Consider the following 67,998-nt stretch of genomic DNA (forward strand, 5'->3'; position numbering starts at 1 on the left):
TATCTGGGCCTTTATGCTTTTTGGTTGAACTATAGAGAGATTTTAAAGATACAGCTATAACTATTCATAAAGTGAGGACCTGCCCTGACAATTGTCTCAAGTATCCACTTGGCTTTGTGTATGACTGTTGCATTTTTTCACATATTTCTGTAAGGTTGCATAAAAGCCTAGTCAACCATGAGTGCTTTCAGGGTTAGAAGCTAGGAGTTTGGGTGAAAACAAGAAGTTTATCACATACCCACCCTCTTGCCAACTTTCAAATTTTGTGCTTCTTTCAAAGAATTCTTTGAAAATATTTCACTTTTAAAAACGGAGACACCTCTGTGCTGTCTTAGTAGGCCAGATGCTTAGTCTGGGTTACAGGAAGTGGAAAGTCTCTGCCAGCTTCCTTTGTAATTCCTGACTTTGGAAATGGGAATTCAGCCATTGAGAACTTTTTGATATGCAGCTGCCTTTCTCAGAGAACGCAAACCGACTAACAAAATCTTCAGGTTGCCTTTTCCTTGCCTGAGAGCAAGAGGTAAAAGAATAAGGAGGTCTTTCTGCAGTGTCTTCTTGGCTTTACGACATTCCCACAGTGGGCACCTTTGAGTTAATGTGCAGTCTCTGTATTCACCATAAAACTCAGGCACTTAAAGTATAGTACCTCCTTAGTTACTTGAATATTTGGCAGAGTAGTTTTTTTTTCACCCTTAAACTGCTCAGATAATTGTCCGTTACTTGTTTGTGTAAACAACCTATAAAAAATGTGTTTGTTACTTTTTAAAGTTATTACAGTCAAAAATTTCCCAGAGCAGAATCAAGAAATTCCAAATTGAAGAAACCCCATTAGCTTTTAAGAAAAATCATGGAAATGAAAGGAGCGTAAGGAAAGAGAGAGGAGCAGATTCTGTAATTTTTATTACAAAAAAAAAGTTCGAACTCTTTACATGCTATGACATTCAATGCCATGTAGAAGTTCATTGCAAGCAAACATTTTAAAAAATATACATACTGTATATATTTACATTCAAGTCTGAGTAGTTGGTGTCAAGGTGTAGTTCAGGTTCGAATCTTCACCCACCCTGTGGATTTGTTCAGCTACTAACTAAACAGCGATTGTATCTTCACTCAGGCACATGAAGAGGTAGAAACTGCTTCTTAAAGAAAAAAACAACAAAACTGGAGTGCAAATGTGAAGATCATCTTTGAAGCAGCTTAGCTACATCAAGGAGGCCCTAACTAGCTTTGGTCATCTCAAGCTGAATACATGTAGCCCATTCTTTAAATTAAAATCTGGAAAACTTTGGGTAGATGTTCTTCTGAGTAAATCAGGGGTTGTCAGAGATCAGCAACTGCCACTTGGCACCCAAGAATTGCATATGACTAAGTTAGGCGACACAGCAGCAGGGCTGGGCTGGCAGCTGGGCACCTTTTCCCTGATAAGACACAAATAAAACACAAACGAGTGGCTTAAGAGACCTCAAATTGATATCTGTACACCTACAGCCTAGAACTCAGAAGCCGACTAGGATACTTCGTTTCCCAAGTGAAACCTCTATCCCAAACTGAACTAGTAAGTCTAGACAGGGGTGAGGTGACCTATGACTTCTGCAGGCCAAGGTTTCTCAGTCCCAAGACTAAACCTCATGAGGGCTCTTGGGCCTGAGAAGGGCTCCCTGGGCTCTTGTCAGACTTGGTGGTGCTCGTTCCTGAGAGGGGGAGTTGGAGGGAAGCCACAGGGGTGGCCGAGGGGAGAAGCCCTTCTCGTTCTCTTTTCTTCTGTTTCATCCTGCGGTTCTGGAACCAGATTTTGACTTGCGTATCATTCAGCTGCAAGGAGTTGGCTATCTCGATGCGTCGGGCTCGAGTTAAGTACTTATTGAAATGAAACTCCTTCTCCAGTTCTGTCAGTTGCTTGGTGCTGAAATTCGTGCGGATCGCGCTGGAGGGGCTAGCGGCTCCATACTCGGCGAGTTTGCCTGCAACATAAAGACAGGGCATCGGTGGGGTGAGAGGACGCGGACATAGAACGCGGGCGAGCAGCGGGCTGGGCTGGTGAGAATCAAAATCACAGCTCAGCTCTCCTGGGTCTCTGTAGACACAAGGTGTGCCAGGAGAAACGCCCCACGGAGAGCGCCTTCCCGAAATTTCCTCAATGCCTGGCACATTTTCGGAGCGTGTACTTGGGGCACGCTCAATGGAATGCGCCTACTTAACAGCGCTGCGGGACGCATTTCCTTCCGAAGTCCTAAATCGCCGTCCAGAGGGGCAGCTGCAACGCGCTCCCAGCACAATTCTGCGGAGGAGGCTCCGATCCCAACCCCAGTCGCGTCCGTCCAAGGCCCAGATACTTACTTTTCTTAGGGGCGTTCCTCTTCACTTTCATCCACTCGAAGGTGCTGAAGGCGGCGGGGAGGCCGGAGGCCGGCGACGCAGACTTGGGGTAGGCGCCAGGGGCCGGGGACGCGGTCTGGAAGGTCCCAGGGTGGCCGTCGGCTGGCTCTTTCAGACACGCCGGCAAGGGGCCGGGCTCGCCGAAGGCCGCGTAATCCACCTGGCCGCTGAGGAGAAAGGAACCACTGCCCGAGAAGACGGCTGAAGTGGCGTAGTGGACGTGCGCCCCGCCGTCGTCGGCCGGCCGCCCGAGCGCGCACGGGAAGTCGTACGCCGGCCCCGGCCCCAGGAAGCCGTAGTCCGCGCCCCCTGCCGCGGCAGGTGCGGCGCCCGGCTCGTAGGCGCCCTCCAGGGTGCACGGCGCGTAGGAGGGCGCGGCCGAGGGCGGCGCGGAGGGTGGCGCGGGGGTGGCCGGGGGCAAAGGCGCAGGTCGGGCGGCGGCCAGGGGCAGGCAGCTGACGAAGGCGCCGTCGCCGCTGCCCAAGGGGAAGGCGGGCTGCAGGGCCACGGGCCGGGCGTCGGCGCGGCAGAACTTGGGCGCGAAGCTGAGCGCGTCGCCGCCGCCCCCGCCGCTGCCACACGACACGTATTCCAGGTAGGAGCTCATGGTTCCGGCCCACCCGCCTGAGCGGGGGCCCGAGCGCGGGGCCGGGCAGGACCGCCGCGGGCTGCGCCGTTCCGCCCTTCCTCTCTATCCGAACTGCCTTCGCCGAGCCATGGCGAGCGGGCTGGAGGTAAATAGTGGCCTAATATAGCAGCGGGGGTGGCCACGTGGCGCTGGCCGGCCAATGGGCGCCTGCCCCGCGCGGCCGGGGTCCCGACTGGCGCGCTGCTCCACGCGCCTGCCCCGCCGCCAACTTTGCCAAACCTGCGGGTGGCCGCCGTCCAGCGCCCCGGGGCCGCGGGGAGAGCGGGCGCGGCCCCGGGGCGGCGTGGAGAAGGGCGGGGCGAGAGCGCCGGACGCCTGCCCCCCGGGACGGGCACTGGACGAAGCGGGAGGAGAAAGGCAAGACTAGCCGCTCGGGTGAGGACGAGAGGATAGAGGGCGAGACGCTTGTTCTTCTGGATCGGTGGGTGGCTGATCCCTCGGGTGCGGATAGTGGGCACTGAGGTGGGGAAGGGGTTAAAAGGGAGCGTGGAGTTCGACCCGTGGGCACTGTTCAGAGCCCTATGCGCTTTCGGTTTTCCTGGCACTGGTGTTACCCTTCTCCTAAACCTAGAGGACGTGTTTACTTTTCCCTCGCTTTCAGCCTGCCTCCGATTCACCGGACTAAATGTTGTGCCCTAGGCGCTGGGGCGCCCTGGGGCCCTGGGGCCCTGGGGCGGCATCAGATCTTCACCTTTAGACTAGATTTTCACGTTACTTCGGCAGAGTCCCTTCAGTTTCCGCTCTTACCGTTTGTGGAGTCAAGGTGGGGGCGAGTGTTGGAGCGCCAGGTTTTGACTGGGACAAAAGATAAGGTTTCTGCCTTGCGGAGAAGTTTACCAGGCTTCCCCCATAACTGGGTTATCCAAATACAGCATCTGCGCTTGTGGTTGAACGCTCGTGCTCCTCTCCGGGAGGCTGGCTCGCGCACGCTCTGGCTGGGGCGCTTGGCTGGAGGGTGCAGAGGCTTCCCAGGGAGCCGTCAGATCTCAGAGGTTTGGACGGGCTTGTACCTTGAAGCAATTAAAGCTTCTGTTCCATCAGATAAGTGCTGCGTCGTCTCTTGCGAGTGAAATCTGAGGGCTCACAATGTTAATGGGCTCACGTCTTTCCCTTGATAATACGGTTTTGTTTACGGAGTGTGGAGAGACGGGAAATAAAAGCGCAACTGGCACAGGAAATGAAGAGTAGAAAGGTTACAAAGACCGGCTTTACATGGACAAACTTTTCAACTTCCTTGAACATTTCTTTGGGGCTGCAGGAAAATAGCAAAACTATATAAATAAATGTTATTTACACACAGTCATGAGAGAGGGTGGCTTCCTAAAACTGTGTGAATACGGTCTACTCTTGACTTATTCAAGTGCCCTTGAGAATTTGATCTATTATAGCCTCTTAGTTATGGTGAGGAGGTTTTATTATTGTTTCACTGATCCACTTGTCATGCAAGAGCGATTGAGCCCTTGCCTAAAATTCCACTCTGAGGAAGCCGGGAAAATAGGAGCCATCACAGTCCGGGGAGCCAGTTCCTTACAGGGATGTGAACCTGTGAATAAACAGAGCCACACCAGAAGTGTTACCCTGGTGAGGGTGAAGTTGAGCCAAGGTGGGGAGGGGGGAGGTGGAGGGTACCCAGCTAGGAGTGAGCACAAAGCTAATAGTTCTGGTGTTGCGGCACTGCTGGAGTTCTGGGATTTGGTTGGGAAATGGAATCCTGTGCTGAAGATGGCCCTTCAAACTTGATGTTGCTACTTCAGTCTTTTCCTTTAGCCAATCAGATGACAAAGGTCCTAAATAGTTCTTTGAAAGAGAAAAATAGAGTCTTTTTTCTAGCTCTCTGGACAGGGAATGGTAGAGCTCTTCAGACCTAGCTGAGACTTCATATGTAGAAACATTTTTTGGCTGTCCCCAACTCTGATGGCCATACAAAAATATCAGCGACCCAGATGCTGCTGAGTTCACATAACACCTCATGCACCCCTGGCTAGACTTTAAGAGCCAGTTTTTACCAGGATAGTGACCTAGCATGCACACCTCTGTCTAAATCAGTCTTTCTCTCGAAAGGTTTTCGGTTAATCACAACTCCTAGGCCCAGAAGCCCCAGCAGGTCAAGAAGGAAGATGGCCTTGTAAACCTCTCTGGAGAAGGCATCCTGCAGGCTGCAACTCAGGATGTAGGACAGAAAACTAAGCCTAATTGCCCGGCAGATCTGACCAAAACTTATCACACTAAGGGCCTTTGCTCTAAGGTTTCAGGGAAAACAGGCAGCCTAGGTGCCTTGGCAAACTTCATTGCAACAGAGACCAGGCTTCTGCTGCTAAGCACTTGGGGCAAAGGTTGGGTCCTTCCTGTCACAATTAAGCATTGACTTTGATCCACCCATGAGCTGTCTACACTGTTTCTCTGAAGCAAAATTTTGGAGATTGAACTTTCGCTGGTGGAAGAAAATGTCCTAAAAAAGAGAATGAGATTTTTTTCTTAAAATTGTATTGTTTTGTTTTCAGAACTATGAGTGAGAGTTGCCGGGAGGAGGGTGTTCAATATTCGTTCAGACCCAATTGCAGTTCAATGATCATTGCGTACAGAGAGCTACATTCTGTTCGTCCCTCTCTCTACTCCCTTTAACCTCTCAGGCTTTGGCATATCCTACACCTTGGGGCCAAGAGCTGCCATCTCAACCCCTGGACTGGTCCTTGACTTATTCATATTGGAGCCGAGACTCTGGTCATCTCAGACTGAGAGTCATCATTTCCCAAGGACCTACTGTGTAAGAACATTTTGTTAGGGGAGGTCTAGGCTGCACAAAAAAAGATACTCTCAAACCAAAGGAACAAGGGATTCATTTCTGGCACAGGTCTCAACTATGCTATAAATCTACTCCAGAAGAATGTGAATCTATAGTTCTCTAAGGAGAGATGGGAAGATATTATTGGAGGAGCTATATGCAGAAAGATGTGAACGTAGGATATTTTGAGTAACTTTAAAGTTTGTCTCCTAGATGTTCACAGAGTATGGGAGAAATGTCTTACTAATTTTATTGCTTGTTCAAGTCATGAATTCCCAAGGGTCACTTGCCCTGCCGGGTCGGGTGCTGTGAGTTCTCAGCAGGAGGTGACAGCAGAGGGGCCTGATTGCCAGGTTGTGTTTGATGTAGGAATGCTTTGAAATCTCTCCCATACTGCTAACCAGGGTAGCCACCCTGAAACCCCCACCCCCCATGACAACCTTTGTCTCTCATTCAAACAACAAACTTTTTTTTCTCCTGCAGACAGAAGACAGAAGTGAGGGAGGGTGACACTCTGGTCTTCTGTATGTTTACAGTTGTTCCTAAGAAGCCTCTTGCAACCCCTCTCCACGAGCCTCTTCATGTTACCCCTTGGAGACGCTTTGAGCACATGCAGACTCTTGGCTCCACAGCCCCAAAGGGTAGAAGGGCTCTTGCTTGTTGGGGTGAAAAGCGGAGGGGGGGGGGCGGGCGAGGAATGGTGGGGGGGATGAGCTTTTCTCTCAAGCAAGATTTGTAGTTCTCTGCAGAAGCCTTCAGTCATCCCATGATGGAAGTGGGGGTGAAGGACAGGAATTCTAAACCTATCAGAAGCCTGATAACAGGACCCTCCTTGAGGAAAACAGTTTGGAGTGCTGTGCCTTTCCCTGCGAGCTTTGTGAATGAAAGGCTCGTGGGTCAAGCCCTTGTCTGGCACACAGTAAACATACAGGAAATGTTTGTTGGACAGAAATAAAAATGGACAGAATGGTGTGTTTTTACCATGACTAATATCGGATAAAAGATATCTTTAGATAACGGCTCCCAAAACCAATTCATGTGGGTGGAAATCAGCATAGAAGCTTCTTTAAAAGTGCAGGTTCCTGAGCCCACCCAAGAGATATTTATCTAGTATGCCTGACTCCAGTAGGAGTTGTGATAAGCCTCTTGAGTGATTCTCAAGCAGGGTTCTTGGGAACCATATTTTGAGAATTTCTGCCTCTCAGAAATTGGGGTGGGCAATGTGGGAAGAGAGCGGTAATTCGGTGGGAGGGGCCCTTGGCTAGCATCATGAGAGCTCATGGCTAGCGGGAACATTATACCTGAACAGTGCCCAGAAGCCTCTTGGGTGGTAGGGGCAGAGAATGTGAAATGGCTCTCACATTTTGGTTTGGCAGCCTAAGTCTAGTTGGGGTGAAGTTTTATAAAATATCCTTAAGTAGTAGTCAGTAGAACTTTCCCAAGTTTTGCTGATAAAATAGTGCTTTGCAGAGACCTGGCTTCCGCTCCTTGTCACCTTCCTAACTTGGCTTTAGGGATGCCAGTAAGGTAGGAAGTGAAAGGCGTTTGTCTCTCCCGGTCTCTTAGAGAAAATGTAGAGTAGTTCTGAGGTAATGGAAAGAAGGAAGGAGGAGTAGGAATAGGAGTCTCAAGAGGGCGGAGCCAACTCTTCTTTCCTTCCACCTCTCCCAAATTGTCTGGAATGAACATCTGAGCTCCGGGGAGCCAGAGGGGATGAAATGTCCCTTGGCCTAAGCTGTAACTCTTCCTTTGATTAAAGATCAAGATGTCATAAAATGTCAGTGCAAGAAGGCCCCTTAGAGATGAGTGACATTGAACCCCTCATTTCAAAGAGGGAGTAACTTTACTCAGAGGTTAAAAGACAAAACTATCGGGGTGCCTGGGTGGCTCAGTCGGCTGGGCGTCCGACTTTGGCTCAGGACATGATCTTGCAGTCTGTGAGTTCAAGCCCCGCATCGGTCTCTGTGCTGACAGCTCAGAGCCTGAAGCCTGCTTTGGATTCTGTCTCCCTCGCTCTCTGCCCCTCCCCCACTCCTGCTCTGTCTCTCTCTCTTTCTCAAAAATAAATATTTAAAAAAAAAAAAAAAAGACAAAACTACCCTGCAAAAAATGAGGGAACTAACTTGGGTCTCCCAGCTGTCTACAGTCTGCTGCCTGTCCACAGTGTACGAAGAGGAAAGAGTAAAACAGCCCCTCCTTTGCACTGTGGCAGGGTCAATGCTGAGCAAGCAGAGCAGTGTTGAAGGAGACACCCTTGTTTCTGGAAGGCCACACAGGCAGTGTGACTGACTGGGAGGCTTGCTGGCTTCCCTTTGCAATTTGCTGAACTGGTGCTCCAGACTTCTGAGGCCCAACCTTGAGCTACTCCTACAAGAGAAGGCAGAGGTGGATCTGGGTCCCCACCCCCTCCACCACGCAAGGGTTAAGGATCCCCTCATTTCCTGCTGAGCTTGACCCCTGGGGGATCAAAACCAGAGGTGTCTTTCCATTAATGTAACTGGATAGTACAAATTTAGGACTGTGTGAACACAGGTATACCCAGGTCGGTTACACTTGTACTAATCTTTTTCTCCTTTATTTTTTAAATAGGGTATACATTGAAATTTACATGGTTCAAGATTCAAAGGGTACACAGTGGTATGCAGTGAGCATCTTTCTCCCATCACCTAGTTCTCCTTCACATAGGCACCAGTTAAGAGTTTCTTACATATCTTTCCAGAGATACCTTATACGTTTCTATCTATCTATAAATCCCCCGTTTTTTGTTTTTGTTTTTTTTTTTGCTTAAATGATGGTGTACCAGACAGACTCTCTCGCACCATGTTTTTTCCCCTGTTGTATCTTGAAGATCATTTCCTATAAATGCATACAGAACTTCCTGGCTTATTTTTACAACTTCATGCTGTTCTGCTGTACACACCTACCACAATTTATTTAACTAACCCCCTATTAATGGATATTTCGCTTATTATTCATTGTTTTCCCATTACAAACACATGTTCAAGTTTTTAACCTATTAGAAAAATCCCCAGACATGGAATTACTTAGTCAAAAGTATGTGCGCTGGCAATCTTGACGCAGATTGCCATATTGCTCTCCTTAGATGTGAATCACTTTATGCTTCTGCCAGCAACATATGAGAATTCCTGTTACCTCATACCCTTGCCAAGTCAGTGGGATAGTAAAAGTTTTTATTTTTGCCAGTCTGATAAAGAATAATACCTTTTACTTGTCCTTATAGCATCTCCAAAAATGCCATTCTTTTTTATCTTGTTTGATCCTTTCATAATTCTAGTTTACAAATGGTAATGGCGACACAGAAAAGATAAACTGTTGGTCGTTATCACACCCAATGTAAATGGCCAAGGTCAGACGTTCAGCACTCTTTCCTATACTGCACTGTGCCCCGAGGAAGCCTAAGGAGATTCAGAGAGAGTGGGTGGCTTCAAGCATTCCCTGAAAGACACATGATATAAAAAAGCTTTCCGACATCTGCTAAGAGGCCTCCTCCTTAGTGGTCTGATACCAAGACCACATTTCTGCATGTGTCCCTGGAGAGTACCCTCCGGAAGCAGAGGAGCTCTAATTAGCAATATGATCTGACCTAGTCCTAAGCATTAGCCTGTATTCAATATCTGGGAAGCAGTAGGTGTTGTTTTTAATTTTCCTGAGACTTATTTCTCACTGGACATCCAGGATCTAAGTTATTGATCAGCATGGTGTGGGTAAGAGGATGTTTTCCCTTGGTTTTAGCTTTGCCTGTGACTCTCATTTAGACCTGGTGAAGATACACACACACACACACACGCACGCACGCACGCAACTTTACTGATAAACTTATGAGGTAGATATCTATTGACTGTTTCACTGAAGATGAAACTGAAGGCCAGAAAGATTAAGTGAATTGTTTAGGGTCATACAATGTATCAGCAAAACAGAAAATACAGTGTAGACCTAAAGCGGAAGTCCTTAGTTTCCCCCTGCAAAATCTTCTTTTTCCCCTTCCTGTATTCATTTTGGTGAATGACCTGGCCACCCAATCAGGGCCTCTAAATAGAAGCCTAGGGATTAACATCCATAACTCCTCTTTCACTTGTCCAACTGTCAGCAAGTCCTGTGAATTTGTCCTCCTAAATGTCTTCCCTCTTCATCCTCGTTACCTTATAGTTCCTCCCTAGGCTGGATTATTGCAGCAGCTTCCCCTTCTTCTTTCCTTCTTGCCTCCTATCCCTCCTCCAGTCAGACACAGCATCCCTCCCAAAGAGCAAGCTTTCCAAATAGATAACGTCATGTCCCAGTTTAAAAACTTCAGTGGCCTCTCACTGACTGCAGATTAATTCCAGACTCCTTTCCACGGACCTCATACAACCTCTTTTGCCAGCCAGATGCTCTACTCCAAACTCTCTTTGTTCCAGGTCTAGACCTTGTTCTTTCTTCCCTCCCTGCTTGCGTGTGCTGCTCTTTCCACCGAGTATGTCCCTCCTTCCTAGACCTAAAAAGCTCATACTTCAGGAATCAAAATTCACCTCCTCTGAGAAGCCTTTTCTGACACTCCACTTGTGTTAGTGGCTCCTTCTCTTTATTCCAGGAACCTTTAGGCCACACTTCTGTTCTAGCGTCTGTCACACCGTTTTAGGATTCTTTTTCTTCCCCAGTAGATCAAAAGGCATACACTATTAGTGACCCATTTTTAGATCTCAGAGCCCAGCACAGTGCACACAGGAGCTGTTCAGCAGGTATTGCTGAAAGGCAAGGAGAGAGAGACTCTGACCCAAGGACAAGAGGACCAGTATTGTAATTGCTTAAAGAATTCAGGACACTGTGCAAGACTTAATGCTACAGCTTATATCTATCTAAAGTAAAATGATAGTGGAACATCTCTCCAAAGCAAGTTAATTTCCACCTGAGAGGATGCTGAGAGAGAAGACAGGGAGGGAGGAGCTGGGATTTTGTCTTTCAGGGGCTCTTTCCTATAGGCTGAGGCAACAACTTTTAACTAACGTCAGAAATTTCTCAGCTGATGTCACTCAAAAAGAGGGTAAAAGAGGGGGTAGCCTGAAACTTTCTTAGAACTTACCAGGACTACAAGCACCACCATAAGAACGCTTCACCACCCACTTTACCCATGACCTCCTGCTGCAAACAGCTCTAATGCTAATGACCTCCTTCTCTCTCCCTCCACCAACGCTTACAGTTTTCAGTCTATCTCTTTCTGGTATTTCTAAAATGAACCCCAAAAGAGCTGAAGTAAAAATACTCCAGTCCTTCCTTCACACTTGAAAAGAGAGGAGAGGCGTATCATTATTAAGGTTGGCATTTTACGTGTATTTTTATTGTTCTTTTTATATGGCATTCAGGTTTAGTTCCAAGTTTAACAGGGATACCCTTGCTTCCTTCCAAATAAATGACTCCTGCAGGTAAATAAGAGAACTAAACTAGCTCCGCCCCGTCCCTGAATTCTAGTCCCCTGGGAATCTTTTTTTTTTTTTTAAGACTCTTACATAGTGTCTGCAAAACCTGGGATTTTCCTCTTCCCTTTCCAGGGGTACAGCTGCGCTAAGGGTGTGACGGGGGGCGGGGAGCCGGAGGGGGGGCAGGGTATACAGTCTCCGTGCGTCTGGGGCGGGCGCGGGGGCCGCCCCTTGGGAGAACTGTGGGCTGCAAGGGGTCCGGAGGCGGGGCCGGCAGGCGGCCGGGAGGACAGGGAGTGGGGGGGTGTCCGGCCTCGCGCCGCAGAGCGTGGGGCAGCGGGTCGCGCCCTCCGTGAGCGCTCACCCCGGGTGCCGGTGTCTCCTCTGCTTGCGGTTTCTGGTCGGCTCCCAGCTGGCCCAGACTTGCTCTGAAGTAGGAGGAACCGCTGTCGAGTGAAAAGTGCACACCGGGTGATTGATGAATTCTTAATAGGACTAACCTCTCCCGCCACCACCCCCCCCCCCACCCTCGACACACACTGAGAAATCCTTCACCCAAGCCCCCCCCCCCCCCCCGCCCCTCCCCAGGCCTCCTCGCCGGCAAGAGGGGACGCGGCCGCCAGCCGGTTGGGTGATTAACTCACCGTTTGTCTTTCGGAAAGTGTGCCAGGTGGATTGAGGCAGCCTGGCCGCTCCGGCTCTCTGCTGACTGCGCCCGGCTGCAGGCCGGAGAGCGCGGAACGAGCGCGCGCGTCACATGGTGGCGCGGCCCGGAGCCGGCCTTTGTGCCGCGCTATCGCCCGGCCGCCCCGGGGAGGCGGCGGCTATTGTTCCCCGCGGGGGAGGGAGGTGCTCAGACTCGGGGTCCACGCCAGCCTCCTCCCCAGAGTGTCCCCACATCTGAGGACGGGTGGGGGCTTCCTTTGTGTGTTTCGGGCCTGCGACGGGAATGGCGCGCCGTTGCCGCCCCAAGGGGCCGCAGAAGGGGCCGAGAGGTTGGTGCCAGCGCTGTAGCTACTTCGAGCTCGGCCCAACCGACCGACCCAGTTTCCCGCTCTGCCCTTGCGGAAGAGACAGGGAGGGATGTGGTATTTGTAGGGCAAGCGCTTGGAACAATAGAGCCATCAAAAGGCCTTCTCCCTGGTCTCCTCCTAAGGCAGCTAGGCTCTTCTCCCCTCTTTCAGAAAGGCCGAGGCCCAACAGGTCCTCTTGGCCTGATTTTAGGCCTGCTTTCCCAGTAAAAACACTTCATCTGTTCTCCACGAATCCTAAGTCTCCTCCTTGGACTCTTACTGATGTAAACATCCCATTTTCATTATTTTCCAGATACTATTCTTCCATAAATTGATCCAGACTAGCCATAGGAACCAGTCAAGATATTTTGCCACAAGATCTAGGACAAGAGGATTTACCTACTATTGCCCACCTTGCAAATCTCCTAGGGACCTTTCACCTGCTTCTGCTACTGCAAATGATTGGACATCCATTTACATTTCCTCTTCTTCATGTGTGGAAGGAAACTTTTGTTCACTGTGCTTCAGGCTGCACCTGGCCTGAAAGTGGGTCCTTGAATTCCCCTTGTACCATTCCAACTTGCCAAGGTGGTTATGAGACCTGAGGGAGGTGTTTAGGCGTGGACTTTGGGCCAGGTGTGTAAATCCATTTGGTACCAACTTTGGGCCCCAAGGATAAGGGCATGTGTAGGGCACCAGAAGAGAGGGGAACAGTGAAAACTAAAATTTCACCCTCTGTGATGATCTTCACCACCACCAGTACCAACAATGCTGTAAGTACAGAGGATTCACCTACCCAGTCGTTTTTCCTCTCCATCCGGGCCCTCTGCAAGAGTGAGCCAGTGCTCAGAGATGGTGGAGGGTATGGCTGGTGACTCAGTCTCAACTGTGTCTCAACTGTGTCCAAAGGTCTAGGGAGAAGTCTGCTTACCGGTAGCTATATCCTCTCTGGGAAGGCACAGCGCCCTAAAGTGGTGAGGCTGTAGGCCTGTGGGAACTGGGGCCTCCTGCCCCTCTTTTTATTTTTATTTAATACTCACAAACTTCTCTTCATCCCCCCCCCCCTTTTTTTCCCTTACAGTTTCTGAAAGAAGGACCAAAGTAACACCAAGAACTCCCAGATGAAGAGGACCTTCCTGGATCTGTAACTGGGATTAACCAGTTCTTTACTGGGAGAGAAAGTTTCAACTAATCCTCAGGATAAAAGCAAACAGGCCTGTGACTGTCCCTTGAACACTGACAGTGTAAACAAGCTTCTGGCTCCTCCAGGTCAAGCAGAGGAACACTTTTCATTAGAATGTTGGGTTTCTTCTTTGTTATTCAAACATACACCCACACACATCCCCTTGTCCCTCCCTAATGAACAAACCTCAACAGATGGAGAGCCTAGGCTCCCAAGACTTATGGCTGAGAAGATGCACTTCACTCAAGGGTGGGTTGGCTTGTACAGAATGGGGGAGAGAGAAGAAATGGGAAGCTAGTATAGGTAATTACTGTCTTTTAATACTCCTTACAGATAGAAATCCAAAAAATCCAGTTCCGCAAGGTTAGCACCCTCTGGGGCCTGGGAAACCGATTTGGCTTATGTCTGTGATAGGGACTAGGCTTGGGGCTGCACCAGGGGGAAAGTACTCACTCTATATTCTATCATTCTCTCTCATTTGAAAGCCTGTACAAAGAAATGGTACAAATGGATGGTTAACTTAATGATTCCATCAGAGGCGGATTTTTCTCTGTCAGGTCCCGGGATGAGGCTGAGGTCTGAAAGCCAGGAGGCAGAACATTTACTTAATCGCCCTTTCTTACCGCCTTTCCAGGGGCCAGGACTGCTCTTCAGACCTTTCCTCTGCCACGTCCCCGTACCCCTGGGTAGCTCAGTTGGGTCTTCTTATCCCACTCCTGGCTGGGCCTGAGTTTCTCCTGGTAGCCACGGCAAGGTCTCCTTATGGCTAAATCTTTTCCCACTCCCACCTCCCATTCTACTGCGGGCCATTTTTGCAGCCCTTCTCTACCCAGCTATAATTAACATTTGATTGCCTGGACAGAACAACCAGGGGCTCCCAAACCGCTGCCACCCCCATCCATGGACCCTTTCTTCAGGCCTCAGGATGATCCCCCACAACCTCGCTGATCCCTCCCCTCCCCCAGCCCTCCCCGCCGCCTCTATAGGAAAAAAAAAAAAAAAGCCGAGCTGGTCAAAGCCTGAGCCAGAGAGCCACTTCCTCCTCTGGAGCAGCAAACGGGGTAAACCTCCCAGAGACCAATGCCCAAAGCGAGGCCCGGCCCTTCCCCACCTCCAGGCGTAGGCCCAACAGTGCCATTGTGAGGCCTTTCCCGACGCGGAGCCCTTGGGGAAGCTGCGCACACAAAGGCGAAGCCGCTCCTGGAACCCCGGCTTGCTCGGCGCCCTCAACCTAGCGCCGGACAGTCGAGGCCTTGTGCGCTCCCCCATTGTACCCCGTGCGGCCGTCTCGGGCAAAAGTCACGGGCTGGGGTGGAGGTTTCCTTCTCCTGCCAGCTTGCCCCTTCCCGCTCCAGGTCACACACTTCCCCGGGAAGGAGAGGCCTGGGCCCAGAGCGCCATTGCCCAGCCGGTGCTCCCCTCCCCCACGCTCTTCTTTCTGCTTTCCCGAGGCCCGGGAGGGAGGAGGCGGGCGCCTCCGCCGATAGAGCAGCTATTGTGACCTTCCCTCGCGGAGCGGGAACCCAACCGAGTGTACCGCTGGCGGGGGAGGAGGCGACTGTATGCGCAGACCTCGGGGTGCAGAGGGGGGTGGTACTGGGAAATAAATAAAGGTTTGCAACCTTGGGCAGTTGGGCCCTTCAGAGGGCGTTTGGTTGTGTTTAGACTCCGGTGCTTCCTAACACTAATTGCGGGCTCAAAAGGAGCAGAATTTATGGCGAAGGCCAAGGCGGCTTGTTTATAATTTATGAAGTTTTAAATGGCTGTGCTGCAGGCCCTCCTCTCGCCCTGGCCGGCGGCCGCGCGGGAAGCGCCTCCCCAGACTCGCCACCGCGCCCTCCTCCCCGCGCCAGGAGCGGCGGAGTGTGCCCATCACATGACACGCCGAGGGCAGGAAAGAATCCAAGCCATTCTAGGAAGCCTCGGGGAAACCTGTCACCAAAGGTGAGAGAAAGTCAATTTGTCCCAAGCGAACTCCCCCACCCCGTTAGAGAGGGGTGCCTCCGGGTAACTGTCCGGAGAGGGAGCCCCCGACCCCGCACCTCTCTGGAGCATCAGTGTGAGAGGAAGCTGATGTCAGCCGGCCTAGACACCGTTTAAAGTCTAATCCATGAGACCTAAGCCGCAGATGACACTTGGGGCCTTGCAGACACCCGCAGACTCAGCAGATACTCCTGCGGTAACACACCGCGCTGGAAAACGCCTGGAGCCATAATGCATTATGTATTTTTATTATTATTTATGGTAGGAAGAGGAGATGAGGGAAAACCGGGCTGAATCTAAACAGCCTGATAATTCATCTATTTAATATTTAGCCAGTTAAGAAAGGTTGTTGTAATCCCTGCAAGGCAGCAAGCTCTTCTTTGACTTCCCTAATAGCTTAAAAAATAATTTCTCACAAGACAATTAGAAATTCTGCCTATGGATGCAAATTTCATAGAAAACAATTTTAAACCTTGCAAATGGGTAAAATATCCCTTCAGTTGAAGTCATTTATTCTGTTGATACACTTGTACAACATGTATACTCTAAACCTGCTCAGATAAAGTGAAATTTTGCAAAAGGATAATCCCTACCACCCCCCCGATCTAACATGCCATTTTAAAAACAAAGGAACAAGGGAACTAGATATTATTTGAGCTATCATTATTTAGCGAAACACAAACATCCAAATAGAAACGATTGTTGTTCCACCAGAAGATTAGAAGTTAAATTATTTCCACACAATGGGAATTTCACCTCGTGTCACCGGGGGGATGTAGTAGGAGCTGTATTATTTGTCAAACCGAATAGAGATGCGTGGGCTGACTTTGCTGAAATACAAAAGACTTGAACCTTATCTGAAGGCGCTTTCCTTTCCAAGTGTCTCCTCCTAGAGAAGCGGGTGGACATTGTCCACCCCTAGCCGAAGCCAGGCTAATATTTACAAAGTGGATATAAATCCTTGAAGACATTTTTGCCCGTGTTGTACAAAGAAACCGGAATAAACAAGGTGTTTATACTTGTTGTGTTCCATTAATTAAACTTTTATTACTTTACATCGTGGGGAACGTTTGTTTACTTGAGAAATGAACCACCAACCATCATAAAGGAAAAAGTCCTGACAGCATTTCCTAGAGAAAAAGCTTAGGTGCGTGTCTCCAAATGATCGTTTCTTTTTGTGCACCTTAGCTTTTTCAGAGCTCAGTTCTTCTTACAACTTCTTGTCTTTTCTTTGATTGTCAGTTTTCTTTCAAAGTTTATTTTTTATTAGCGCAGAAACGTGAGAGCTGGCCTCCCCAGTGTAAATGCAACCTTAAAAAGTCGATTTATGTCTAAAAAGAAGGTGGTGGAAATAGCATAGCAGGCACAGCACAAAGCCCTACCCAGATTATCCCCCCCTCCTCCCCGGGGCATTTCTGGGTTTGCATCCTCAGATTTCCACCCCCCACCAATGTCAATAGCTGCAATGTAATCAAGTATCCCCAGAACCAATTCGTATACCAGATTCCAAATAAATGAAAAATAGATATATCAAAGAGTCAGCCTATTCGGGGGCCTTCTGCTGGGAGTGTGCAAAAGATAAAAGGCAGAGCGATCTACTTCCAAGTGTGCTTGATTAACACAGATACACTTCCGACTGAGAAATTTTTTTTTATTCTAAATATTTGTTCAAATAGTACCAGACAATTTGAAATCAATAAACTGTGTCGAGTGGTGAGGGCTGCGGCTGTTGAGAAATGAGTAACGGGTGTCGTGCCACGCCACGGGGCCGCCTGACTCTATACCCATGAAGGACAATTTGCGGTCTTAATCCTTTACAACTACAAACACCAGCCACGGTTACAACTGTTCAAAACTACTCTCTCAACTAGTTCAGAGCAAGGGGACTAAAGAGGTGAGACGTGGCCCCCGCGGCCTGGGAGCGCGTTCCTAAGCTCGGCTGGAGAATTCTACAAATATACACATAAATACATTAAGACGAGGATAAATAATCAGGGAAACGAAATGACTCGCTTCAAATAATAAATACGGTTGTTGAGTCCGATGCAATCCTTACGGGACGGGAAGGAGCATATAAATTAAGGTCTCCGCAACTAAGCTAGACGCGGGCCAGGCCCGGGGCTGTCCGGGCTCTGGTCCCTCTGCAGAGCGCGCCACCGGTGGATCTCAGACTTACCTTCGGGACACCATTACCAGATTAGAGTCCCTCGGTCCGCAGTATATGGCACTGTCAGGGTTACAGAGGACAATCCTTGCGGCTGATTTATGGCGAGTCACCCAAAGGAGGGAGCTCCTGGAGGGGAGGCCCAGTCGCCTGCGCCTCGGCCGCTGTTGGCCCGAGACCCAGGAGGCGGCAACCGGGCCAGAGCGAGGGAGGGGGGGGTCACAGAGCTGCCCCGCGGGCCCCGCCCGCCACCCCCGCCACCAAAGCAAGAGAGGTAATTGCGCCGCGAGTTCGGGCCGGTGGCGGCCGCTACAGATGCGTCAGTTTGGGGGCCTCGGGCAGGCGTCCCTGAGACGAGTGGTGGGCCGAGAGATCTGTGTAGGTGGGATGAGGGTCGCACGGTCCATGGTGGTGGTTGCCGGGAATCTGCGCGGCGCAGCTGTAGTCCACGCTGGCCGAAGACGGATGCGAGAGGTGGCCCAGGTTGAAGACGGGCCCGGACGCGGGCGCCATGGAGTCGACGAAATTGCCCCCCACGTACACCGGGCTGCCCTGCAGGTTGGCGCTGGCGAAGCCGCCGCCGTTGCTGGCCATGGGGTGGGGCTCGAACTCGGGCGCCGCGTAGCGCTTCTGCTGTGGCAGGCAGCTGCTGAGCGGCGCCGTGTAGGCGGCCAGGCCGTACATGTTGGGCTGAGATTTGGCGAAGGCGGGCGGCGAGGGCGCGTCGTAGGCCAGGCCGGGCACGGGCGGCAGCTGGCCCGAGTAGGCCACGTGGCCGGCGGCGCTGCCCAGAGGCGGGCTGCGCTCCGGGGACTGACCGGCTGGCGAGTGCAGGATGCCCTTGGCCTTCTGGTCCTTCTTGTACTTCATGCGCCGGTTCTGGAACCAGATCTTGATCTGGCGCTCGGTGAGGTTCAGCAGGTTGGCCATCTCCACGCGCCGTGGCCGGCACAAGTAGCGGTTGAAGTGGAATTCCTTCTCCAACTCCACCAGCTGCGCACTCGTGTAGGCCGTGCGCACCCGCTTGGACGCTGGGCCCGGCGGGCTCTTATCCTCGCAGCTCTCTCCTGGGCAGGAAGGGAGACAGAGGGGACGCTGAGCGGGAGAGGGGGATGGGGAGGACATCCAGGGCCAAAGCGGGGTGCTTCCCTGGATCCCTCCTCTTCCTCCCCCTCTCCTCCCACCTTAATGCTGGCTGGAATGAGGGAGGGGCGTCTGAGACGTAAGATTCCAATCGGGACTTCACAGGCCCCAGCCATACCTATGAGTTGCACCTGAACTCCAGCCCCCCCCCCCCCGCCCCTGCCACACACACACACACACACACACACATCTGCCTTCTGAGGTCCGAGTCACTCTGCCACCCCCTCCCCTTCAGCCTAGTCCATCATCCTGTCCCTAAGGCTAAGGCTGTGGAGGAGTTTAATGAGAAACTAGTAGCAGCTGGTAGGGCCTACCCCCCTCTTCCAACCCCCATTAAAGAAGGAACAGACTTCTCTGAATACTCTTCCCAGCCTCTGCCGGGCTGGGGGAGGAAGGCAGCCCCAGCTTGCCTTGCTTAGGGGCTGGCTCCTGGGCAAGGCACCCCAGGGAGCATGGAATGAGGGTAGAGATCATGGCACCTCACCCCAGCTCAGCTGCACCCAAACCCAGGGAAGTGATAAGTCATAAAAATACTTCTCTAGAGTTTCAGGGGCTCCAAGGCCAGCCTGGGTGCATTCTGAGTATTGCAGTGCTAGGAGCAGCAGTCTGAACACTGGTTTCCACTACCCCTGCCACCTCTCTGCAGCTTGTCCACTCCCTCCTTGGTTACACAAATGGATTTCTCCTGGGAGGGAGGGGCCTGGACTTGCAGCTGGGAGGGAGGGGCAGGAGAAGGAGCTTACAGGCTGGAAGGCACTTTCCCCCAAGAGCAGCAGCCCCAGAGAGTTGCAGGCAAACCAGAGATTTGATAACAAGGTAGTTACATCCCATGCCTCAAACTGGCCCTGGACCTGGAAGCATATTCATCTATCTGAAGATAAACTGCATCAAACGACACGAGGCCAGAAAATTTTAGGGACCAGGCAGGCTAAACAGAGAGAGGCAGTAGGCCTCAGAGCTCCTGGCCCTGCCCATCTTCTTCTGCCCACCCTGAATAGACCCACAGAAGATTCTTCCCAACTCTGGGGTCTCCCTTTTCAGGGAGAGAAATCCAAGGCTGCTCTTGTTTTAGAGCATATCCCCTTCCCTTAAGATATGCCCCTCCCCATTATGGATTTGCTGGGATGGGGAGAACTGGGCTGGCGTGGACCAAGTAGAGTCTGGCTGTGTTGCAGGCTCCGGTTGGATTCGAGTGCCCCATTCTGTGGTTTTGTGATCTTGCGCAACTGTCTAACCCTTTATCTGTAAAATGGGGCTATACCTACCTCAAACGGTTCTTTGGAAAATTAGATAGTGCTTGTAAAGCGCTTACCATGGTTCTTAACATAGCCCTTCACAGACTTTAGTTCTTATTAATTTAAGGGAACGGGATTCGTGTGATGTAAGATACATAAAAACCCAGGCTTGGGGAATCACAGGTTTCGAAGAGCTATTGGATGGGAGAAGGAGCCAAGTTATGACCAGCCACCCAGGAAAACAAATGTTAGGTCAATATATGGAAGAGCTATCTATTAATAACTATGGGACTTGTCCAGCAATGGCACCAGCAGCCCGGAATGGAACACCCTGTCACTGTAAGGGCATGGGTCCAATCAGGGACACTAAAAAGAAAGGACATTGCTGCATGAGTAGGAGTTTAGACATGTGGCCTCCAAAGTTGCGCTTCTAGCCCCCAGTCTCTTGATTCCTAGATGAGCCTGAGCTAGCCTCTGGGGCTCAGTGCGGGGGGGGGGGGGGGGGAGGGGGGAGGAGACTTAGCCCAGGATGAGCCCCCTCAGAGAGCTACCTGCAGCGGCACAGCCGTTCTTCTGCTTGGAGTTCTGTCGGGACTCTTTCATCCAGGGGAAGATCTGCTTGCTGATGGTGGCTGAAGAGCCAGAAGCATTGGGCCCACCCTTGGCCTTCTTGGCAGGCGCTCCACCTCCGGGATTGGTGGGCGAGGATGGGGGCAGGGTTGGTGGTGGAGGAGGGGGTTGTGGTGGCTGCTGCTCTGAGTTCAGGCCGGGAGGCTGGCTGCCACCCCCCCCACCCTGGCTGTTCCCAGTGCCAGGACGCATACAGCTGCCGTTAAGTTCAGCTCCTTTGTGGGCTGGGGCTCTCAGAGGTGCGGAACTCTGGATGGAACAGGCGGAGCCCGTGTAATCAGTGTCCAGGGAGTTGGCAGCGGCAGGGGGTGGGTAAGGCTGATGGGGAGTGCCGTAGCCATAAGTGTCGGTGGCTTTGCTGTAGCCGTAGCCTCCGAAGAGTCCTGGGTTTTCATAGTAAGCAGCCTTCTGCATCGTGCACTCAGGAAGTTCCAGGGTCTGTTGACCCTGCTCAAATAACATTGACCACCACTGTCTCCTTCACCACCACCTCCACTGTCTGCCGAATCCCGAGAGGGCTGGGGTAGCCACAGGCACCAGGTGACCTGTGGAGAAGAAAAGCAAAAGGCCCCAGAGAGACTGTAACTGACAGGACAGTCGATATATAAGGACTAGCTAGCCCAGGCTCTCTGCTGCCCACCCAGTTCAGAGTGGAAGGAGCTGAGATTTTATGAAGTTCAACTTATTTGAACCTTTGGAAAAGTCACAAGGAATTTCTTATAAACATGAAAAGACCACTCCCACTCTTTAGCTCAACTCCATCCAAGAGAAGGGGCTTCCCCCACCCCCACCCAGATAATGTTTTCTTTCTTCAAGATTGTCAAATAGCTTTTGATATGGCATAGGAAAGCACTTATGGACATATATTTTAATGGCTGATTCTCCCACTGGACTTTGAGCTCCTTGTGTCTTATTCATCTATATATTCCTAACACCCAGCCCAGTGCCCTACATGTAGTAAGTGTAATAAATGCTTGTTGAATGAGTGACTAAATGGACCTATCAATCAATCTTTGGGTCATCCCACAGTTTTGATGAGAAAAGAAAGTTCAGAACAGCCAGAACTCTCAAAGGAAGGAGGACGAGGAGGAAGGAGAAGGAGAAGAAGGAGAAGAAGGAGGAGAAGGAGGAGAAGGAGGAGAAGGAGGAGAAGGAGGAGAAGGAGGAGGAGAAGAAGAAAAGTATCTCCCCCACCTGGTTTCAAAATCACAGCATCTTTCATGGAGACCAGACAGTCCACTTTCTGGTGCCGGGATGAGAATCCACCCAGTTAACTCTGTGTGTCAGCACTGTGAAATCTACCAGGAGATAAAAACCAAGAACACTTAAAGACTCCCAAACTTATTTTGAGGTTAGAAAGATGTTTCTTCTCTTTCATCTGCATTTTTCTAGACTCTTTACTTTGTCCTCCACTACTTTTAAGTGGATACCACTAGAAACTTGGTAAAGAGATTTAGAATTTGAAATGCATCGAGCATGGGTAAACGCAGAATGCTTCATGTTACAACTTTATCATTTTTATCCTGCATCTAATTGTGTGAACAGATATTATTATTGACCTCTGCTCTGGATCATACACTGCACCCCACCTCCACCCACTCTACAACCAATGAGAGAACCTCTCATGGCATGATGAATGGACCCAGATTTAGAAGAAGAAGAAAAAAAAAAAAACTAAGAAAAATTCTTCCCTTTTGTGTCCTCTGACTCTTGATGGAAGTTTTCCTTGTCAACCACTCCACCCCCATCTTGTGAAAGGCTCCTAAGGAGTTAAAGTATAACTAATAGCATTCAACCACTTTTGTGTGCTTGATAAAGAAAACTCATAGGTCAGCTCCCTGGTCTTAATTCTTGATCTCCTCTTTCAGGCACCTTTCCTTCCTCAAAACTCCCTGGGCTTCCATCATGGTCATCATGATGGACCACATTGTCTAGACGACTTATGTGGCCTAAAGGATTTGACCACTGGTACCAAAACCACTCTGCCATTCACTCATTTCCCCTCCACTTTCACCAAACAGCCTAACCCAATTTTTAAAATCCTTTATATTAGCCTTTGTTTGGTAATACTGTTGCCCATTTTGTTACAAAGAATAAGTGAATATGGCATTTATCTTGATAAGACACAGACCCTTTTCAATGGAATAATAGAATACTAGGATGTTATGTTTTAGGAATTGTTTCTATTATTGTTCTGAAATGTATGCAGTTAAGATATCTACCTAGCAAAGCTGATGTTAATCTTTCTTTCATTCAATTTCTATGTCATTCTGACTATTAAAGTTACTGAATATCAAATGGAAAGTTACAGCCTCATCCTGTGTCTAACATTTGGCTTGGTTTGCCCCCAAGCCAAAGGACTGGTTTAGCTGTTTCTGGACTTTTCTGGGATCCTACTTCCAGTCTTAAACCTTGGGCCCTCTGGATATCAGAATGGCCACATTTGACAACCCACCAGAAGTCACTGCTGCTTCTGTCATTTCATTTACAAGTGTGGAAGCAAAATACTTTCCCTCTTGCCTCCCAGGTTGACCAAGGTTATCTTGATAGGTGGACCAGTCACATTAAAATAGCTTCTTTAGGAACTGACCAGGTTTTTGAAACAGATGGCTTTACATATATATTTTTCCTATGGTATATTCTTAGGAAAAGCTGTGTACTGGGTCTTAAAAGTGTAAATATCTGGCAGCTTCATGAATAACCACAGCGTCTGTTCTGCCTCCGTTTTCATTGTCTTAAGGAATTTCAAGGCCCACTCAGTGATGATCCACCACTCCAATGTCTATTTGCCCCAGAAGCAAGGGTAGTAGCCCTCTCCTCACCAGGAAGGGCTTTGCAGACTCCCCCCACCTCCGCAGTATAATGCCCCCCAAAAGCCACCTCTCCTAAAACAGAACCTGAGAATATTGTTACAAAACTGGTTAAAAAAAAAATAAAAAAGCTTATTTCTTTCTAGAAATCCCTACTCCTTGTGAACTCTGCTTGAACCTAAAAAGCAGGAATGGGTCATAAATCACTTGGACAATGGTCAACTGTTCAGTGGCTCATCTTTTCGATCCCCCCCCCCCCCTTTAAAGGCTTTCTTTCCTGGCCCTTTGGTATCTCTGCTCATTTTTGCTCGGGGACCCAAATGCCTTGGGGTGAAGACTAGCCCGTGTCGGGGGAGGGGCAGCCTTCGAAGTCCTCAGCTGCCCTTTTCTCTCATTCCTCCTCCCCTCAACCCCCAGGGCACCGGCCAGGGCAGGTTCCCCAGAACCCCGCCGGCACCAAGCCTGGCCCTTTCTAGAGTAAGGGCACTACACAGGGTCTGACTCGACCCTTCTTGCGGTCCCGGGAAGTTGCCCAACTCAGCTGGAGGCCCAACCGCAGGCTGGGAATGCAGGGCCAAAGGATTCCTAGCCACACGGAAGGAAGGCGGCCTCAGAGCGACCACCGCCCGCCGCCTGGGCCGCGCTGGACCGCCACACTCGCCGCGCCTCTGAAACAGCCGAACCCTGATACTTGCTCACTGCACTTAATTCTGCCCGGGATCAATACCTAATATGATACCGAATAAATAAAAGGCGCTCACAGCGGCCAGGGGACGGGGTTATTAAGCAGCTGGAGCTCTCACGGTGCATATCAATGCACCTGTCATTGTGGTTTGTAACAAAATTTATGACTGCAAGCACGGCGGCAGTAAACGCTTCAGTAAGGAATGAAAAGAAAAACACTTCCCAAGGCCCGGCACTTTTCAGAAGTGGAAAACAGGCTCCGCGTAGGAGGAAGAGCGGCAAAAGAATTCCCTACTCCGCACTTTTCCCGGCCCCGCGCCCCGCGAGCTGGGGGATTATATAAAGTGGCCGGTGCCGGTCTCTCCGAACAGCTCCGCTGCACGGCCAGACGTAGGACCGGACGCGCGCAGCTCCGCCGGGGCCGAAGACCCGCTGCCCGCCGCTGCCTGGGGAAGCCGGGAAGCTCGCTGGATGCTCAGAGGCCGGCCCGGCGCTCGCTCTCCCGCCGGGGCCGTGAAAGACCGAGGGGCTCGGGGAAGGAGGGGGCGGCAGTCGCAGTAAATTATGGGCCGGTAGAGTCAGGGCAAGTTGAAAGAGAAGGGGGAGGCGATGATGTGCCGGTTGCTTCTGTTGCTCTCAAATTTTTCTAAGGTTGTAGTTGGCTCCTCTCCTTGTTTTTGTTTTTGTTTTTGTTTTTCCTAAACCAGGAAACCAGGGCCTGGGAAACCCACACATCTCTTTCTGGCGGACAAGACTTGTGCTGGGCACCTCCGTTAATTCACTGGAACATAGCAACGATTCTTCGCTCCCTGTTGGCTTTACTATTGGGGGATTCTGAAACCACTCCTTTTCGGGTTTGCTCAGTGGGGATATATTTGCTGCAGAGCTGGGCTCGCTCTCTGCCCGAGTTCTCTCGATCTCTCAGCCTGAGCCTCCTCTACCCTATGGGAAGCCCTGGACGCGCCTTCTAAATCATTCTTATTTAGCCCAGATAACTCAATACGTAATACACCCTCCATTTAAGGCACTGGGCTCACCCCATTAAAGCGCCATAAATTTGAAGGCCGATGATCGGTTATCATGTAACGGGCAGCAGTTCACACGGAGGTGATCCACTTCAAAGCCGCCCTTTGTTTTATGTCTTGATGTATGAATCCTGAGATGGCTACCTTGAGTTGCAGGACAGATGGAAATGTAGTGGAAATTATTTTTTTAAATCACACTACTCACCACAGTGTGTGTGTGTGTGTGTGTGTGTGTGTGTGTGCCCCCGCGCAAGCTCTTGAATTTTGTCTGTAACTCTTTTTAGGTTCTTCAGGGTCCTTTTGATATTCTGTTGAGGCGGATCTGGAACAAAATGGAAAACTCTCAGTGGCAGCCGCTTCTAACGCACACATGTTGAGAGGCTTTCCCCTTTAAGGGTGTCATAATCAATGTGACTATTGTATATGTTGCCCGAAGCCATTCCAGGCACCTTCTCCCTGGCAGAAAGGGAGACTTGATTGGCTTCTAGGGAGTGAGTGGCCTTTAACACCAAAATCTTTGGCTGGATGGGGGAAGGAGGAGCTCAGACCAGAGGGAAGTGCCAGACCCTCAAGCAACGGGTGAGCCAAGTGGGTCAAAGGCACAAGGGGAATCTGTCCTCTCCCCCTGCTTCAGCCAAGCTCTTAGTGCTCCAGGTGCCTTAGTCTCCCAGGCTGAGCCCAAACCTCCTAGGAGTAAAAGAGAAGGACTGTACAAAATTGGCATGGGAGGGAGGCTACAGCATAGGGCACCTGAAAAAGATGGGCCTGGGTGGGTCCTAGTCAATGGCTGCCCTACTCAGCCCCAGTGGAAAGGGAGCTGGGCGCTATTTCCTGATTTGTACTTTGTATCTTGCATGGTTCCTCTGAATTTATTTTATTCCAGTCGGTACCCACCACACTCCTGGCCTGGGCTGCCCACTCCTGGGTCGGGATTAGGCTGCAAACAATCTAAGAAACACACATCCCTTCCACCCAACAGACCAAGCTGCCCACCACTACGGGCACTTAGCGGGTGCCCATGCAGGTCAGGTGAAAGGAAAGACACAATCCCCCCTCTTGCATCTGCCCTGTGCAATTTGTCGACTCAGTAGTTTGCAAACACTAAACCGGGCAGGAGAAAGCCCCACACAAAGCATTCCAGTCCCTTCTAAAGACCAGAGCGCACAGCCATAAGCCTTTGAAGTGACCTTTGGCTTAGACAGCAATAACTCACCCCTTAATGAACACCCAACGGAAGCGCCTCGGAGAGATCCCAGCCCAGTAGGGCTCCTAATATCGAGCCCAGGCTTCAGCTTCCCAGCCGGTCTGGGCCCAGGGGGCCCAGGCCGCTAGGCCCGCCTTGAGGGCTGTGCAGTGGGTATGCGATGTACGCAGGTACTCAGACCTGATCAGCGAGCCGGAAGCTACTTTATATGATACGTTCACGTGAACAGACATCAACTTTCGCCGCTTGACTATGTTTTATTATTTTTTTTTAAAAGGGGGTTCTTTAAAAGTAGGATCTTCCCCCTCAGAAGAGGGCTAAATTGAAAGACCACCAGGGCTGATCCCACGATGCCTGTAGCTAGATTTTGTTTTTCCAGCCGTGGATGATCAGGGTAAGTTTGCTCCTGGGCATTCTGGGATGCCCTGTGCACCCTGTGCTCTAGGCTCAGGAGGCTTGGGAAGGGAAAAGAAAAGAGGACCCCAAGGTGGCCAACGTTAGGCCACCCAGAGTCCCCATTGCCTTCTCTGGAGCTCCCTGCTCAGCCCACCCACCCTCCAGCACAAGCCCAACTTCAGCCTCCTGCTTGACCAGAATCGCGGGCTTAACCCTGCTGGCTCTGGGCCACCAGCTCAAGTACCCTTTCCACAGCCAGAAACTGGGGTAGCGGGAGGGAGACCCATCTGGGAGCTGTCAACGGAGAGCTGGTCCGCGGCAGGCGCAGGCCGGGCCCTATACCCCAGCCCCCACCAGCATCCCCGGGAAAAGTCTTTAGGATAGGGAGCCTTGGTGCGGATTATTGAAATTTTCGGGGAAGTTATAAGTGAGTGCTCCACGGGGCCAAATGAAATGCTGCTCGCGGTAATTGGATTCAGCTGACTAAGTTGGCAGGCGCGCTGCTCCAAGGCAGCAGGCGAAGAAAAATGTCCAGTGACTTTAAGTTCTGATGGAGCCAAGAGCAGGCGATTGACAAAACAGCTTTACTGCTCTCCTTTGATGGCGATGTCCTCTTGGAAGTCGGTCCCTCTCCAGCTGGGGCCTGTCCCATCGTAGGTGAAGGGACTGCTCCTTGCTTTCTGGGACCCTTCCCCACAGAGGCCCGGTCTGGCCCGGCTGTGTGATGCTCCCATGAGCCTAGAGCCGCTCCCTCGGACTCATAGAGCTGCTTACTTGGGCTTTGGCCCCGGAAAAATCCAGGATGAATTGTCCTGTCCTCCTCCAGCCAGGAGCCACAGGATCCCGTAAACAAAAGGATGGATGGGAAGCAGGAGCCAAAATAATGATTTAGCTTTCATCCTGGGTTCTTTGGGGAGAAGAACCCAGGAGCCCTAAACCTTTTTTCTCTGCCACTCTGGAAGTCAAAACCCAGATTACTGAGGGAGCATGTACTGGAGGAGCCTCTCAAACTCTTCTGAGTAGTTTGGGGGTTCTCTTGAATTTGGGGGAGAAGCTTGAGAAGCACTTTAACCTCTAAAGGAAAAAAATATTAAGCCAACAGCAAGAGATAAAGGCGTGCGTATATGGAGCTAGTTCCCAGAACAATGCAGGGAGCTGGCTGGTCACAGAGTTTATTTTAAATACATATAAATCAACCTGCCTATGCCCAGCCAGGCAGCCCAAGACACAGAATTAATATGACGCTCCATCTTACTTTGGCAGTGACAGTGTAAAAAAAGTTTCTTTTTATTCATTTCATTTCCCAGCCCATTTTCATAACTGCACATTTACCCCCAAAATAGTTCCTCCAGCCCCCAACCCCTTCACCGACCCTCTCCTCAAACTGCCACATCCCCCCCACCATGCCATCAGCCACCCCCCAAGCCTGGCAAGCTAGTGTGTCCTCCTAACCTTTGGGTAGGCGGGGAGCATCCCCACAAAGCGCACCTCCTTACGATTAATCACCGTCCTCAATGTATATGTAGAAGTGTATCTAGGTCTACGCGGACTGCCTCACCAATTGGCAATAATCAAGATCACAGATTACACAAAATAAATCATATTTAGTATCCCGCTCAGGGCAGCAAGCAGCCCGGTGCCCAAAGATTTCCATTTTGTCATGCAATTGCTTACCTGGATCCCAATTTATCATAAACCTGGTGTCCTCGGCCTCAGAGTGGGCGCCAGTGGGGGGCAGAGCTAGCCTTCCCCCTTTGTCTGCAGACAACACTGTCCCAACCCTGGTCTTGCGCGCTCGCAGACGCGGCCATATACCCGAGCACACGGAATTCCCGGTAGAACGGAACCAGGCTGAGGTTCAACTACCAATAAACGCAGGAGGAACGAGTTCGCAGTCCCCGAGCTGGCTTCGCCTGCGATGCGCGCCCGTCGGTCCACCCGCCCGCCTGTCCGCTCCCAGGCCCAGAGCGGCGGCCACCCGCGCCCCCACCTACTCCTGGGTTCCTGCCCAGCCCTCCCAGACCCCCCAGAGCTCGGGGTTTGTTTTGCTTTCGGAATGTGGCCCTTTCTGGATTTGGAGAGAGCCCCGGAAACCCCCTCATGGTCGGGAAATACAGACGCTGCCTTCAAATGCGAGCATATTTGTTCACGTGACCCCAAGGGAAGATTGTACTGATTGAGGCTGAAACTTTCACGCCATCCAGCCCCGGAGCGCAGCCAGGCCTGGGGGCTAGGAGGAGGGGCGGGAAGCGTGGGATCCGGGCCCCTTCCCCGGAGCAGGCATGAGTGGGTATGGAGCGGAAAGAAAGCCCTCATCTCGCAGCTCGAGTCCAACCCAGCCCCAGTCCGGCCACCGGCAGTGGCATGAGGGGCGCTGAGAGTCTCACCCCCCACGACCTCTGACCCTGGCCCAGCCTTCCACCGGACCAGCCCGCGGACTGGAAATTTTAGAGGCTGCCTTTCAGAGGCGTCTCCGGAGGTGACTATGGAGCTTCGGAGGCCCAGGGTTCCCTTAGCTCCCCAGTCGAGCCCGATACCTCTCATCCGCACGCACCCGGGCCAGGCTCCGCCTAGGCGGACGGGCTGCTCGCCCCCTCCCCGGTCGAGGCAATTAGTTGTGGCACAGCGCAGGCTCCAGCCCTGAGGTGGGTGACTCCAGCTCCCAGACCGGGGCCGGTCACCTCGGGGAAACCCCACCCCCACGCCCACCCCCACCCCGCTGGGGCTCTGGCTCGTTCCGCAGACGCTGCAGAGGAGCCGCCACTCCCCAGAGCCAGAAAGGGCGCATAAGCAGCCGACCGGACCCGTAGCGGTCTCCCTGCTCTGCGTCTTGCGCGCTCCACTCGGGTTCCGCGCGGCGTGGAGCCGCCAAGGCGCCGAGCTGCTGTTTGCCAAGAGCGCGCGCCTCCAAACCTGGGCAGGGCTCACGGAATCCGCAGGCCCGGCGACTGCCAGGCCGCGGCTTCCCGCTTCCTGCGGCGCCTCCAAGAAGGCGAGGTGGCTGAGAAATCAGCCCTAGCCGGGCTTATCTGGGAGTCCTGGGAGCTTCTATTTTAGAAATATTACATCGGGACCTGTTCCCAGCACTCTCCGAGTGGTCAGGCGGAATTTACGGTAACAATTCTGCGTGTGAGAAAGAGTTAAGCTCCCAGCCAGGGTGAGCGACCGGCTTCCAGGTCCCGGCCTGCCGCGAGTCCCCAAGGTCGTCTCCCAGCCCGACCCGCTCCCCAGAATCCCGCACCATGCGGAAGTCTCCACCCCATCCCCGAAGTCTGATTTTCATGGCCAGTTCTGCTTCCCAACGGCATCGGGCACGGAGCAGATGCCCTGTCGCCGCCGGCGAGGTCTCCGAGCGACCAAGGCGAATGTGAATGTGCTCAGCAGCCCCAGAAGAGCCGGGGAGAAGGGGGTAAAGTCCTCCTCATCCCCATTGCAGAGGCACAGGAAGTCCCGGAAGACAGGTCACAGGCTGCTCAGAGCCCTTTAGACCTGTGAGGGAGCTCCTCCTTTTGTTCACCTGGACGGGCCTGGCTGGAGGCCCACTCGGGACGCCTCTTGGAGCCGGACCGTGGGTGCCCCCAGTTCACCCCCACCGGAGTATCCCGCCCCCTAGCCTCCCGCCAGGGGCCGAGCAACGGGCCCCGCAGCAAGTGTTAATCTCCTGCCAAAGAGGGGGGCCGCTTTGCGGGAATTTGTCTCCAGGAAAGGATCTAAGCCTTCTTCAATCGGAGCATATGTTCATAGAGCAATAAACCGGAAAGATTTACAGTCCTCGCCCGGCCCCCAACAGCCTCGCACCCTTTCAGGAATTACTTACGATGATTTATCACATCAACCCGGGCAATTGTCACACTGATAAAATAGCCCGGGCCGGTGCCCGCCAAGCCCAGGACTTGGGAGGCTGTTGGCTGCCGGGCTGCCAGCGGGGCTGGGGAGGTTTTTTGTGGGTTCCTTCTCTGGGCCTACCAGGGGATGGTGTGGTGGGTTGGGGTGGGTGGGGTTGGGGTGGGAGGGGAGCCAATTCTCATTGAGAAAAACGCAAGCAGCTCAAAGAAAGCGCCCGGAATCTGCGTCGGAGTCACTTGCAAAGCACATAAACATTTGTCATCTTTGAATAATTGAATTAATGTATTATTGTTTGAATGTATAATTCATAACGGAGGAAACTTTGTCTCTGTCCTGACGGGGAAATATACACACACCAAAAAAGAAATCAAAACATACACACAATCCCACAACAACTACCAACGCAGCCAGCCCCAGCTAGCGGAAATCATCCTCAAAGCCAACGACAGGGAAGGAGGCGAATAAAGAGGCTCTCCTCCCCGGCACCGGCCCTGAGTTTCAAGCTGAAGGAGGAGAATGCCCGCTGCCGCCCCGACCCAGACCCCGGCAAGCTGGGGGTGGGGTGGGGTGGCAGCGTAGTGGCGAGTGGGACCTCGAATCTCCTTGGAGTGTGGGAGAAGAAAGGCTGAAATGGGAGGCAACCGGACAGACAGCTTTTGCACCTCTCCCCGGCCTCTCTTGCACATCCCTGCCCCAGGCTCCCCTTCGCCCCAGGGTCTCCCACCCTGCCGGCAGGGACTTCTAACCCGCGCCTTTATTTTCCATCTTCCCCCAAATTAAAAATACAAAAATAAAGGGGAAGAAGGAGAAACTCCTTGCTGGGGTGGCCGAAACAGCAGAGCTGGGGTGGGAAAGGAGGGGAGTGGGAGAAGCAACTCGGAAATCATTATCTGTTGGTTAAAACCTGCCTGGGGTAAAATTTCAACTCGATTTTATAGCCTTCTATTATGACGCAAAGAAAAATTTACGACCCTCGCTTGAAAAGAGGGCCGGGGCCTTTTCTCACCGGTTTAAGAATAGGCAGCAGATGCCGTGACAGCGACCATTGTTCCCGGTAGACACAGGCGACCGGGCAACCTCGGCCCGCGTGCGCCAGGCGCGTCCCCCAGCCGGGCGGGTTTTTTTTTTTTTTTTTTTTTTAAACAACTCCTGTTGTTTCGGAGCAGCCCGCGCGCACCCTCGCCCCTCGCCCCCTCGCCCCTCGCCCACCCCCACATGCTCACACACACCCTCTCTCTCGCTCACATACACACACTCGGCCGCTCTCAGTAATTTTTCATAAGTGCAAAGCTTTGCTGAACCAAAGGTCACCATCCAAGCCACTAACAACTTCTCGCCGGCGCGCGGTTCCAAATCAGGAAGCAAAGGGAACTATTTGTCAGCGGCCCTGACAGCTAAGTTCATTAAGGATTTAAATCCGAAGAAATAAAAGTCGCCAAAATATTTACCTGCTGGCCGCGCTCCCGCGCCCGCCACTGGGGGCCGAGGGTGGAGGGCTGGGGGCGCCGCGCAGCCCCCCTCGGCGGGTGATATTCTTGGGATCCCTGCACTTTCCAAGTCGGAGAGAGCCCTTTGCGTGGCAGATTAATGACGACTCCGTGTTTCTTAAGGGACGTGCTGAATTAATTATTTCGCCAATCACGTGGTCGGGACTTGTAGAAATCTATTCTTATCATCTTCCTCGCACTTTGAAAATTCTCCGGGTTATGAAAGGCCCTCCCCCGGCTGCCGGCGAGCCCCGGCCGCCCAGCCAGGCGCGGGGGGCAGGGAGGGCTCCCCAACATGGCGGGCGGGCGGGAAGCGCCTTCTGCCGAGGGTCCCGATTTACTGTACTGTACTCAAGCGGGCTCGGCTATGGACTCGCTTCCTCCTCGTCCCTGCCCGTGATTCAATACACACAACGGTATTGATGTATTGGTGGGCACAGGAGGAGCCATTAACCAGAAGACGGGCAGAGGACAATCATAAAATGTGTCTGAATATTTAAACTTCTGTCTGCGCACTTATAAATACACATGTCCACGCGTCTGAGGCGAGCCCTTCCATATATTAAGGACACATGTCTGATTTTATGCATTCTGCTCATTTCCTGTCGCGAGCAATCCCCCCCCACCCCCCAGCTATTTTGGGACTCCTGTCTTGGCCCACTCTCCAAGGCAAGGCAAAGACGAGAAAAAGCCTTTGCAGAAAAAAAAAAAAAAAAAAATAGCGCACGCCACTTTTTATGGTGGGGAGTGTTTATTGTCGTCTGGAGGGCAGAGGGGGCTCTGGGGGAAGGAGGGGCAGGTGCTGGAGGCCCCAGTGGGACTAAATAGCACAAGGAAAGTAGGAGTCCAAGATTGGAGGCCAGAGGGGTTTGGTCCCAGCAGCCACTGGCCAGTCTCAGCTTGGTGCAGAACCCAGCACTCTCCCAGAGTTGGGGGGCAGGGAGGTCTCTCACCCACCACAAGACAAAGAGAGATTGGAGGTGTCTGGAGCTAACCGGGGCCAACCTGGAGCCTCCTTTTAGCCTGGGAAGTTACTTATTTTTTCTTCCAAAAAATAACGCCCTGCAGCCTGAATGCAACGTTAGGCTTCCCAATGCTCACAAAACATGGTGGCCAAATTGGGACTGTGTATGTGTGGGGGGAGAGGTTAATGACAGATTTGCTAACCCTTACACACTTTAACCTTCACATGTCAGGCACAATGCAGAAAATAATAAATTGTTTATATTGAATGTTAGCTTTTAGAAGACTTAATGAAGAATGCTTCTTTGGAGGCACCAAACAGGATGGAAGTTTCGCTACACCTTTTATTATTTCAAATATAGATCAATGAATTACATCAAAACTACAGGCAACAATTAGTATAAATAATACTTTAATCAGTGGCAGCAGAACATTGGTCAATTCTATTAAAAAAGCATCCTGTGTGAACAGACACCATGGGGCTGACAGACAATGTCATCTCCCAACAAAAGGCTGCAATGGACAAAGTGAGATGGGAGTCTGAGGAGCAATGTCCTCGGTAAACACTTCACTCCTCCCCAGTCACGACCCCAACACAGCTTAAAAAAAAAAAAACAACACCAAAACAAACACTTCTGGCTCATATTTGGGGGAACAAACTGGAAACAAATGAAAGCAAATGGGCACTGAGCCTTTCCACATCTAGGTTTCTCCAGAGTATGTTCCCAGATGGAAACTCATTTCCTTCCCTGCCCTAGGTGGTTTTGAGAAGGGGGGGGGGGGTGCTGCTGCTTCTCCCCTGCCCCACTCCTGTGGGCCCAAATGGACGCTGGGGTCCGATTGGGACCACAGGGTTGAGGACTGCCCCCTGGGCCATCCAAGCTCCATTAACATTTCAAAAGACAATCCCTGGAAACTGAGGAGAACTGAGACTTATAAACAAAGAAGTTGTTTCTCTGATTAAGTTACTTTTCAAAGTAGTGAAGCTATGTTTGAGAAGAAGGTGGGTTTTCTTCAACAAAACATGCCTCTTGGCTTTCCTCTGGGACATGGGTGAAGTCAGTGAAGCAGTTTTGGCATTTGGTCTGAAGCTGGGGTAGATAACCTGAACTTCTGGGAATGGGGAAATCTATATAATAATCTTTATAATATATATGTAGTTGGGTTTCGTGAAAATATATACTTTTCCCCCCTCCCAAGGAGAAGGTTCAATATATTCACAGATTTGGGCTTTAGGAAAGAATCTTAGCAACTTTCCAACTTGCCTCTGACGATAGCGGCTCTTTTCAAATGCTACATCCAAAGACTGCTCTCCCCATTAGAGGGGGAAAAAAAGAAGAGAAGGGTAGTTAGAGTCCAAAAGGTTAAGGGTTTAGAGGTCAGTCCTCCCGGCTGAAATACAGCTAATCGAATAGAAAATTTGTCCTCTGGATGAACCTGATTCTGTAATTTAGCCGAACTTCAGTAAAATACCTTTTCAGCTTCTCAACGTGAGGGCGTCAGAAAAAAGACGTCTTGACTATGTATGAACTCTTTGCTTTTTGTCATAGAAACAATGATGCGAATAATGCAGGAATATCCATCTTTAATATCCCGACGTGGCGATATTCAAGTATTGCCATGTGCAAGTCTGAGAGCCAGGCTCACCCCAAGGAGGAACAAAGAGCTGTCCCCAGGGTCTAATACAAAAGACCAAGGCTTGGAAGATACTTTAGAGAAGTGGAATTTCAGCCTAGGGACTCCAGTGAATACCTGCTCTCAGCTCTCAGGAGACACCAAAGAACATGCGTGCAGAAAAAGTCTTTTTTTTTCTCCCTCCACTTAAATATATTTAAAAAATTATCTCTGAACTTTATAAAGCATTCTGAAGCACTGAAAAAAAAAAATAGCTCCAATTCTTAATCTCTCTTTCAAGCTCATCCTTTTCCCCTCCCCTCTTTTGTCACTTTTTGGTAGCTACAACCAGGGGTTTCTTTTTGGAGCCCACAGCTTTGGGGTTTAAACTTCCAAAGTCTGTTTCATTTGAGTATATGAACTCTGGCCATTCCCTTTGACTCTCCCCCCCCCCCACCCTTAGCCTTAAGGGTCAGCATTTTAGAAAAATGAGCCTTGAATCTTCAGGCAAGGCATAAGAAAAATGACTAAAGAACATCACTCCTCTGTTGTTTGAGAGTGATTGTTATGAAACCACTATTCTTAAGGCAAGGAGGAGGGCCTAAAACTTTTATACTTTTACAATCTCTGCTTCTAATCAATGGGTTGAGAAAAACTTCCTTACACTTGTTTAAAAAATAAAAGAAACTTCAGGGAAAAAAACCCTAAGACCAACTTTTGTGGGCTTCTAGATTCAATTAGTGTTCTCTTTCTTTTTTACAGCAAGATTTCCCCACCTTCCCAGTTTCTCCCCACCACACACCCCCTCTCCCATATAGGCCGTACACCAATTCCTATAAAATACTGCTACATGGGTAATTTGGAATACAGCATTTGGAATCCAGTTGGAATAGAAAATTCAGTCACAATCTAATGACCCAGAACATAGAGGTGTTGTTTTCTTTCCCCAGAAGGAAAATGTTGGACCATTTGTTTCTTTCTCTTTTCCCTTTCCTTTAATCACCCAGAACTAGTTGTAAGCACAGTGCTGAAAAAAGCACATGTGGAAATATATTTTCAAGAACTCAACTTTGAGTGGACCCTTTGCTTCCCTCTAAAAGGGTTAAGGGCCCCCTACACACATTTCCGGGGAGTGGGGAGGGGTGGAGTTCAAAATGCCGGTTAGAGCCAGAAGTTAGTCCACACATCTCTGATTCTTCTCCCTGAAACTCAGCCCCTTTCACCTTCTTAAGATTTTTGGCATTAAGATGTCAGTTATTTCTCTGTCCCCCATCCCCCAACAAATAAATATTTAAGCAAATATAATCTAAACATAAAATAACCCAACCCATTTCCACTTCCTTCTTAGACTCATTTCTTTGGGCATGGGGCCACCGGGAGCAAAATATTTTTTTCACACCGGAAATTATACAGATAACCCAGAAAGTTCAGAAATCCTGGCCCAGCTTCCCTGTTTCCACTGAAAGCACCTAGCACAGGGATGGCCAACCTGCTGCCTCAACTCCCCCACTTTATTAAGCCACCAAGATCCCTGGAGGGGTGGGGTGGGGGAGGATGTTCAAATTCACACTGGGATAAAGCATCCAACCTTCATTTGCAAATTCAAAATCCAACAGCAGAGATTTTCATAAGTTTAATGACTCGCCAAGGTTTATGTTCTCAGTAGCTCCTGCCATATGATAATATACTTAGAGAGAGAATCCCGCCCCCCTCCCACCCCCATCCCGCTTCAGGGAGGGGGCTGCCCTCGGGCAGGATGCTAACCTAGTCCGAGGGCGGCCTGCGTATCCCAGGTCCACCCCACAGTACCTTAGAGCCCAGGGAGGTGACAGCAAGCCTGGCCTGCCCCCGCAGCTTCGGCTCAGCCGGGAGCGCAGGGAGGAATGGGCCCAGGGTCCCCACTTCTACAAGGTCGTCAGGTCCGTGTGGTGGTCCTTGGCCAGCTGCTGCAAATGCTGGCCTGGGGCAGCTGAGGAGGAGCAGGAGGAGGAGGAAGAGGAGGACGAGGACGAAGACCTGCCTTTGGTGTTGGGCAGCTTGTGGTCTTTTTTCCACTTCATCCTCCGGTTCTGGAACCAGATCTTGATCTGGCGCTCAGAGAGACACAGGGTGTGAGCAATTTCAATCCGACGGCGCCGGGTCAGATACCTGTTAAAATGAAATTCTTTTTCCAGTTCTAGGACTTGCTGCCGGGTGTAGGCCGTCCGAGACCGCTTGGGCTCCCCTCCAGTGTAGTTGGGGTTCACTGCGAGACAAAACAGACAGCACGGTCAGGTCAGCGCCCGGCTCTTCTTAGGGCCCTCGCCACTGCCGCTCACTTCCTGGCGTGCCCGAGGCCCGCGGCCCTCCCAGCGCACTCCCCAGCCCGCTCCCTTCCTCCCTCCCGCCCTCTCGTCCTCTGTACCCAGCGCACCCGCTCACTCCCACCCACCCACTCCCCCAGTCTCCGGGGCGGGGATCCCCTTACGTGCTCCCATCTCCCTGGCCCACCGAGAGCTCCGGAATTCCCTAGCATTTTGGAAAACCCCCCTCTCCTCCTCTACCAGGTTCCGTCCGCTCTGAAAATGGAGTCCTCCCCCACCCCACCCCCATCTCCACCCCCTTTTTCGCCCACAGCCAAGCAGCCAGCCACATGGTCCCGGCCTGCTCCCTCAGCTATAAAAATTTATGGAGAGAGTAATTGCGGCGCCCATTGAAGCCCCACAAGCCCCCACCCACTCGCACCCCCTCTCGGGGGCCCAGGCCTCCAGGCTGGGGTGGGGACTGAGAGGTCGCTGGACCATGCCTTACCCGAATTCACGTGCACCTTCTTCATCCATGGGTAGACCACCGCGGGCTGCTTGAGTGCCGTCCCGGGGGGCGGTTGCTTGGGGCCGCCCGGCTGGCTGCAGGCCCTGGCGCTGGGCAGAGGCGCGGGCGGAGGCGCCGGGGGCGCGGGGCACGGCTCTCCTGGGGCTCCGTAGTGGCCGCCGGGGCCGCCGGGTTCTTGCCCGTGACCCCGCGTGGGTAGCGCCGAGCCGGGTCCGGGCCCGCCGCCTCCGAAGGTCTGCTCACCGAAGTCGGGCCGTGGGTAGAGCCCCGGGGGCTGGAAGTCTGCACCCTGCACGCCTCCGCTGTAGTAGTCGGCGCCCTGCTCGCCTAGGTAGCTGCCCTGCAAATATTCTTCGCACGGAGGGAACTTGGGGTCCACATACTTGGAGTTCACCATATACGAACTCATGGCCATTAATTTCAGAAGGTAGAAAATACTAATTTTTCTCGTGTTGTCTTTTTTTCTCCTTCCATAGGGCCCTCCTACTTGCTGTCAACTGAATAAAGTTGGCGGCCATGTGACCAAGCCAGCCAATAGCGAGGAAGCGAGTTTATCACCGGGTTGGTGAGCATCTCATAATTTTCACAAATTTAACTAAATAACATACGTGTAATCAAGTGACTCGCCATGGCACATTTGAGGGCCCCCGCCAGATGTTAGTGTAGTTCTCCAATTCCCCGCACCCTCATTCCTGGCAGGTAATCCCAGCTTTTGTCTGCCACTGACTTTGTTAACCTCCAGTGTCCTCTCCACTCACCCCCGCTGAAATACAGCCCCCCAAAATGGGTACAGTTCAAGGGGGAATGAAACCCCAACTCTGTCAGGCTGCAGAATGCCAAAAGGCCGGTGGGTGAGGCAGCCTCTGAGTTGGGCAGAGTACCCCAGGCAGGCAGGGCTCCCGCCCGCGGGAACGGGGACTCTGCCATACAAAGGCCCAGTCCCGGCTTTGTCTTCCTCAGGGTCACCCAAAAGTTACAACAGTCTGGCGGGCCCGAATCAAATCAGGCGATGAGTAACTGCCAAGCTTTCTGTGAGTGCCCAGGATGGAGTGCTTTTAGCCAAAGTCAGTCTTACAGGTATGGCAAGACCGCCCTCCACCCAGCTCATACAGCTGAGGGGTGGGCCTGGAAGGTGATGATGGCACCCCCACCTCACCCAGATAGGCTCCAAAGGACCCTGCACTCCCTTTTCCCACGTGGCAGTCAACGACCTGTGAGCCTCCTCACTGGGCACCCTCTGACCTCACTTCATGCTCCTTGAGGGCAGAGTTGGGGCTGGGGCTACCTGGCTTTCCACCTTGCTCCCCAGTTCCCCAAAAGCTAGCCCTTTGGCCCTGCATTCATGCAACCAATTAAGGGTTTACACGGGAACCTCTGTTTAAACGTGAGGGGCTTCGGGGAAAAGGCTCCCCCCGTGTCACCAGGCTCAGTCCATCTTCCTGGAGTCTAAGGTAATAAAACAGAAAGGAAACTGACCCGCACCCGGCTGCCTCTGGCCTCAGCTTCCGACTATGGCTATTTCGGAGAAACATGAAGTTTTTGCATCGACCATATATTCCCCTAGAATCGAATCTGTGACTATGTGGATACCACACAAATTCGGTTCTACAGGGTATATATAGACAACGTTACTACCTCCGGGTTTCACCTAGAGTGGGTACCCAGACCGCTGCCAGCCCCGGCCTCTTCCTCGGAGCCATCACCGGCCCGACGCAGCCACTCGCACTTTCAGAGAGGGTTCAGGTAGCTTGAAGAGCTCGGTGACAATTTGCAGCAACGAGTTCCCCATCCTTGCACCAGGGCCAGAGTTACCGAGCAGCCAAGGAGACAGGACACTCTTCTTAAGAAAGAAAGAAAAGAAGAAAAAATAATCCATCCCAGAAATGGGGGCTTTATTACCCTCCTCTCTAGATCCACCCCCTCCCCCTTATCAAGTGGTATTTTCCAGAAAGGAGCAAATGCCCTTAGTGGCAGGAGAAAAGATGCAAGAGGAGAATATCCTCTGCCCATTCTTCTTCCCAGTGCAGGGGCAAGCCAGGTTGGCTGACAAAGCTAGTTCCCCAAGAGGTCTTGCATTTACCTTCCTGGGCCCTGTGCCGGGCTGTCCTCTCCGTCCAGAGCTGCAGACCCTGCGGCAGGCACTGCTTGCAGGCACCAAGCTGCCCTGGGCTGGGGTCGGAGTGCTAATGGTGAAGGGCAGGGCGAGGGGTCATTCGAAATCATTTACAAACATATCACAAAGTTTCATTATTTTTGCTTTGCCGACAGCAGCACACAAGAGTACAAAAGTTCATGAGTTGCACCCGCCCGCCCCAGTGCCTCAGCGCTGTCTAGGGCTCACCCCTCGGTTTAGGGCACCAAGAACACAGACTCACTCAGGGCCGGGATGGATTTCAGGGGCAGAAGGATGCCCCGGGCTCAAGTCCGGCTTTTGGATCTGTGAGCATAGGCCAGAGGTGCTAGAAAAAATTTTTTTTGATTGTTTTAATTTCCTCCTTGTGATTCAAAAATTAGTTTCAGCCTCAGCCTTCATCTGGTGGGGTAGAGCAGAGAAACGCCTTTCTGCCTCTCAGCCTGGCAAAATTGGCTGCCTGCTTCTGCTCTGCACTTTGCATGCTCCCCACCACACCCCCCATCCTTTGGTTCCAGTGCTGTGGCTATTTTGTAGGGATTTCCTGGGTGCCAATTCTAACCAGAGTCTGAGGCTGCCCCAAGCCAAATTTCCTTGTTGAAGGGGGTGGTTCCCCCCAACTTCCCCTAATGCCGAATGCTCCCACATACCCACCTGCCTGGGGACACTGGGCCTAGGCTTTATCCAGACAAATTGGGGGAGCCTGCTGGGCCGGGTGGGGACCCGGGTGAGGGTACACATTTTCATATTTGTTAGACGCTGTGACCTGCATTTCACCTTATTGCTCCACTTGTTCAGACAGGTCAAAGCCAACGAGTTATTGATGAACAAAAGCGTTAAATATTCACCTCCCGCTCAACTGCCCATACAAATGCTTTTGATCTCTCGGGCTTTTTGTGCTGTGTTCAGCTACAGGGTGCCGAATGGGTTTGCAAGCGAAGAGCCCTGGCAGAGATAAGCACCCAGAGCAGGGGCAGCAGCCAGAAGGGGGCAAAACCAGGGTGTCCTGGGGACACCAGATTTTCCAGCCTGGAGCCCAGAGCCCGTTTCACTTAAGCCAGCCTGATTAATAGAGAGGAATTATGAACTGGGCGGTATCTCCACTCCTGGGGGTGAACACAGCCCCCAGGAAGTCAACTAGGCTGCCCACCCTGGAAGGCAAAGAAACCTGGCCCAGAGCCAAGCACCAGTTTCTTCCACCCTGAAGAGAGGGTGTCTCACCAGAGAGGATGGGTGCCTGGCTCCTTCCGCCTTCCTTCATTCCATCTCCCATTAAAATAAAGTCATCTCCATTTTGCAGTAAGGGAAGGGTCACTATCTTTTCCTCGGTTCTCCTGCCACTACCATCAACTTAAATGGGATAGTCTTCCTGGAGACCCCACAGGCCTCCTTAGAAATGTACCTGTCTTCCGCGGCACATGCAACTCAGAAAGATCCAAAGTTCTGAGCCCAGGTCCCCAAGAATCTCTGCCCCCACTACCACCACCAAAACCACGTTTGCTTGCAACACTAGCAGCTCTGGCGCGAAAATTCTCGAATTGCAGTTACAGAGAAGCAGAAGTGAACCAGAAGCTTCGTATCTCTCCCTCCTTGCTCAGCCCGTGTCCCCAGCCCACAGCCCAAACGTCTGGAGCTGTGGCCGGGGGAGGGGCGAGGAGGGATTTCCACTTACAGCTCAGAATTCGCAGCCCTTCCTTCCCGGAAGCGGGCCAACTGCACACACCCGCAGCCGTAGAGGGTTACGTTTTTCTTTCTTTCCTTCGTCTTTTTATTAAAAACAAAAGAAGACAAGAGAAGACTGCGCCAGGCTGGAACGGGTTAAGCTAGGCTGGGGGGGGCGGAAGAGAATCGCATTGCTTTGGTGTTTAGCAGGTTGGTTAGAGCAGAAAGCGATGCTCGCCGCAACTTGTTAATGGAGCGGGCTGCTAATTAGCTGCAAGCTCCTAACAGAAGCATAGGCTGCTGCGGAGCTGCACCTGTGCGAGCTGGGGAGGCCCGGGGAGGCCCAGAAGGTCCAGAGAGGCCCAAGGAGACAAGGGTGAGAGCCTGCGGTGTGCTCTCTTGGATAGGTGACTGTGAACTAGGCCCCAGAAAATCCATCCAGGAGCTCAATCAACTTAGAGCCTCCAACCCCGGAGAGAGCTTCCCTTGCACCGCCAGGCCAGGGCAGTCAGGGCCCTTCTTCCACCCGCCCACTCTTCTGGCGCGGCCCTTCTGCCGACACCTCCCCAGTTATCAATACCGCCTCTTCGCATTTCGGAAGAAACGGGAAGGTACTTACAGCCGCAGCCTCTCATGGTCCCGAACCTGTTGCAATGAAAACGGGGGTCACTTAAATTCCACATGATAATGTAGCAGAGGTAGAGGATACACAGAAAAATGACAAGGCCCAGACACCCCACCAATACCCAGACCTCCCTGCTTCGGGTGCCGCCCCCAGGAACTGCGCCAAGTTCTCCGCGGAGCGGAGCGGGAGACCGCAGTCCTCAAGGGCAGACCCGGGGAGTAGCAGAGTATGGTCCCCAACACCTCCCCCACTCCATGCACCCTTGGGCAAAACCTTACTGGTTGCTTGGCCAGACTCGGGCTGCCTGTAACAGGGTTTCCCCAGTGGGAAAACGGGAAGCGAGGAGAAAATGGGCCTTTGTGTCTTTCCTTCTGCACAATCAGCCGGGTGGGCGCAAGTCCACTGGGGAGGGGGCAGCCGCTGCATCTGTCCCCTGCCCTAGCGCCCTGTCTGCCTCGCGCTGGGAGCAATTCAACCCCTTTTGCCAGTTTCAGATTAGTTTCAAATTCCTCAGCCCCAACTAGCGCCCCCCCAAACCTGTCTTCTCCTTCCCAAAGAAGGACCAGGCATGACTGGGACTTGCCTTTCCACTCCTGCTCCAATTCAAAACAAAGAGCAATTTCCAAGGGAAATGAGGATTCAAATGATAACGAAGGAGGAGGAAAATCGATGGGTTTGAAGGTAAATGGCAATGCTTTAGATTGTTATGCAGCTCTATGGACCGGGCAGTATTTTGTCAGTATTGCTTCTGGAGAGCCCACAAAGCAAAGCGGTGATCCTCACAGGGGCTGGTGTCCAGCTTTAAGTTTTCATCCCTTCTATGATGGCAGTCTTCTCTGAGAAATCTCAGAGGCAAAGCCATCTCCATCCTTATCCTTTCTCTCTCTCTCCCTCCCCCCCGCCACTCTCTCCACCTAGACTACCACAGTTTCATTCCCGTCTGAAGCAGATGCTCCATTATGAGGAAGAGAGAGACAGTAAGTCCCTTTTGTGAGGTAGGAGCCCTCAGTTCCTAACTTTCTATGTCCCGAAGGGAGGGGAAGAGCCCAGGAGTCCCATTCTATTTGTTAATTTAGGTTTAGGCTAAAATGAACATTAATTTCGATGGGACTTCTCCTTACCCCAGGCAGAAAAGACAAGGCAGAGAAATCCCCCACCCCTGGAGTTGTCCTGGAAAAAGTAGTAAGTGACTTACTGTTTTTTTCTCCCAGTGGGCAGGGGAACTGGGAGTCGAACTGTCTCCTTCTGAGCCTGGCGCTAGCTGGAGCCTCTCACTTCCCTATCGCTGCTCCAAGAACCAAGCATCTGCACTTGTATGCTCTTAACCTAATTTATGGTGGGAATTATATTTTGGCTTGTCAACTCTCAAGCCATAAAACAAAGTTTATTGGAATCACGTGCTCGTAAATAGCCACTCAGGTCTCATCTCTGCACAACCATAAATAACCTTCGGCTTTAAACTTTTATTCACTAAATAAAGGTTCACTGAAACTGTTCTCTCACACTTAAATAGTTCCAAATATTCAGGATGCAAGGGGGGTCATATTCATATCAATACCCTGGGCTTTTCAAATAGCATCTTTTCAGAGAAGTCTGTTTAAGTTGGGAGATAGGGCTATTTCGAAAAGACTGGTTGGTGGGCATGTCTTATGATTCTTTGGCTGCATTCACTGTGAGTACCATCAGCTCCTTTATTTCAATCATTTTCTAGCTCTAGATGTGGTAAATAAAGAGGAAAATCAAAGGTTACCTCTTGTATATACCAGAAGTTATTTGAGATTTTGTTCAAACTTCAACAGAAAAAGGGTGGTGAGGGAGAGGCTGGGTGGGCTTGTGGGGGGCAGCTGGAGTTAACACTTGGATCTGTATTGTTGTGGATGGACTCAGTGAGAAAGGTGAAGGTAGCCACATGCCTAGAGGTTTCTATAATTTGCTTAGATCTGAAAGGGGAGCCTTTGCAAGTGACCAAACTGCTTAAAACAGCAAGACTTGGGGTTTGGTAAAGTGAGAAACTGGAGAATAGCCCCATCGGAATCTTTGGCAACTGAAGCTCTAAAGAAGGTTATAAAACAATAAAACAGCCCTGGTGTGAAGGGGACAGGGTGTGAGGAAGCAAATGAGGCTCTCAAGGAACCCAAGCCCAGGAAGTCAGATGTCCCTACTCCCACAGGGCTCGAGTCCCTGAGCCCAAACCTGAGCACAAAGCTACACCCCCACGCTGCCACTCCCACTGGAGGGAGAGCCTAAGAGTGGAGGAGGGAGTGCACTCTCCTGCTGAGAAAGCCCAAAAAAGGAGCTTGGGCCTGAGCGCTGCTCTCCAGGAGGATGTGACATTCTGTGCTGGGCAAGGTGGGGGTGGGAAAGATGCCCCCAGCTCCTACCAAGGTGGGTAAATAAAACGAGAAGTGACCCCAGCACCCTTCCATAGCCCGCCAGAGTTTGCACCAGTGTGAAAATACGTGTGTTTTTTACTATTCTGGTTAAAAAAGCATTAGGTGTTATGTGTAGGTTTGTAAAGCCCACACACATATGATTTCTAAGTCAACTTCAGTTGCAAAAGCTCTCATCAGCAAGTCCAACCAAGCCCCTGAAAGAAACCCCTCTCTACAAAGATCTCTTTGCATCCTAATTTCTACCCATTCACTGTGTATTTCTAAACCCATTTCCTGGTTTGACTTTCATTAGCTAGAAAGCAGGAGCTGTTAGCTCCGACCTACCTACCGTAGGACATTTTTTCTCCCCCCCCCCCCTCCTCCATTAGCCACTCAGGACGACCTTTTTCTTTTACAGTTGGTAGCATCTGTCTTTAAAGTATGAGCAAAGATCGACCCTTTAAAAACTGATTTCTGATTCTGTTAGGACTAGGTGAGCAGTTTCAAAATAAGTCCCAGTTAATCCACTGTAAGAAAATAATTAGAATTTGAGAGGTTGAGGAAAGCTTTATTTCTCCTTAGGCTAATAAAACAGAATTAATCAAAGGATATATGACTTTCCAGGCAATTGTGATGAGCTTTTCACGGGGGGTGGGATATAAGGAGGAGACCAGGCTGAGGAGGTGGTTGAAACAATGCCGGGCGCCTAATCCGGGCTCAGTAGATATTTTCTGAATGAATGGTAATGAAGGATGGTGACTGGGCTTGCAGTCTTTACTGCGGCTTACACAGGAAGATTAATAAAATGACACAGACTACTCTGTATATTTAGATAATAACAGGAAAGTAACTAGCTATGCATACAGAAAAGGAGGAAAGGAAGACATTAAGGCAGACATTTTCAATTACTTTCTAATCTTAGAGCAGCCAGGAACATGATTAAGGAGAGAGTGTCCACCTTCCTACAGTCTTTGCTTGCCCCAGGGCCCCCAGTGTCCCGGGCGTCTGTGAATGAATGAGAGAGTGGGGATGGGGAAGAACAAACTTGATCTAATAAAAAGACTGAGCATCAGGGGTAGCAACATACTAACTTGGGCCAGTTTGCTGGAGTTTTCTCAAGGAGTTTCAATGGTGGTGTTGGTGCTGGTAATGGAAGAAGAGGTGGGGAAGGAGAGGTTGAAGTCTTCTTTACAACTTGTAAGGAATTAGTTTTGGGGGAAAGTGGGACTCTGGGCACTACCCCTCCCCATTTGGCTAGAAAGAGCCAGTCCTGGGAATTCCTGCCCAGAGAGCTCCCATGAGGTAGGGTCCCGTGTAGGACTCCACCAACCTAGAAGCCAGAGCAGCTTTTCCAGGAAGGAGGAGAAAGTGAAGGCGCACCAGCAGGTGTCGGCTATAGTCCAAATGTAATGAGGCCTACCCTCTGCCCACCCTAACGGTCCTTGCTATGTGGCTCCAGGAAAGAATATTCTGACATTGACTTTTAAGAGGCCTCTTGCCCAGAGGTATTGTTGAGCACTCCTCTTTTTTTTTTTATGTTTATTTTTGAGCGAGCGAGCAAGTGAGAGAGAGAGAGAGAGTGTGTGTGTGTGTGTGTGTGTGTGTGTGTGTGCATGAGTGGGGGAGGGGCAGAGATAGAGGGGTACAGAGGATCTGAAGCGGACTCTGCGCTGTCAGAACAGAGCCCAATGTGGGGCTTGAACTCATGAACCATGAGATCATGACCTGAGCCAAAGTCAGATGCTGAACTGACTGAGCCACCTAGGTGTCCTGTCTCTTCTTAAGCTAAGTGTCTGCATAACCAGGATAGGTAGGGATGGGACTTTGAATGAAATCCCTAGATGGGGGGCAGTTGGAAGGAGACTACACAGGCCTGGCACTTAGGAACACAGGATGGGGGTAGAGCCAGAGAAGGGCTGAGCAGGAAGTCCCGAGCAGGAGAGAAATATGATCCCATATTCCTGGCCCTGTATTCTATCACTGGAAGAAGAACACTTCTCCCACTACCCTCACCCCTACCCCCTACAATGGAGTCTTCTCATTGGAGGTCTGGCTTCGTGTCCTCTGGGAAGAAAAGGTGACCCCAGAAGAAAACTCCAATAGTGAGAGATGGGATCCAAAAGAATGGGCCCTGAGACAGGATCTCTGATGATGGAGCCGGGGGTGACGAAGCCCCCAGTGGTCCCAAGAAAGGGAGGGTCTGGGGTGGTCACCTTAGTACTTTGAGAAACAAGAGTGGAGGTTAGATGGCACAGGGGTTGGGTGTGGCTGGGAATGCAGCACTGCCCTATGCCATGGGCCAAACCTCATCTGACGTGGTTGATAGCTAAAGAGACCATGTGTGTTTTGAGAGAAAATCTGACCCAGATTTTCCTGGTTAAGCCAAGAGAAGCAGTTTGGCCAATGGCTGCGGAGGCCCTGTTAGGAAAAATCTGTAAGTATAAGTCATGGAAGCCAGGACTAAGGGGGTGGAACCTGGTTACAAGGGGTGTGTGCGTGTACATGGGTTGTAGCATGAAGTAGCACTTACATAGCTCTTCTTAAAAGATATAAGGAATCTCAAAAAATTGCAAGAGCTGATGGAAATCTGGGAGGATAAGGCCACTCCAAGATCTACCTTGGCATCACTGTGGCCCAAGTTGGGAGCTGTGGCTCAGCCATGGCCCTGAGGCCAAGATCTTGAAACATAAGCCGATTAAGAGGGAATGGAACACTTCTGACATCCCACTGGCCATTTGCTTTTCTATCCTGCCCCAGATTTCAAGAGACTAGAAAGAAGAGACTTGCTCTGGTGGGTGTCAGTGATAGGTGGTGGTGGAGAAGGTGACTCTAGGAGCTGCATAGTGGGAGGCCTGCTCTCAGGAAAGGCCTGAAGCCTTCTGTAGAAGCCCGAGATGTGCCTGTGTGGGTGCAAGGCCTCTTCAACCTGATATCTGCCCACTGAGGAGCTAGGGGCACTTTCCTTCTGAATGTGGCCCTGAAGTCTACCCATAGGCAGATGCCAGATACTGAGACCCAAGGGGGCAGGGCCTACAAGGCCCACCACAGCAATAGGAAGAGTCCCAGATCTATGTTCTCCTGGGTGAGCCAGCCTAGGCCTGTCTTCTCCTCTGTAGAATTCAAGAATTGGGTGAATGAACAAGGTCTCTTTCAGCTCTAAAAGTCTAGGCCTGATTGTTGAGCAGGAAAAGGATACTGATGATAAGTAACACATACCGAATGTTTGTTATGTGCCAAAATACAGTTTTTAAGTACTTAACCAGTGAGTTAATGTATGCAAGGTGGTGAGAATAGTGCATGGTACATAGCATTGCTGTATAAGTAAAAATCTTCATAACGACCCTTGAAGGTACTCTTATTCCTCCTTTTCAAATGAGGGAACAGGCCTTACTTTCCTAAGGTTACATAGCAGGTTAGTAGTAAAGAATTGAACCTAAGCAGTCCGGACTGAGAACATTTTTGTTCTCTTTAAAATCTTTAGTTAGTAAGAAGTCAATGTTCCCCTTCCCTAAATGGGAGCAATTAATCAGCCTATGGGGTAGTGACATTTAAAAACGTGATTAGGGAGGGAGCCCCAGGAACTATGGGGTTGCTGAGCAGTAAAGGGAACTTGGTGCCTGGACACCAAAGAACCACAGAAGAATCAGGAGAGACTCTTGACCAGCGGTTCACAAATGTAAGCATGCTTCTTAATTGCCTTGGGAGAGCGTGTTTACAAAATGCAGGTCCCAGATATTCTGATTTAATGTCTGGCCTGAGACCCAGGAACCTAAATTATTAACAATTTGAATGCAGGCCTTCATTAAGAATCGTTGGCCTAAAGTAGGGAAAAGAGGGAAGAAAAAGACTGCATTGCCATGGAGGATCAGTGGGGTTGGATCAGAGCCCGATGTTGAAAGTGGGTGTCACAATGGTGCCAGAAACACCCCGTGGAGCCCACCAAAGTCCTGAAATGGGCGCAGTGGTGAAAAAAGGGTGTGGAAAAAAGTAGAGATGACAATCTGCAGTGTCCTCAACCTGCAAAGTCAATGAGATTCTCCCCGAGAGCCTCAAGGAAGGCCAGAGGGAATCCCTCAACCCAAGCCCGGTCGTAGGAAAGCCAAGTCTAGGCCATTCCGACAACGTCGGGATGGGGGGCGCTGAACGCAGTGCTTTTCAAGGCTGTCCGTTCTGGGTATCAGGGATCACAGTAAGGAAAAGTGGCAAGAACAGCAGCCCAGCCTCAGGGGGCTGGTTAAACGCGGCTTGTCCAACCGCGGGACCCTGGTTTCCTGCTCTTAGCCCAGTGCGCAGAAATCGCGCCACCTCCGGGAAGGCGGAGGAAGTGAGGTGGCCTGCCACCACTACCTTCAGGCTCCGCGGCCTCAGTTCTGCCTCGGCTGCCCCTCCAGGGAAGCGGCCCTCTGGGGGTGGGTGCCGTACCTCCGACCCTCCTCCGAGACAGAAAGCACCCTGCGATTAGAAGAGGAGGGAGGGGAGTCACATGTCTTTCCCTACCCCCGCCCGCGCCCGGGGCATCTCCGGCGCCGCTGCAGCGGGCGAGACGCTTGTCCTACAGCGCCTCCTCCTGGACAAGGCGCCGACAGTCGAGCAGGGGGACTGAGCCTGCCCGGGAAACCGCGTTCTGAGGCTTCTACGCGCGGGTGGAGGTCTTCCGCACCAAAGGCTCTGAGCTGGTCCCTCAGTGTCCCCTGGGGCGACCAGAAGTCGAAAGGATCCAGAGAATGGCTCCCATCCCACCCCCAACCTCGTCCCGGCTTGTGGCCCAGGAGAGTGCATCCCTTATTAATTAGGCGAGTCCAGGCGGAAAATCCCTCCGGTTTGTCGTTTATTTATTTATTTGGCCGCTCTATGCTGAGCCACTGGCCCCCTCAGAGCCCTCAAACGTGCTGCTCTAGAGTAACAAAATCCGGGAATGGTCCGCCTGAAGGACTGGCCCGAAGTTTGGCGGTTTGAGTAGACGCCAGGAGGAAAGGCCTTTTCCCAAGCAGAGGCACCAGGCTGGAAAAAAATCTATACACTTCCCCGAGGATCACACATATAAATCTTCTTTTAAGTGTTAAAAGTGTGTGTGTGTGTGTGTGTGTGTGTGTGTGTGTGTGTGTGTGTGTTTCTTTTAACACCTTGAAAGATTTGGCTTCCCTTTGGCCACTAGTTCCTATTTGCAGGCTGTTTCTAAAGTACAGACTTAAATTGGGATGGGGTGGTGAGTCAAGATGCTTGAAAATAACGTAATCAACGACAACATGGTTGGCTATATTTAGAATGAAGGCAGGAATAAAGGCAAGATGAGTAGCGAATTCTGAGGGAGGGAGGAGTGGCGAGATCAGGTTATATCTTCCTGCTCTGAGTCCGCTCAACCCCTCCCCCCATCTGCGCCTTATGGTTGGATCCCCGGGCTGGGCTATTTCACTGCACATGCGCCACACGCCAAACGAGCGTGCGTGGCAGGCGCTTAGAGCCCTGAACGGTAAGCGCAGCGTGCGCAGCGCTTTGCGGTGTGTGCCACCGCGCACTCCTTGCGTGCTTACCTGCAGAGCAGCTTGGACACCCCGTCTGAGAGAGGCAGAAAACGTACTTTTTCTTTCTTCCTTCCTTTTTTTTTTTTTTTCTTCAGCAAAACCTGTATTAAAACCCCCAACGGTCCTTTCTGATTTGCAAGCTCTGTTCCGCCAAACCAACAAAATCGCCATGTTGTCAACGAACACTCTCAAGGTTGTCATTTGGATTAGCAATTTCACATCTACTGCACGGCTTCTCTTGAGTCGTTAATCAAGGCGGGGCGGGGGGGGGGGGAAATCACTCCCTATGGTCAGAAAGCACAACTTATCCCTCATTCGGCACAGCCATCAAGTCTAAGGGACCATTTCCTAGAAAGAGGGTATCTGTTCACACCAATTCCGGAAAAAGTGGCCCCAAATTGGACTTACATCGGAATTCCGAGTTCTTGGTGGCTTCTCCCTAGCTTCCGGTGCCCTCGCGTGCCCTGCCCCGCGGCCGCACTGCGGCAAGGCCGTAAATACCTCTAACAGCTGCCTGCCTGCCCAGAGTGAAATACTGTCTTTGTTCCGATTTTCCCCTGCTTTTCTAGTTCAGAAAGAATTCTGGCGAAATATACTTGTTTGGAGGAGCATCTGATAAGAAAATACGTTTGGTTTTTAGCCCTGGTACTTGGCCACATTTATAAGAGCGAGCTTCGTTCTTTTCGCTGGTCCCCGTGAAGAGTGCAAGCCCAGCTCACAGCCTGACCGGTAAACACCAAGGCCCGGACATGCCACCGACTGCCTGAACTATAAACGGATGGAGGTTCCCACTGAATACGCTGGGAGTTACACTTCCCGGCTTGTGAGCTCTTACAATCCAAGTGTTTCTTATTTAATTTTTAAAAATTGGGTTTAATTTTTTGGGTTATCCGGAACAATGGGGGCATTTCCAGCAGTAGCAAAAGCGTTAACTGGTCTCCTTCTGGCCCGAGTTCAAATGTGATTTGCAGATTATTTACTCCCTTAAATGCAACCGACCACTTAGTTCCAATAAACTCTTAATGCTACCACAGGAGTTACAAAGAACCCTTCAGTCCTCCATATCTGCCCATGACTTCACCCTCTGCTTCTTAAAAGGACCTGCAGCCCAGCCCGCCTAAGTTCTTAGTCACTTGGGCGCACTCAGCCACCGAACTCAGGGAAAAGTGAACACTAGGGCTTGGCCATCACAGCCACAACTCCTCCCCACCCCCACACTTGTCCCAGCCCACCTAGGGGGCTCCTTAGGCCAGGGGACAGGCCTACGTTCCTGACCAGGGGCCTGCTTTTCAATAGGCAATGCTTTTTACCAATATGAAACAATGATCTCGACAGCCATTGTACCGTAGTGGTGAAATAGTTACAAAATGCAGACATTCCAAATAAAAAATATCATTCAGTTTCTTATTTGTGAGATCATAGTGATCCACCACAATCCCTCAGACGTCAACTGGCCACAAATAGTGGCCCTCCATTTTGAAACCAGCGTGATTCCATCGTGAATTGCTAAAAATACCTTTCTACAAAGATGTCATTTATTGTTTAGAAATATTTATGGTCAAAACGATTACAAAGGAATATCTGGACTACTAGGACTCGCCGCTGGGTGCTTTGGGGAAGATATTCAGCGGTGCGCAGGTCCATCCCATGCGCAATGCGGCAGACTGTCCACAGGTTTTAATATTTCGCAAGGTGTTCATGAGGGAAGAGTCAAGAGGATTTTGAGAACTGCATCCTTAAGTACTGTTCAAAATGGGTGGGATAAAAGCATTCTTTTTTTCTGCAAAGGATTTTCTTTTGATGCATAGATAATGTTTCAGTTCAGTAATTTTGAAGTAGAGGGTAAAATGTTGCTATACAACGTTTATTTGTAGGCAAAACACCAAGACAGTGCATTTAGAAAGCAAAATATCTACTCTTTTCCTCTTCTGGCAAATAAGAAAGACACGCGATATTTGAACTTAGACATGGTTTGCATTTCTTAAATATCTATTGCTTTTTACCCAAGACCTGCACCAGCTTTTCTGATACTATTACCTCCCAAAACATGTATACATTTTGCGATATAAAATAATCCAATTTCACCTAACAGATTATTAGATATGGGGGGAAACGTTCTCGACTTGTTACAAAAATTCTCTAAAAACTAGAGAAACGGTTTAAAATATTTAAAATTCCATCTCATACATAAAGCTCAATAAAGCCTAGAAATCAGCCAGCATCACTCACCAAAGCCTAGATTAACAAACCAAACACATCTTGGGTATACAGAATCCACCCCACCCCCACCCCAAGCCCCAACCCTCAAAAAACACCTGTTAGCCTCCCAGATACCTTTGACCACAGACAAGCCGCAAAACACTGCTCTATACTATAGAATGCCTTCAAATGATCCACAGCAAAGCTAAGCCATCCAGGAACCATCTACCTATTCTTCCCAGGGTGGGGATTGAGGAGCTCTCCATCCAGGCAGTGGGGTCCTATCTGCTGCTCTCCACCTCTCGGAAGCTCGAGAGGAAATGGGGCTTCCCTTCGACTTCTGAGCTCAGCTGGACCCCATCCGGGGCCCCAGGGGATGCCTGCTCAGAGATGGAGTGAAGAGGGAGCCGGGGGCGCAGTCACCCCAAGGTCCCGGAGAAGTATAGGGAGTCGGGGCAGGCTCACTGGGCTGCCCAAGGGGGTGGGCGCCTGGAGCTCCTCGGTGGCAGTGCAGGGGCGCGGGGAGGGGCGACTCTTACCCGGAGGCTGCCGAGCAGGAGGCGGCGGTCGGCCAGGGCGGCTGCAGTAATCCATTGGGCGCTGCCGGGCTTCGCGCACTCGGGGCGGCAGGGATCCGCTCGTGTTGGGGAAGGAGTCGCGTCGGAACCGCGCGGCTGCAGTCACCCGGAGCAGGCCGGCCGCTCCCGGCGAGCGTTGTCGGCGCCGGCGGGGGCCTCCGAGCCCAGGGCTATTTCCGGGCTCTCCCGCCCGCCGGGCTCCCCACCGGCTCCGGAGGCGGCAGCGGCGCGGCCCGAGCGAAGCGGCGGTGGGGCCACGTTGGGCGCCGGGCGGGAGCGGAGGCCGCCGCGGACCCCGCAATCCCGCAGCCGGCGACTGGATCCCACCTCTGCAGAGACAAAGGTTAGAAAAAGAGGGGGTGAGGCTCCAGGAAGGCAGAATGCGGGGGGAAATTCGCCTGGGAAATCAGGAAAAAGGCCGTGAAGGCGAGCGGCGCCTGCACATGACCAGCCGCAGCCAATGACGACCGCAAATAGGTCATAAAAAGGTCTATTACCAAGTTGTAAATTTTCTTCAAACAAAAAGGAATTTGCTGCAATTCCTTGCGGATTTTGCACATACAGCTCGCAAGCGCCATGTTTTTTCCTCTTTCTCTCCCCGCTCTCTTCTGTTCTCTCTCTTCCTCCTCCTTTTCCTTCCTTCCTCCTCTCCTCTTTCTTCCTCTCTGCTCCCCTCTGTTGTCTCTGTGTCTCTTGCCTCCATGGGTCCTGACTCTCACCTCTTCTAGGAAGTATTTCTTTTGCTCTTTTTTGATTTGGCTCGAAACCTCTGCTGAATAGGGCGTTGTGTTAGAGGGGGAAATGAATGCGGTGTACTGCCCAGGCGCCCGGGGAGTTGATCCTGGCAGTCACCCCCCTCTGACTCTCCTTGCGCGGGTCACTTGGCTTCTCCTCCCCTCCCCTCGCAGAAAGGCCCGCTCCGGAGCGGCAGCCAAGCACTTTCGGTTTTTGCCCCTCTCATCTATCTGCAGGCAAGCCAGCCCCCCCAGCGATCTTGCGCAGAAAACCTGGGCTCTGCAGGCCAAGAAAGCCCGCCGTCCCCTTTTCCCTCTCCAACATAAATTGGGGTCCCTCCCATTTCTTTGGGTTTCTGGGGGTAGGAGAGGTACCAACCAGCTCAAATCCTGGTGATGGTTTTAGGTTGCTTGTCAGGTTCTCCAAGATAACAGTCTGAACTCCCAATGCTTGGCAATTTATCTTGGCAGAAATATCCTCCTGGACAGTACCGGGTTAAAGGAGAAGCAGTCTTTCTGGATCCCCTATGAAACCCCTTGCTGTGTCTCCCCTAAGTGCACTTCTTATTTCTGTGCAATTTAATTTCCCCCTCTTGCCTTGTCCCCAAAACGTTTGACCATTGGAAAGCCTGCGCAATGCAACACTGAAGAGGAGAGGGGTTCCATTTGTTCGGGAAAAGAGCTGATCCCCATTTCAACCTTGGGGGAAAAATAGTCTTTTTTCTTCAAAGGCAGGAATCACATTCCTTTTGCACTTCTGATAGCTGCTGCAGAGAACACCAGCTGAAAGTAAATGTCCTTGAGGTCCCCAGCATTCTCCTCATCATTAATGCATTCATAGGCATGGCCATCCAGGCTTCAGAACCTGTGTGAAAGAGGTAACCCATCCCTCCAAGCTTTCAAGGACACTGTCTTTGAACTTCTAGTAATGCATTTATAAATATTTGCATTGGATGTGTATGTGTAGGTTCTCTGCTATTAACATCCTCACACCCAATAAGTACCTCAGTGGACGTAGACTTAAGCAGGAAATACATAGCACCCTCTGGAGCAGGCCATTTGTATCCCTTGAAAAGGTTCCGATGACCTTGGATGTTTTTTATTAAAGGAATTCTGTTGCCATCTGTCAGCAAAAGTCATATTCCTTCTAGAAACAGTGTGCTCTAGTTTTGCTGGAGGGAACCATAGCAGTAGCCAAAGTCCATTAAAATGTTCTCTGTATTCCCCTGTCTACCCCCCAGATGCCGGAACATTCAGCAAACACCAGGGAAGCAGAGGACACAAGCTTGGATGTGAAATAGCAACACCTTCTGCACTGAAGAATAATAAAACAATGTTTTTAATTACAAAAGAAAATGTGTAAGAAAAGTGTAAAAATACGTGGGGCAAGTTTTGGGGGCCCTTTCTAAGCTAGAACACTTTATACTGGTCTGTACATGTGGAACTGAACAGAGATTGCTCACTTCTAAAATATTCTAAGAAATAATCTCAATTGTCAGTTTCCTCCTACCCAAATAAAAGCGGAGCTTTGTGACCCTCCTTTTCAGCTTGGGGAAGGAGGGATGGGAAAAAGACATTGCATTGTTGAATAGGCAGCCATATTTGTACTTTTTCTCCTGCGCAGAGGTAAGCGGGTGTGCTGGGCTTTGTGGAACCTCACAAAATGGCAGTCCCTGAACTGACTTTTCTCTAGAAACCATTGAGACCCACACCCTCTTTTGTGTGTTCCTGGTTCTCAAAAACAGAGAACCTAAATCATTTCGAAGGCTTGGTTCTTTCATTCAGTGTTAACATTGGAGGGTCCTTTTCTCTGAACGGTTTACAGACCTCTCTAAGCAGACTCTAAGCAATCCAGGGCTGAAAAGCATCGTCTGGGTTTGCAAAGGATTCTCTGAAGGTTTATGCAAATTTCTGCAGCAAAAATGTTTGCTCGCTTTTTGCCGCACCCCTCGGATGTTTACAGATTTGAGCCAATTAGAAGAGTATCTTCTGTGCTCGGCTGCATGAAATACCATGATGGGGGGATTTCTAGCCACTGTAAGAAAGACAGTGGGGTGTGTGTGGGGGAGAGAGAGAGAGAGGAAGACAGAGAGACAGATGTGTAATTCCTCAAACTCTTTATTTGGAAGCAGGTCTATGATTTTCCCAGCTACAAAAAGAAACATATATACCTACATTTATGACCAATACTTTCTGCAATATGTAATCCATGTTTATGTACAAATACACCAAATATATACCCCCAGAATACCAAATTTGTGTATGTACAAATACTCTCTAATGCACCAATTACTGCAACAGAGTTTTTTTCTGTACAAGAGCTACAATTTTACTGTGGATTTGGGGCCAATGGGACAAGAAGGTACAACACTTCCAGAGCAACACAGAATACAGAGGAAATGAGGACATTACTACTTCCCCTTCATTTCTTCATTTCCACATCCATTCACGTACCAGGTCTCCTACCTGAGTCTTGCCCCAAATCAGTGACTCTAAAACTGGTATTTGGGGAATATTCTTGAGGAGACCGCAAATTTTGCTAACAGAGGAATCCCCTAAATGGAGGGCAACCGGAGCTTAGCCAGCCAGAAGCTCTAGCCAGCTTGCCACCACCACTGCCGCTGCTACCACCACCCCCACCACCGCCACCGCCACCGCCCCCCCACCCCCACCCCACAGGCTGTTCTCTAGCCACGCTTTCAGGCGCTTGGCACCCTTGCTCTGTAGAAGCCAACAGCAGAGTCTCAGGCAGCACACAGAGCAGAACGTTTCCAAATCCAGCATGGACATTTGCAGCTGTCTCCTCTTGTGCAAATGTTTCTTAAGCCGCAGGCCGCCCGTGACTTAAAATTGTCTTTTCTGGCTCAGGTCAGCGAATGCCATAGCTACGGCCTCTTCCCTGGATAGAAAGCTAGGTGGTGGCTCACTTCTGGCCCCACCCATGCCGACATTTCCCTGGTCCTTGAAGTGGCAGGCAAATAGCCCCCCAATGCCTGAGGGGCTGATTCAGGCCCAAAACAGATTCCGGGTTGTTTTTTTTTTTTCACCTGTGCAATAAAAACCACTTTGGAAATCAAAATGTACCTCCTTAAAAATAAAAACATCTAGAAAAAGCAAAGAGCTCTTCAATATCTATCTGGTGAGGTGCTGTCCGTTTGGGGGGCAGAAATACTGGTATACTTGAATTTCTCTTCTCCACTACCCCTCTTCCCCCTCCTCTTCCCTCAAAATGGCAGCTGCAGGAGAAGCCTCCAATGGAAAATGGATATCTTGTTAATAACACATCCCAAACCCCAGCATCAGCACAGGCTCAGCGGAATAAGCTGTGGTGTAACCTGGACTCTGGGTCTTCCCCCACTGGGCCCACAACTCTGAATCCTTTGCGAAGTTCAAAGCTTTCACAGTACCTTGGCAAGGTTATTTACAGCAAGAGGAAGCTAGGATAGCCTTGCCAGCCCTGTTTGGAATGAAAAAGAGACCCCATCCCCTGCATTTATTTATTTATCTTTATAGCAGCGCAGTGCCTGTAATCCCCACTACTTTTTTTTTTTTTTTTTTTTAAATCAAACAGAAGCTTTACAGCTTCTAGTGAGCCCAGGAGGTATTTCCTGACTCAGGGAAAAGGGTTATGTGCGGCGCTCAAAGACACTAGCTCTAGAAAAAGATTCATTTCTTTATTAAGGAGCTAGCTATGTTCTGGAGCGGTTGTTTACACTCAAGATTTTTCTGCATTTGCTCTCGGGGCTTGTTTCAATAGGTGAGGCCATCCTGGAGAACAGCAGAGGACGTACCAACCGACATCTGAGACGCACACAAGTTGGCTCAAAATGGGCGTGCAAACAGAGCGAAGGGAATACAAATAAATATGGCACCTATTCAGAGAAACGGAATCACAGCAGCGGCCACAACACAGAGACCTAGCGATTTCAGGCGATGCCAAGCGCAGTTCAAAACGAAAGCAAGTTGAGAAATGAGGGGCATTCCACAAGGCGACTAGCCAGAGTGAAAAATTAATGAGTGAAAATGTTATAATTGGCTTTTCAAGTATTCGTTCACTCTAGATGATTAAATTGCCATAATTTGTATACACTATGAAAAATTATCAAATGTCAACTTTGACACTTTCCTGAAACTTTTCTCATTGGCCCAACGTTTTCCCCAAGTTTAAGGAAGCTGCGGAGCCGAACTACACATTACACTCTTCAGCTAACATGTGCTTTTTCAATATTTGGCCCAGACCTTTCCCAGAGATATTACATTTACAAAATACCCAAAGAAACCTTTAAGGAGTAAACAAAAGGCACCCGAACCATTCATTATAAAAGCAGAAATAAAACATAAATATGTTTTAATCAAATAACATAAAGTAAATATTCTGCAGGCATAATTCTTAAAAAAATTAATAGATCTCTTTTAATTTACTCACCATAAAGAAATGATTTTAAGTGTTCAAGTGCACTTGTTTGATTAATAAAGCATTTTATATTCAATTATTTAGTGCTAATCATTAGGAAGTTTATGTTGTTGAGGCGAATCACCAGCTCAGACATTAAAAACTACCATTATAAAAATATAGCAACAAGGTCAGTATCAAATTACCCTTACATAGGACAGCTCAAGGGCTGCTTGTATTCGATACTAGAAACTTTTTTTTTTTTAACACCCAAGCCCCTCTCAAAGCGCAGAAACCTCAAGAGCAGTGACATGAAGGTAGCTTGAAATACAGGTAAAGTTCTTTCCAACAAAGAAAATAGATGGTGTCCAACAGCATGTGTTGATCATTAGTTTTAATAGTCTGTGGTAAAAATTTAAAGGTAGAAGTTAATTTGTCAGGCCTTCGGCTCTGTCTTCCTCCAGCTCTTGGGTTTCTTTTTTGGTTTCTCCATCCTTTGCCTCCTGTCGGGAAACTGGGAATTTGTCCTTGTTGTTCTCTTTTTTCCATTTCATTCTCCTGTTCTGGAACCAGATTTTTACCTGTCTCTCCGTGAGGGCTAGGGCGTGGGAGACCTCAATTCTTCTCTTCCTGGTCAGATAAGGGTTAAAAAGGAATTCTTTTTCCAGCTCTAGGGTTTGGAAACGACTGTAGGTTTGTCTTCCTCTTCGTCTACCAGGAGCTGCTGATTAAAATAAACAAACCAAAAAAAAAAAAAAAAGGAAAATAAACGTTTTAGAAATGAAATGGTGCCTCTGCAGGTTGCTGGAGCTTTCTGGAACAGGTCTAAAGGATGAAACATACACAAGTCTTTTTAGCTCTGATATATATAGGATATGCAGGCAAGAGCAACAGAGGGAAGATCTTCACAATTACTGTCCCCATCATCTTTACGCGGTTTCTACTTTAAGGGAAAAAAAACAGTATTACTTTATGAATAAGAGTCACTATAGCTACACAAGAAGGAAAAGGAGAGAGAGAGGAAAAGGTAGTTTTTAAAGCTAGAACGTGAGATGAAAGCAGATTTCTCCCCCTCTCCCCGCATTAAAAAAAAAAAAAATGCATCCCAACCTTGTGGTCTCATCCAGGGAAACATTTGAGAAGGAGACGAGCTCTGATTTAAGTGGTCTGGGTCCTCGCCAATATTACCACTGGACGATTTACAGTCAGGATATTGTACCAGCTCGGCCTCTTGCTGGGTCGTAAAAATCGGCTGTCTCTGTAAGTTATCGTATCCGTAAAACTTCGCGGGCTCCCCGTGACAGGCAATCCCGCCGCAGGGGGGAGGCGGAGGCGGAGGATGCGGAGGAGGAGGGGGGGCGACCTGGTAGGCTGCGGCCGGGCTGCCCCCGCCGGGGTGGAAGTAGTCCTGGCCGGGGCCCGGGCCGCCCCCACCACCGCAACCCGGCCCGGCGGGCGGCGGTGACGGATGCGGGTGCGCGTGCGCCTGCGGGGGCGCGTGCGGGAAGCCGGCGGCGCTGTTGCCATAGAGCTGCAGGGCGGCGGCGGCGGCGGCGGCGTGGCGGCTGCCGACCTCAGGCGCGAAGTGACAGTCGTAGTAAGTGGGATTGATGGCCTCGCCCGCCGCGGCCGCCGCCGCCGCCGCCGCGGCCGCCGCCTTGTACTTGGAGTACAGCGGGTTCACGAAGTAAGAGCTCATCGGGGCGGCGGCGGCGGCGGCCAGGGGCCGAGGTAGGGCGGCCCCGGGCGGGCGGTGCGGAGCTGGCAGGGAGCGCGCCTCAGCGCGGCCGCACTGCCGCGGGGGCCTCTGGGGCGGCTGTTCCCGCCGCCGGGGCCGCCGGGCTACGTTGCTGCTGCCACCCGCCCGCCTGCGCGCGCGTCGCCTCTGAGGCCCGGCAGCCGCGGGCACTTGGCTACTGGGCGTTCATGCCCGGCTCTCGCGCCCGCCGACTCGGCCTCGCACCGCCTCCCTCGCGGGTCGCGGGGCCTCGCCCAGCCCCCGCGCTCACGCCCGCCCGGCCTTTCCCGGCGCGCGCCGGCTGGGCCACAATATAATCGCCGACGCCCCGGGTGACCTGCCCCGCTGCCTCCACTGTTTCCTCTCAGGCACCAGGCGGCCCTGAGCGCACCGGGACAAGAAAAAAAAAAGTGCGCCCGGCCCACGGGGACACTCTTTGGCTTCGGTTTACAAACCCCCGCTCTGGAGGGAAGAGAAAAAAACACCCTCTACCCGCCGCCACCTCTCACCTCGGCCCCCCCGCGGCCCCCTCCCACCGCTCTCGCCGCCGCCGCCGAGGCTGCCGCCCCGGTGCGCCCCGGCGAGGCATTTTCGCACCACGCCACTGTGAGGAGAAGATGGGGGCGAGATAACCGCGCGGAGGGATCCGCGCGGAGGCGACACCGTCGCTCCCGACGGGACGTCTCACGCTGGCCGGGAGATGCCTCCGCCGGCCTTAAAGGGGGCCCATAAAGCCGCACTGCCAAGGGCTCGTCTTGCCCCCCTGGGCCTGGGGAAAGCGGCCCGCGGCCGGCGAGGCGGGGGCGCGAGAGAACCTTACACTTGGGGGAGGCAGGGAGGCCACTCCCAAGAGGCTATAGGAGCAAATGACTCCCTCCCTTGGCCCCTAGAGCAGCCCCCCAGAGGTTGGCCGTGGCTTTTGCACCTCAGGACACGCGGGCGCAGCCCAGGGAACAAGGGCAAACGGTGTAGACAGGCCGGACCGCGTACAGTTGGGTTGGGTCCTAAGTGGTTTGATTAAAGGCCACAAGGGTGACCCCAAAACCTGGCATTATCAAAGCGAATCTAGTCCCTTCTTTTCCAGGCGAGCAGGCCTTGTGGAAATGAGATGTACATTTACCCTTGACGCACTGCACGCCTGGCTGAGGCTCCCAGGTTAATTGATATTTAATGGAAATCATGCCCATGAATATAGTTTCCATCATTTCACCCTTGATAGACGTCAGCAGTAGGCTCAGGGGGGAAGCTGAAGAATGTGGGGGCGGGGGGGGGAGCAGGCATTAGCATTGCTGAGGGAGTAAATAGAAAAGCGGACAGAAATGTTCCGAGGCGGGAAGGAGAACTCACGCTGGGGTGGGTGGTGTTTCCTCGAGCAGGACGCGCGGCTCCGGGGTCCCAGCCCCGGCACGGAGCGGACCAGGGCGGGCAGTGGCCCCGGGCGGAGCACGGGGGGCCGAAGCCTGCAAGTGCCTCCCCCCCTCCCCCCATCGAACCTCCGGGCCGGCTTTCGGATCGCGCCGGTTCCAGGCAGCTGAAGGCGGCGCCCATCGTCTGCTAACGATTCTAGTCCATCTGCCAAGCCTGTGAACTTTCTGCTGAGAGCGGGCGCTAGACTCAGCTTAAAAAGTTACTAACTTTTCCAAAAGCAAGGAAAGAGAAGGCTCATCCTAGCTTGTGAGCGGTGAGGAAGAGAACCGTCCCGAGTCATGTGGGCAAGTCCAGTGTGAATCGGCAAAATATTCCTGATTTTAGAAGCTCAATCTAAAGCCGCTTGGCGTTACACCACCAACTATCTTCTGACCTCCACATCTCTTTTTTCCCCCTCTCTACTCCCGTTTTAATGTCCAATAAATGTAATGAGTCTATGCTGAGTGAGTTTTCCCTCGCCTGCTCGGCCTTTTCCGTGGGTTCTTTGGGTGACGGACGAACCCCTTTCCCTTACGGTTAACCCATTGTTGTGAGGGCACCAGGCCCACACCAGCCTTGGGAACCGACCTCCTCGGAAACACGCCCCGAGTCCACCGAGGACCCTCCGGCTAAAACTAAAACAGCACGCCGGCTTTTCACGCCAAATACAAATGTCTAAAAACCCAAGACGGCCCCCAAAAGCGCAGCAGGCGAGTCGTTTCAACTACCCCCTACTCGTGGGTTGGTCCAGTCTGGGAGTGCGATCCTGAGGTCAGTCCTTGTGGACTGAATCATATTTTGCAAAAGGACTGAATCATATTTTGCAAATGGAGAAAATGAAGTCGAGATGGAAAGGCATAACAAGATAGTATGTAATACTCATTCAATTGTTTCTACTGGGAATGCCTGGAAATGGTTAAGGTAAACGGATTGTTAATGAATTTCCAGATGATAAGGGCATACTTTATTTTTTAAATTAGCATGGAGTGGAGGAGACTGGGGACGGGGAGTGGGGGGAGGGGGTGTTTTCTGCTGGATATCGCCAGGTAAAACTTCCTTGAGATCCGAAGGCGAACAAATAGATTCTGATAGTTAACGACTTGTACTCCAATCTTGCAAATACCCAGTTAAAAGAGAATTATTCTCAATAAAGCCCTGGAACCAACTTTGTAATTTTTTTTTTTTTAACTTCAGTGTTTGGCATGTGTGTGTATGCGTATTAAAACTCTGGACCAGTGAGTGGGTTTTGGAATAGAATGTGGAAAAAGAAGAACGAGCCCAGATGTCAATTATACAAGGCACCTTCCAGAACTGTGTGATTTCGGGGTGGGGGGCGAAAAAGAAACACAAGCACTACGAAATTCATTTCTACATGTTCTGGCCTAATTAAGATAACATTACAAACTAACATTTCCTCTTAGGACAAAACAGTTTCACCGCCCCCCCAAGCATTCTATTCATAATCTGAATGGGAAAAGGGCACGATTAACTTTGTAAATAAAGATCTATGCTTCTACACGTTTGTTTTGATAGAATGCATTAACTTAACCATAACATTTTATAGTTTCAGCCGTGCCGTAGTCCAAATTTTCTGAAATCCTGACTAATCCAAAATTTTATACCTAACAAAAACACGGCTGGAGAACTTAATAGTGTACATTGCTTATTTTTGCTTAAGCTTATCCTAATTTGGAATTAAAAATAAGATTGTAAATATATTAAATCAAAACCATCCGCCGCCGCAACGCCAGCTTTACGAGATCACAAAGTGGAGCAACAGCGCCCTCTAGTGGCAAAATGCCGCCTCCAACTGACCGAGTTTAACTTCCCTTTATTCGACTCAAAGCAGTTCTAATCTTGTTCTTTAGTTTGACTGGGGCTTGGATCGCTGACACTAATAATGCTTCATCCCTTTGATTGTCAACAAGTCAAGTGCAACAAGCTGGGGCTTCTGAACGCCAAAGATATTTGTACTCCCGAGAGCTTCCAATAGTCTTTTTCAAAAGCTTCCAGCCCTTCTTTTGCCAGACACAGTAGGTCCCCATTCCGTAATCGCCCACAATTATAGGACGGGCTAGACCGAACAAATTACAACTTTCTAAATATTGACTGTAACATGTTTTGTTTTTGTTTTTAGTCAAAGGAGCCAAGCACTTCGAAAACGAAGAAATGACCCAAGCTCATTTTATTATTTTCTTTTAAAGCTGTTACTCTTAGCATTAAAACCTGAATATTTGCTACTTTAACTTCCTAATTTTAATCCTTCAGGCCCATATCGCTGGGCAATCTGGGGGCAGGAGAGGCAGAAATAGAAACCAATTTAAAAGCTTTCTGCGGAATATCTAAGCGGCTATCTGGAAAGGCCCTGTTGGGCTGTGTTTATTGGAATTTCTATACACAATAAATGAGATTTTAAATTTACATCAAAAGTCACAGAGTGAAAGGAATTGACTAAGCATTCCACTTGAATTTTTGTTAAAGCAAAGCTTTAATCAGCTTGTTTCCTTCCAGGTTAGTCTTTTTCTCAGTTTCAAAAATGTTTTCTTCTAATTCAGCTGTAAGAATTACATTTTCTATAAGCAAGTAGATATAATTTCCAACAGTACTTTTGCAGCAAAGTTTGGAGCGGAGGGCCAAGTATTTTTATGAAAGGACACGTAAGTAACTTCATTTTTCCCTGCTGGCTCTGCAACCATGCCGCTGGGAGACCCATCGGCCGGAGTAAATGACTCAAGATCACGAACTCCCACACCTCCAAATAACAGGCCAATTAAAAAGGAAAGAAAGAAAAGAACGAGCTAGACGGAGACCACAGTGAAATATTGTGAAGAGACACCCGCCGTAGGCTAATTCTAATACCAGGCCCATTTTAAAAATCAGAACTACATCATCTCCTCCTTCCTACCCTCCCCCATTTTTATTTCCTAGGTGCTCACACCTCACCGGGGGCTCCCAAGCCCCTGCCTTCTTGGTCCGACACAGTCTTGTTTATATTTTATTGTCCAGATTTTAAGACCCAGTTTTGTCTGCATTTCTCCCTTCCTCCCACAAACACAACATCAAAATGAGATGGTTTCAAAGCGAAGCGCCGAGCCTGTCGTAAACTCATTACCTCCAGACGTCTCGCCGGCTCGATGGCTTTATGACACCTTGGCTCTTCCTGTTTTCAAAGAGCCCTAGGTATCGGGTTGGCCGCAGGGGCGGGAGTAAGCAGCACCTTCTGCCGGATCTGGGCCTTGGCTTTCCCTCCCAGCCCCCCTCTGCTTTTTCTTCAAGTCTCCTCTTTCATCAGGATCCCCCCAAACTCTGCCATTGCCCCCGCCTTCCACCCAGCCCAGGCCACACGGCGCCGCCGCCCCTCAGGCCTGCAAAGGCTGTGCTGGGCCCGAACCCTCACTTACAATGACCTTCATTTTAGTCTCTGAAGGCGGCCCTCTGAGGGCCAAGCTGGGGGCTAAACAGTCACCGAAACTGAGTTGGGGGGGAGGGGGCGTTGAGAAGGGGTGGGGATAGCTGAGAAGGAGAGACTTGACCATTTAGATCTGCTAAGGTCATTTTGGGGCTCTTGAGGGTAGGGCGGAAGTTCCCAGCCTAACTGGCTCAGCCCTCCGGGAGCCAGCCAGCCTGACGAGCTGGGGGGAGTTGCTCCCGAGTACAGAGTTGGCCTTTCCCTTGTTTAGAGAGGAGAGTGGATGGCTGGTACTTCATCAGCAGCGGGAGAGGTGGGGTGCAGTGTGCCAAAACTCCCCCGAGAGGGTGCCTGGCTTGGGGGGGGGGGGGGAGGCCGTGGGCTTTGCTGGGCACTGCAGTGAGGCTGACACTGGGCTCAGGGCACAGAGTTCGCTGAGAAGCTGGAAGCAGGCTGGGGGAAAGACAGAGCAGCCAAGGGCCCCCCAGAGGCTGTGCTCTGGCTGCCTCTGCCCACACAAAGGGAGACTCAGAGGCACCTCAGACAGACCTCTCAGGTGTAAGGGCTCCAGATTTTTAGCAGTGTCTTCCTCCCAGAGATGGGGGAGAAGTCCTGTGAGGGTGATATTTTGCAGAGAAAAAGAGAAAGCAGGCACACAGTGTTCAGGGCCAGCGTCTGGGCTCCATTTGATCAGGTCAGCATTTATTGGTAGGAAGCGGTAACATTTACAACTGGTCCTCAGGCAGGAACCCGGAGGGCCTACACCCGCGGCCGCCCACGCGAGGTGAGCCCTCCCCAGGAGAGAGCGGCTCCTCCAGTGCACTGAGAATAAACCCCCGACCCACCAGAGGCCCTGGGCTCCTCTCTTGGCCTCATTTCAGGTCTCAGCGGAGGGCCCGCGGGCTCTCTGAGGGAAGAGGACTTCACTAACTGGTGGGCAACCTGGGCGGGCCCCCCACGGTTGTCGCTCTGCCTTCATTCTCAGAAGTGGGGCGCACTTGGCCCTTGCTTGAGCAGCTCTGGGGGCTAAACTACAGCACTTTTCAGAAACATAGGGGACATTTACACGAGAGGGCTCTTCAATCCAGCGTGCACTCACAAAATATAGCATTTCCTATGGAACCAACGGGTCAGGAAAGGGAGGGAGCGGGAAAAGGCGAAACCCCAAAGCCACTTCGTTTCTCCAACACATAAGCGAGCAAATACAGAGTCCCCCAAATACCTCACAGAGACCAACCGCACAGTCACTTCTACCTAAAAAAAAAGGGGGGGGGGGAATGTCCGAATCGCTGGAGAGTTTCTGGAAATCAAGCACCCACAAACAAACAAAAAAACAAAAAAACCCGCTGCTTTTGCAGCGCAGAGTGGTCCCGCCAGCGGCGCGCCGGGTCAGTCTCCTTTGGGGCATTTCTCCTTGCTCATCTTTTTCATTTTCATTCTACGATTCTGGAACCAGATTTTGACTTGTCTCTCTGTGAGGTTTAGAATCCTTGCCACCTCGTAGCGCCGGTCCCGGGTGAGGTACATGTTAAAGAGGAATTCCTTCTCCAGCTCTAGCGTCTGGTATTTGGTGTAGGGACAGCGCTTTTTCCGGGTGGAGCGAGCGTGGATCCAGTTTGCTGCAGGGTTGTCTACGAAGATGGGGGTTTGGAGAAGGGGATCGAGGGCGGAGGGGAGGCAAGGAGAGACGACAGGGTGGGGGAGAGAGGTCGTTAAATTAATTTCACCAAGGATGGCCGCTTTTCACAACTTGGGGGGAATTATCATAAAAAGCCTTAATGCCCGCGCTCTGTTTACCGTACAAACCGCGCGCCTAGGGTAGGTGGTTATGGGAAGCTTTTTATGGATGCGTGTTGCTCGCCTAGGCTAGGGTAGGCGTCTAGACGTTTTTATAGGTTAGTAAAACTATCAGTTTTGCACATTCGAGCCTTACAGGTTTCAGCAATAAATCAGGGGGCAATTTCTTTTGCACTTACTTGGGTCAAGTTGCTGCTGCGGCGGCTGCGGATGCTGCTTCTCCTCCTCCTTCAGTGGGCAGCCTGGGCTGGGGTGGTCGCTGCAAGCCGAGGGCTCCGAGGAGCCGCCTGCCCCAGACCCGGACCCGATCCCTGCCCCGGGCCCGGTTCCCCCAGCCGCAGCTGCTGCCTTGTCCCGTAGGAACGAGTTGCAGGAGAACTCGGGGCCGCCGCTCCCCTGGGACTCCCGGGCCGCGGAGCACTCAGTCCGTTTGGAGGAGGAAGACGTGGAAGTGGAGGAGGAGGTGGAGGTGGCGGCGGCGGCGGCGGCAGGGGTCGGGGCCGCTCCGGTTTCAGGCTTAATCCCGTAGTGGCGCCCGTTGGGTGGGCCGCTGGGGCCGGGGCTGGGACCAGGGCCCGGGCCACCTCCGCCCCCGCCGCCGCTGCTACCGCCTCCGCCCGCGCCGCCCGGAAAACCGGGCAGCGGCTCCATCCAGGAGCGCATGTAGCGGCCGGGCTCGGAGGCGGCGGCGGCCAGGGGCGGCGGGGGCACGTACGGGTGGTAGAGGCCGCTCATCGCCGCCGCCGCCGGGGGCTGAGCGGGCACCGCGGACCACGAGGCGGAGAACACGGCCGATTTGGGGGCAAAACTACACGAGGCAAACTCGGCGGCAGCGGCGGCCGGGCTGTCGGCCACACCTGCGGGCCTGCCCTGCGCGCCGGGCCCCGGCGGTCCAAAGCGCGCGGCGAACACCTCATCGCCCTCATGGCCTATGAGCGAGTCCACGTAGTAGTTGCTGAGGGTGCCACTGGAGGACATTTTGAGGCGCCGTGCGCTCCCACCCAAGGTTACACTGCCCGCCGCGGCGCCGCTCCCCGCCGGCGCCCGAGCCGCCGACTAGTTCGCAGGCTGCAGCTTCCACCATTGGTCGCGCGGCCCACGTGATCATATTTACCAATACCGGGAGTAAATCAGTCCGCTAAACTGGGGGCTGCTGTGATTTAAAAAAATATATATATATCATCATCAACATAAACGCCGCAATTAGAGCGCATGAGCCCGGTCCGTGCGCCCGGCTCGGTCCGGCCGGGCTCGGACAGCCGGGCGGTGGCTGGAACCGCTGCGCCCGACCGTGGCCGGAGGAGGCGCTGGGGACTATTTGTTCGTCTCCTCTAGCCGTCCTCGGTCCTGCAGTTCGAACCGAGACGCTGCCTCCCTAGCGCCTGGACTTCGAGCCACCGGCAGCGTGTCCAGGGCGCACCGAGCGCTTGGCCAGAGCCCGGAGCAGCCCGGGGAGCGCAGGGCGGGATGAGGCCCAAGCCAGGCCGGCCTTCCGAGGCGGCCCCCTGGCGCCCGAGGGGAGTTTTTTCCTTGTGCCTCTCTCCCTACCCAAACCCGCCCCTCCCTCCACATACCCACACACGCTCTCTCACAGCTTGTCGTGTTGTTTAAAACAGGTGGAAGACCTCTGTAATGATATTATGCCTTTCAATAAAAATTTTATGAGGTGTATTTGATTATAGATTAATGTGTCCCTAATAAAACGGACGGATGGAGCAGCTCGAGGGCCTCCTCCCCCTACCACACTCACACACGCCCGCGCAGCCACACACACCCCCGACGTGAGGCTGAGCACACGCCGCGGCCCGAAGGGTGAGCTGGGGCGGCCTGGCCCGCCGACTGGGTGCTTCCCTGGCCACCGGTGGGGCTTCTGTGTGCCCTCGGAAGTGCCGGCAGGCTGTCGAGTAGGCACCGCGAAGACAGTGGCGGCCAGGGTGCCTTGTCTTCTCCGGGGCTGCCGGAAAGGCCCTGGAAGAGAACACGGCATAGGGCAGAACCCAAATGCTAGCGCAGGCCCGCTCC

At 51.4% G+C, this 67,998-nt stretch overlaps 5 protein-coding genes and 2 long non-coding RNA genes across 10 annotated transcripts; 1 reads left to right on the top strand and 6 right to left on the bottom strand.

Annotated features, from left to right (window-relative positions):
- Positions 1 to 882: 882 nt before the first annotated feature.
- HOXD1 (homeobox D1) lies at positions 883 to 3,150 on the bottom strand. The gene is made up of 2 exons (XM_060621814.2): positions 2,338 to 3,150; positions 883 to 1,961 (listed from the first exon to the last, which is right to left on the bottom strand). The coding sequence occupies exons 1-2, from the start codon at positions 2,981 to 2,983 to the stop codon at positions 1,627 to 1,629; spliced, it is 981 nt and encodes a 326-aa protein (XP_060477797.2). The 5' UTR covers positions 2,984 to 3,150; the 3' UTR covers positions 883 to 1,626.
- Positions 3,151 to 3,191: 41 nt separating this feature from the next.
- Positions 3,192 to 15,044, top strand: LOC132671256 (uncharacterized). Of its 3 annotated transcripts, none has more exons than XR_009607018.2 (3): positions 3,192 to 3,446; positions 12,545 to 13,004; positions 13,313 to 15,044. It is a non-coding gene; the product is annotated as an uncharacterized LOC132671256 (long non-coding RNA). The 3 variants fall into 3 exon arrangements; XR_013557255.1 differs by having other exon boundaries at positions 3,192 to 3,400; XR_013557254.1 differs by lacking the exon at positions 3,192 to 3,446 and adding an exon at positions 12,125 to 12,213.
- On the bottom strand, positions 11,109 to 12,058 carry LOC132671257 (uncharacterized). The gene is made up of 2 exons (XR_009607019.2): positions 11,863 to 12,058; positions 11,109 to 11,664 (listed from the first exon to the last, which is right to left on the bottom strand). It is a non-coding gene; the product is annotated as an uncharacterized LOC132671257 (long non-coding RNA).
- A 1,477-nt stretch (positions 15,045 to 16,521) lies between the features above and the next one.
- Positions 16,522 to 36,484, bottom strand: HOXD3 (homeobox D3). Its single transcript, XM_078451144.1, has 4 exons — positions 36,408 to 36,484; positions 21,764 to 21,867; positions 20,491 to 21,114; positions 16,522 to 18,628 (listed from the first exon to the last, which is right to left on the bottom strand). The coding sequence occupies exons 3-4, from the start codon at positions 21,029 to 21,031 to the stop codon at positions 17,871 to 17,873; spliced, it is 1,299 nt and encodes a 432-aa protein (XP_078307270.1). The 5' UTR covers positions 21,032 to 21,114; positions 21,764 to 21,867; positions 36,408 to 36,484; the 3' UTR covers positions 16,522 to 17,870.
- HOXD4 (homeobox D4) lies at positions 33,311 to 39,422 on the bottom strand. The gene is made up of 2 exons (XM_078451145.1): positions 37,389 to 39,422; positions 33,311 to 36,843 (listed from the first exon to the last, which is right to left on the bottom strand). The coding sequence occupies exons 1-2, from the start codon at positions 37,822 to 37,824 to the stop codon at positions 36,503 to 36,505; spliced, it is 777 nt and encodes a 258-aa protein (XP_078307271.1). The 5' UTR covers positions 37,825 to 39,422; the 3' UTR covers positions 33,311 to 36,502.
- A 17,463-nt stretch (positions 39,423 to 56,885) lies between these two features.
- Positions 56,886 to 59,826, bottom strand: HOXD8 (homeobox D8). 2 transcript variants are annotated; one of them, XM_060621816.2, is made up of 2 exons: positions 58,736 to 59,826; positions 56,886 to 58,346 (listed from the first exon to the last, which is right to left on the bottom strand). In XM_060621816.2, exons 1-2 carry the CDS (start codon positions 59,322 to 59,324, stop codon positions 58,054 to 58,056), a joined length of 882 nt encoding a protein of 293 aa, XP_060477799.2. In that variant the 5' UTR covers positions 59,325 to 59,826; the 3' UTR covers positions 56,886 to 58,053. The 2 variants fall into 2 exon arrangements, with proteins under 2 accessions (XP_060477799.2, XP_060477798.2); XM_060621815.2 differs by having other exon boundaries at positions 56,886 to 58,349.
- Positions 59,827 to 64,840: 5,014 nt separating this feature from the next.
- HOXD9 (homeobox D9) lies at positions 64,841 to 67,503 on the bottom strand. Its single transcript, XM_060621813.2, has 2 exons — positions 66,156 to 67,503; positions 64,841 to 65,810 (listed from the first exon to the last, which is right to left on the bottom strand). The coding sequence occupies exons 1-2, from the start codon at positions 66,952 to 66,954 to the stop codon at positions 65,569 to 65,571; spliced, it is 1,041 nt and encodes a 346-aa protein (XP_060477796.1). The 5' UTR covers positions 66,955 to 67,503; the 3' UTR covers positions 64,841 to 65,568.
- Positions 67,504 to 67,998: the final 495 nt, after the last annotated feature.

Source organism: Panthera onca, chromosome C1 (genome assembly GCF_046562875.1).
Source record: "Panthera onca isolate mPanOnc1 chromosome C1, mPanOnc1 haplotype 2, whole genome shotgun sequence".
NCBI lineage: Eukaryota > Metazoa > Chordata > Mammalia > Carnivora > Felidae > Panthera > Panthera onca.

Bases quoted from the DNA above. Each gene is read 5' to 3' on its own strand.
- HOXD1 (XM_060621814.2), bottom strand. From the start codon at position 2,983: ATGAGCTCCTACCTGGAATACGTGTCGTGTGGCAGCGGCGGGGGCGGC. The intron at 1,962-2,337 runs GTAAGTATCTGG...TTTATGTTGCAG, and splicing joins GAGGAACGCCCCTAAGAAAA to GCAAACTCGCCGAGTATGGA.
- HOXD3 (XM_078451144.1), bottom strand. From the start codon at position 21,031: ATGTTATTTGAGCAGGGTCAACAGACCCTGGAACTTCCTGAGTGCACG. The intron at 18,629-20,490 runs GTAGCTCTCTGA...CTTCCTGCCCAG, and splicing joins GAACGGCTGTGCCGCTGCAG to GAGAGAGCTGCGAGGATAAG.
- HOXD4 (XM_078451145.1), bottom strand. From the start codon at position 37,824: ATGGCCATGAGTTCGTATATGGTGAACTCCAAGTATGTGGACCCCAAG. The intron at 36,844-37,388 runs GTAAGGCATGGT...TTTGTCTCGCAG, and splicing joins GAAGGTGCACGTGAATTCGG to TGAACCCCAACTACACTGGA.
- HOXD8 (XM_060621815.2), bottom strand. From the start codon at position 59,324: ATGAGCTCTTACTTCGTGAACCCGCTGTACTCCAAGTACAAGGCGGCG. The intron at 58,350-58,735 runs GTTGGGATGCAT...TATTTTAATCAG, and splicing joins TCCCTGGATGAGACCACAAG to CAGCTCCTGGTAGACGAAGA.
- HOXD9 (XM_060621813.2), bottom strand. From the start codon at position 66,954: ATGTCCTCCAGTGGCACCCTCAGCAACTACTACGTGGACTCGCTCATA. The intron at 65,811-66,155 runs GTAAGTGCAAAA...CCATCTTCGTAG, and splicing joins GCAGCAGCAACTTGACCCAA to ACAACCCTGCAGCAAACTGG.